The 55003-nt window shown below is 33.8% G+C and overlaps 3 protein-coding genes and 1 long non-coding RNA gene across 6 annotated transcripts; 2 read left to right on the forward strand and 2 right to left on the reverse strand.

The window, feature by feature from the left end:
* Positions 1–671: 671 nt before the first annotated feature.
* Positions 672–5396, forward strand: LOC114076792. Its single transcript, XM_027916305.1, has 4 exons — positions 672–3560; positions 3640–4587; positions 4677–4832; positions 4913–5396. The coding sequence occupies exons 1-4, from the start codon at positions 1704–1706 to the stop codon at positions 5147–5149; spliced, it is 3198 nt and encodes a 1065-aa protein (XP_027772106.1). The 5' UTR covers positions 672–1703; the 3' UTR covers positions 5150–5396.
* A 35-nt stretch (positions 5397–5431) lies between these two features.
* Positions 5432–6055, reverse strand: LOC114076793. Its single transcript, XR_003577833.1, has 2 exons — positions 5919–6055; positions 5432–5830 (listed from the first exon to the last, which is right to left on the reverse strand). It is a non-coding gene; the product is annotated as an uncharacterized LOC114076793 (long non-coding RNA).
* Positions 6056–20698: 14643 nt separating this feature from the next.
* LOC107015644 (cyclin-dependent kinase C-1-like) lies at positions 20699–32935 on the forward strand. Of its 2 annotated transcripts, XM_015215976.2 has the most exons (12): positions 20699–21011; positions 25132–25213; positions 25351–25441; positions 25537–25566; positions 25660–25775; positions 25871–25943; positions 26051–26171; positions 26274–26391; positions 26907–27046; positions 27135–27192; positions 31856–31926; positions 32156–32935. In XM_015215976.2, exons 1-12 carry the CDS (start codon positions 20902–20904, stop codon positions 32682–32684), a joined length of 1539 nt encoding a protein of 512 aa, XP_015071462.1. In that variant the 5' UTR covers positions 20699–20901; the 3' UTR covers positions 32685–32935. The 2 variants fall into 2 exon arrangements, with proteins under 2 accessions (XP_015071462.1, XP_015071461.1); XM_015215975.2 differs by having other exon boundaries at positions 20709–21011; positions 25537–25775.
* Positions 32936–33574: 639 nt separating this feature from the next.
* LOC107018090 (ubiquitin carboxyl-terminal hydrolase 4) lies at positions 33575–47493 on the reverse strand. Of its 2 annotated transcripts, XM_027916445.1 has the most exons (7): positions 47184–47493; positions 43029–43145; positions 41091–41189; positions 39993–40181; positions 39799–39885; positions 34417–34598; positions 33575–34258 (listed from the first exon to the last, which is right to left on the reverse strand). In XM_027916445.1, the coding sequence occupies exons 1-7, from the start codon at positions 47298–47300 to the stop codon at positions 33853–33855; spliced, it is 1197 nt and encodes a 398-aa protein (XP_027772246.1). In that variant the 5' UTR covers positions 47301–47493; the 3' UTR covers positions 33575–33852. The 2 variants fall into 2 exon arrangements, with proteins under 2 accessions (XP_027772246.1, XP_015073948.1); XM_015218462.2 differs by lacking the exon at positions 39799–39885 and having other exon boundaries at positions 47184–47492.
* Positions 47494–55003: the final 7510 nt, after the last annotated feature.

The following is a 55003-nucleotide window of genomic DNA, read 5'->3' on the forward strand; positions in this document are numbered from 1 at the left end:
TATATATATATATATATATATATATATATATATATATTAACACATCTTATTACTAATTAAAATATTATTAAAGAACTATATTCTTGTTCATTTCTTTTAAAATTACTTTAACAAATAAAAATGTAACAATATTTTATTCTTCTTAATCTCACTTTATCAATTAAAATATACATAACTTCATGCATCCTTTCGATAAATTATACATATCATATATATAAGATCATAGTATATCCATCATTAATTTATATTTATATAATGGTAAAAAATAAAATAAAATATTTTTTATTTTATTTTCTGAATTAAAGTAAGATAAACATTTGCTATTTTTAAAAAATTATTAGAAAAAAAATGTGTCAAAAAGAAAATAAAAATATATTTATTTGAAAATTATGTATTTTTGACCTAGTAAACAATAATAAGGGCATTTTTAGGACCAAATTATTGATGATAAGAGCATTTTTGGATCAAACTTCAAACGGAGTATTTTTTGTCCCTTTGGAGCATTTTTATTTCTTTAGCATAGTTTAGATATTTTTAACTCTTTTCCCTTTAAAAATAATTAACGAAGTACTACATTAAGTAGTTTAATTTACATTTTACATTATTTAAAATAGGCAAAAGTATTCATTACCCCCCTGAACTTGAAGCTTTTTATACAATGTACACCTAAACTTTATTTTGTTTTAATTACCCCCCTGAACTTGCTTATTCATCCTACACGTACACCTTTTCCGTCCACTCAATATGATCGTGTCTACACGCGCATGACACGTAGATAAATAATTTACCACCTAGATAAATAATTTGCCACCTAGATAATTATTATGTTACCTAGATAATACCGACCTTCAAATGTAAACTTCTGAAAGAAGCTTCTCGATTTTCTCTGAACCTCTCTTTGATCTTCCCTAAACCTATCTTTGATCTTCCCTAAACCTCTCTTTGATCTTCCCTAAACCTCTGACGAAAGTGTAATCGACAAAGTAACGAGTAGATTTGTGCCATTAGAGAGTTCGTGAAGTGTTTGGTCGATTTTCTCTAAACCTCTCTTTGATTTTCCCTAAATCTCTCTTTGATTTTCTCTAAACCTCTCACGAAAGTGTAATCGACAAAGTAACGAGTAGATTTGGCAAGTGTATTCGACAAAGTAACGGTAGATTTGTGCCAGTTGCAGTTCGTGAAGTGTTTGGTCGTTTTTCTTTGGATCTTGTCTGAAATTGTGTCTACAAGTAAGTGATTATCCACTCGATTTCGCGTAGTCTTGATGTATTGTTGTCTGTTTTCTTTACTTTTTCATACATATTTTGCCTATTTTGCCTATTTCGTTTAACGTTTCGCCATAGTTTCCGATTGAGTTTCAGATTAGGGGTCTAATACTTTTCAACTAGAATTTTCACTTAATGAATGTATTATTATGAAGCTTTTTACCTTATTCATGCATGAAATTTAGGCTTTTTGGTAAAATTAAGGTTCTAAGTATTAGGGTTTCTGGTATTGTTAAATGGTGGGGTATTTTATAATTGGCAGCCTTTATAATTTGTTTAAGTATATTGTGTGGGATGCCTATTGTATGTTGTTGAGTAATACATCTACTATCCTAAGTACCAATTGTTGCTTATGTTTTGGTGTTATTATATATGTTTCGATTTTGTTGCTTGCATTGTACAATATACTGATTATTATTGTGGTTATAGGTTGACAGTATGACTAGTAAGTACCTCAATTTAAGGTTCAAATTTGGGGGTATGTTGGTGAGTGAGGTAGGTCCAGTATATGTTGGGGGTAGGACTGCATATGTAGACAATGTGGATGAAGATCATTTATCAATTCCTGAACTTGCAGATTATGCTAAGTCTTTTGGGATTAGTAAGTTAGGAAAAACATATGCAGCTCCATCTCTAGGGGGTGATTTGGTGGAATTGAAAAATGACATGGACATTTGTAGCATGGCATTATTTATGCATGATGGGGACACAATAGATATTTATGTGTGTGATAACACTATTCTGGATGATGTGGGTCCCAGTGAAGGTCAAATTAGTCAATCTTTAAGTCAAGTGGTTGAGTCTTTTAATTCACATGGGGAATCTCTAACTGCACAACCAAAAAAATCAGATCTAGGTTTAGGTTCCTCTTCTTCCTTTCCAGCTACTGAAAGACTTGAAAATGATGGGATTGCAAGGGTCGAACAAGAATGCCAACAAGAAAGTGATGATGATTATTCTTCAATAGATTGGACTGATACTGAAGAAGAAGTTGAACCAACTATCCAACAAGGAACTGAACCTTCTATTCAACAAGAAGTTGAGCCAACTATCCAACAAGGAACTGAACCTTCTATTCAACAAGAAGTTGAGCCAATTACCCAAGAAAATGCAGAGGAAGACATAGACAGTGATTCTGTCTGTTCTGACCAGTCTATTGACTATGGTAGTGATGTGCATGAGGAGTTGAGAATTGTTAAGGAAGATGTGAGAAAACTTAGAGAAAGTAGGAGGAGAAAGAAGAAGGAAAAACCAAAAGGTTTTTTAGGTGAAGTTGGATTTGATGAAGGGTATGAGGATATTGAAAAAGGGAAAAAGAATTTCAAGGGTAAGCTAACAGAGGATGAGCCATACTATGACAGTTCTGACTGTGATAGTTTTCAAAGTGATGAAGAAGAACCTGTTTCTGATGATGAACTTGAAGGAGGGAGTTTAAGGGGGAGAAAGAAGAGTAATAGGGTGGTATATGATTCTTCTTGTGATATTGTAATATGGCAGTGTGGTTTGATATTTGAAAGTGTAAAGCAATTTAGAGAGGCAGTTACAAAATATGCTATAAAAAAAGGAGTTGAGTTAGATAAGTATGTGAATGAGAGTACTAGAGTGAGAGTGAAGTGTAAAAGTGGTTGTCCATGGCTGTTGTATGCAAGCAAGGAAGGAAGGAGTGAGAACTTTACTATCAAGACATACAATCCAAGGCACAAATGTACCAGGACAACCAATAATATTTTGTGTAATTCAAAGTTCTTATGCAAGTATCTGAAAGATAGGATTATTTCTCAACCTAGTATAAAAGGGTGGGAGATACAAGAATTGGTGAGGAAAGAGTTGAATGTTCATGTAGGCAAGGCAGTTTGTTTAAAAACAAGAAAAATTATTTTAAAGGAAATTATGGGAGATCATGTGGCAGAATTTAACAGAATCCTAGACTACAAGGATATGTTACTCCAAACAAATCCTGGTAGCACTTGTGTTGTGAAGCTTAAAGATTCAGAATCAGGAAATGGGATGAAACAATTTCACTCTTTTTATATTTGTTTTGATGCTATGAAAAAGGGTTTTCAACAAGGATGCAGAAGATGTATAGGGCTAGATGGGTGTTTTCTAAAGGGAATTTGCAGGGGTCAACTTTTGGTAGCTGTTGCTAAAGATGCAAACAACCAAATGTATCCAATAGCATGGGCAGTCATTGATACTGAAAGCAAGTTGACATGGAAATGGTTCATGACCATTCTGAAAGATGATCTTAATCTAGGAAATGGTTCCCAGCTAACTATCATTAGTGATATGCAAAAGGTAATTGAATATCTTTCTTTTGTTTATGTTTCATGTAATTGCTAAAATTTAACTTGCTTTTTTTGCTTTGCAACTACAGGGACTAATAGCTGCTGTAGATGAACTATTTCCAGAATGTGAGCACAGAATGTGTGCTAGACACATATTAGCAAATTGGTCACAAAACTTCAGAGGCTTAGAGAGAAGAAAGAAATTTTGGGCTTGTGCTAGATCAACATTTGAGGCACAATTTAAGTACAATATAAATGCCCTGTCCAAGCTGGGAATAGGTATTGTTGAATCCCTTATCAAATACAACAAGGAGACATGGTGTAAAGCTTTTATTCAAACATTTTCAAAGTGTGATAGCATAGATAACAACATGGCAGAGAGTTTCAATTCTTGGATCTTGGGACCTAGGAACAAGACCATTGTAACTATGTTGGAAGAAATTAGAGTTAAGGTGATGAGTAGAGTGAGTAAGTCAAGAGCATTTGCTGAAACATGGACAGATGGAATATCTCCAATGGCAATGATGGTATTCAATACAAATGTAACAAGATCAATGCAGTGCAACATTGAATGGAATGGTGATGTTGGATTTGAAGTGTTAGAAGGGGTATACAAGCATACTGTGAACTTGGGTCAACAAAAATGTAGTTGCAGATCATGGGAATTAAAAGGTATCCCATGTGCACATGGTATAGCAGCAATGAACCACTTGAACATGGATGCATCACAAGCAATATCTAGTTGGTATAGAAAAGACACATATATGAAGACATATTCTCATTTCATTCAACCAGTCCCAAACATGGAAATGTGGCCTGAAAGTAGAAACCCAATGGTTGAACCACCTGAGGCAAGACAAATGCCTGGTAGGCCACCAAAGAACAGAAGAAGAGAAATTGGTGAAGTGAGAAAAGCTGGAAAGTTGCCAAGAATGGGGACAGTAATGACATGTTCACTTTGCAAAGGACCAAATCATAACAAGAGAAATTGTCCAAAAAATCCTAAACCTAAGTCTACACCAACACCCACTCAAGAGGTACATTCATATTAATTTGCTTTTATAAATTATGTTAGATTACTTATTAAATTTAATGTCTTGTTGTGTTCTTTTTCCAATCATATTAGTCCACCACTGGAAAAAAGAGGGGTAGAGGTCATTATGAAAGAACAAGCACCAGTAAGACTGGTACAAGAAGAGGTGCAGGAAGTGGTTACAAGAAGAGGCCTAAAGTTGTTGGACAAGGTGTATTTGTTGCTGATACTGGATATACGTGTATTAATGTAAGTGTCTTATAAACTGTCAAAATTATATTTGTCTTCTAAATGTGAATCCCAAAATAACTATGTAGTTGATATTGCAGCAAGGATTGTCTAGCAGAAGGAGGGTTAATACTGGTGTGGTGAGTTCTGCACATGTGACAGGTGATATTGGTTTTAAACCTACCAAGGGACTGAAGTGGAAAGGCAAACAGGCCATGACTCAAAGACAACTTCAAGTCGAAAGTGTTGTGCGTCGTATTCAAACCAGATCAAAAGCTGATGGCATTCAAACAAGGTCACAAGCCAAAGGAAAATCACTCTCAAAGAAAACTTCTTAGTTGTGTGGTTGTGGTGTCCAACCAAACTTGAAATAGTGTTTTATGTGGTTTTATGTGTTGATGAATCTATGGTTGTTCAAACAAACTTAAAGTAGTTACTGTTTTATGTTTTGCTAGTTAACTTAAGTTATTGTGGTTGTTGGTTGGTGCTTGTGTGGTTATTCAACTAACCTTAAAGTAGTGATTGTTTTATGTTTTGCTAGTTAACTTAAGTTATTGTGGTTGTTTGTTGAAACAATGAAACACTATGATGCTTCTTTTTTATGATCAAGAAAGCACTAGTTATGTTATGTTTGTTGCCTTCATGTTATTATTTCATGGTATCATAGTACCCATTACATGTAATTGTATTGATCAGCAAAAACAGCAAAAACATACATTAATAGAATACCAAACCAAACTAATCCACAAAATGAGTTCCTAGTTCTGTTGAACAAGGAACACCAAACCAAACTAATAACAATTGCATTAAAAAAATATTCAACAACAAACTAAATAAAAGAACAATATCACATTGCATATCAAACTAATACCCAAAATCAGTTTCAATATCCATTTGCACTTGAGCTGTTCTTCTTGTTTGTTGGTTTTCTTCAACAAACCCAAAATTACAATATTCGCTTGGGTCGGAAATTCAGGATCATACCAATCGAAAAACTTACAAGAATTTCGAAATGAGGACTGCATTCATAAAATCAAAGTTAAAAAAATGAAATTGCATAATACGAAGTTGTCAAATAAAAAGCAAAAAAGGAGTAACAATACATACCCCATAGTGTCTACAACCGAAAAATCTACGTCCGGGATTGTCATTTGTCCATGAAATTTTCAGAATTGGAGGAGCCCCACATAAACAAACAAGTCTCCTGCTATTGTTCATGAATTTAGCAATAACAATTAAAATAAAAAAAGTGAGAAAAATCTGAAATTTGAAAAAGGGAGAAGGGATGAAGAAGAATAAATAGGTAGAGAATAGAGAGAGAAAAAATCTTAAAATAACCCAAATATTAAAGAAAAAATAGATTTTTACTAATATTACCGTTGTAACTTTATGATGTGGCAAAAAATTGCTGTCTCACGCGCCGTCTAGAGTTTGATTTCAGTTTCTATGCCAGGTGGACGGAAAAGGTGTACGTGTAGGATGAATAAGCAAGTTCAGGGGGGTAATTAAAACAAAATAAAGTTTAGGTGTACATTGTATAAAAAGCTTCAAGTTCAGGGGGGTAATGAATACTTTTGCCTTTAAAATAACGGAAAAGGGCCTAAAATACCCTTGAAGTATTAGAAATGGTACAAAATTACCCTTCATCCATCTATTAGCTCCAAGATGCCCTTCTCACCAACCTATTGGCTCCAAAATACCTTTGTAATCCACCTTTGGGTTCATAATTAACCACTTATATAACGGTTTTAAATTTAAACTATTTAAATATTTTTTTAAATACGTGACCCTCAACTATTTTTTATAACTTAACTTATTAATATAACTTATAAAACAATCCATTACCCACTCATTACTAATTAAACCCGCCCCAATTAATAAACCTGACCCGTTACTAATGCAATAATAGTAAATCTACTGCCAATGAGTATTTATAAAATTTTGATGCGAAAATGTCTATAAAAGTACATTAACATACATTCAAGTTCTCAATCAAAACATATTATAATTCAAGTATCTAAATAATAATTACCGGTAAACTTAAAAGTCTGACTACATTCATCTTAATTATTCTTTCATCTCCATTATGTGATGTTACTTATAGATAACTTTTTTAAAAAATAACATAATTATAGTTTTAATATTTCAAATAAATCACATATATTTATAAAACTAAATTTAAAAAGTGCATGAATTAATTTGGGGTATATTACTTCTTTACCTTTGATCATAAATCTTGAACTCAAGCTTGATAGACAATCCTATTGAAAGTACCCCCTAAATAAGAGGCTAAACTTAAATTTCATTGGGGCTTCAATTCGGACTCGAATAATTTTAGATGTTATATTTAAGAATACGTGATTTCGCTGTGTCTTTCTAGTGTTTAGAACGATTTTGATATTAGAATTGGTTTATTAATTGGGTGGGTTTAATTAGAAATAGATGGGTAATGAGTTGGTTTATAAATGATATTAGAGATAATGCACAAGTAACCCCTCAACCTACGCCCTAAATTTCAGAGATATTAGGGATAATGCACAAGTATCCCCTCAACCTACTCCCGAAATTTCAGAGATACACTTATACTATACTAAGGTCCTATTACCCCCTGAACTTATATTTTGTTAATAATTTTCTACCCCTTTTTGGCCTACGTGGCACTATCTTGTGGGACCAACTCTGATTGACTTTCTTTTTTCAAGCTAATGCCACGTAAGCCGAAAAGGGATTGAAAATTACTTATAAAATAAGTTCAGGGGGTAATATGACCTTAGTATAGTATAAGTGTGTCTCTGGAATTTCGGTCATAGATTGAGGGGTACTTGTGCATTTTCCCATGATATTAAAAAAATAAATTATAATAAATAGTTGAACGCCAAGTATTTAAAAAAATATCTAAATAGTTTAAATTTAAAATCATTAAATAAGTGGTCGATATTAAACCTAAAGGTGGATGAGAAGGGTATTTTGGAGTCAATAGGTGGACGAGAAGAGCATTTTGGAGCCAATAAGTGGATGAAGTGTAGTTTTGTACCATTTCCAATCTTTAAAGGATATTTTAGACCCTTTTTCATTAAAATAATTTACATCGTGTATAGTTGTTTGCTCTTGACATTTTTATGGAGAACTCAATTTTGCGTACGTAGTCTTTAACTAATAAAAGATAATTATTTCATGTGAATAGCTACTTATACTAGAAATTGTAACTATAATGGGAGGAGACTAGAACAATTTTTCAATCCTGATAGGATTAAACTAGGGAGTAGTTTTTGACCCATCTTTATTGCTGTTGATGGTAGTTTTTGACCCATCTTTATTGTTGTTGATGGTGGATGAACTGACATAATATATCTAATAGGAAGTGTTATAATTTTTTTTTGCATGCAGGTGATATAGCATTGATCGACGAGACATAAAGGTAAAGTTAGTGATAAAGTAGAGATTTGGAAACATACCCTAAGATGTAAAAAATACAAATTGAGCGAGACTAAAACACTGTACTTGAAGTGCAAATTCAGTAATATAACTCACGAGGCAGATATGTATGGAGGTCAGAATTCATATGGAGAAGAAGTTTCAATAGTTTGGGTCAATAATTCGAAGGAATATAGAGATTAACTATGATGTTTTATGTTGCATTGGGGCCTTATGGATGAGATGGGTCATATTTGTTGTCTTGTGTGATAAGAATATGTCACCAAAATTTAAAGGTAATTAAGTTTTATTAAGTAATTGTTAGACTAAGTATATATTGTATGGAATAATATCTGATCAAGAACTCGCACATCTAGAAAATAAGAGTAATGAAAATGAGGATGTTGAGGGATATGTGTGGACACACTAGAAGAGATAAAATTATGAACACAAAATATTTGGAACAAGGTAGACAAAAAATGAGGAAGACGAGACTAACATGAATTGGACATAAAGAGAAGATGCACAAACATATGCCCCAAATGAAAATGTGTGAGAGATTGACTATGATGGATAAGAGGAGAGGTAGAGGTTGGTCGAAAAAAGTATTGGAGAGATGTGATTAGACTAGACAAGATATACTTGGAGCTTACTGAGGGCATGAGCCTAGATAGGAGGACGAGGAGTTAAACGATTAGGATAGAAATTTAGTAGGTTATCGAGTATTGTCTCGCTTCCTTTATCAATATAAACGGTCTATTCTCAAAAATTATAGTATATTAAAAGTTTGGATACACAAATTATAATATGTAAGTTCTTTAAAAGTCTCCACGTAAATGTATTAAATTCAAACACAATTGCAATTAAATATATTTACCAACTATTGTTGAAGATATATCTAGTACAATTTTATCATTTATTAGAAAAATAAATTTACTTTTTTAATAAAGAAATTAAATAGTATTTGAGTAAAGGATAAAACAATCTCTCGAAATTTTGGTAGACATAATATTAATTCAACTTTTACTTTGAAACTTTTCGATTTGAATATAGTATAAACATAAATTTAAATTTACTATACTATTTTTCATCTTTTGAAAATATTCAAGTTAAATGATGATATATCAAGGTGCATCTTATCTAAAACTTGTTGGCCTAATGAGTAAAGAAGTCAAGAAAACTAGAAATATCTTTAATTTTCACAAAGATTTTGTGCATGCTACTAATTTGTTTATGCAAACAAAAACCCCTTTAAAATAAGTCAAAGTCAAGTAAATTTGAAGAAAATAAGTCCACCTCTAAACTATATTATTATCTTTATATATCAAACCGTGTTATAAATTTGAAGTTAAGAAAATGGTGGACTTGACCTCAAAGTCATGCTGGAGTGCACTATATTTTGAAGTTTTCTTTACTTATTTGCTTTTTTTAGAAAAAAAAAAAAAAGTTGGTGACATTTGTAACTTCTTCATTTTTTTCAAATAAACATAAATTCAAAATTATTTTTAGAGAAATATTTATCTAAGATTATAAACTGATCAAATTAGTTTATAAATATATTTTGACTTATTGTCACGACCCAAAACGGGTCGCGAATGGCACCCACACTTATCTTACTAGGTGAGCGAACCATCTGTGACGGTCCGTCGTGTCTATGACGGTCCGTCCTGCAGGTCCGTCACAAAGTTTAGAGAGTTAAATTCAGAAGAGGGTTTGTGACGGTCCGTCGTACCTACGACGGTCCGTCCTGCAGTTCCGTCGTGAAGTTCAGAGAGTCGATCTCAGTACCCAGATTTTCAGAGTTGAAGTGTTTTGGAACGAAGACCCTCGACGGTCCGTCGTGACCATGACGGTCCGTCGCCTGATCCGTCGACCCAGTCAGTTATTTTCCAAAATAATTTTTACTGCTCGAACCTACTAAACAGGTTGTTACACTTATTAATATGTTTGATAAATATTTAAAGCATTTATAAGTTTAACTTTATCAAAAGTCATAAGTTGATCATTCTCTTTTCAATTTGTAAGCATTTTTAAGTTTTTTGACCAAATTTTTCATAATTTATCCTTAATATTTTTTCTAATTCTCAAAATACGTTGTCCAAAATAAAATCCTAAACTTTCTCTTCACCCTACATCCATAATTTTTCCTTTTCTTTACACAAAAATTAAGGATTTTTTTTTACAATTAAGAAGGGTACTCTAGTCATTTTTTGACATAATGGAAGGGTATTCTAGTCATTTTAACAAAAACATAACTTATTATCATTTATTCATGTGTCAAACACATCAATTAATTATTTTTAGTTTGAAATTTCTTTCCAATACTTGACTTTCTCTCTATAAAATCAATTTTTGAAACTTACCAATTATTTACTATCAGTTAACCCAAACAAGCATTTAGTTGCTAGAGAATAAATTATTGAGATATTAGACAATATTTTGAGATTATTTATTTCATCATTTTATATCTTAATGCTGGGATAAGTTATCACATTTGCATATATACGATAAAATATCTTATTTCAAAATAATTTATCTCAAAATAATTAATTTTAAAATAATTTATTTTTAACTAAACGAGTTCAATCTTTTTAAGGGACGGAAACATTTGGAGAAAATATCAACACTATATTTCTAGTTAATTAATGTTTCAGATATTTTGGAAATGATAGATTTTTCAACGCCATCTCAAGAGACATTTTTTGAGATAAATTATTGGAGCATAATTACCAAAATATAATAAACTTATTCAAGGTTGCATAACTTGTTTATAATTTCCACCAAAAAAAATTAATTTATAATTAATGAAGTAGGTGGATCTAGTCAAATAATTAAATGTGACGACCCTAGATAGTGAAAGTCATTATCTTGAATTAAAATAATAATTTCATCCGTGTTGATTAATCTTGTAGAACCATAGATCATTATCAATCTGTATATACTCTTAATTTAATACATAAAATAAAATAGTCATTTATAATTATAAAATAGACAAGTTTTTTTTTTTTCTTTTAAGTGACGGTGTATATACAATTATTATTACAAAATAGTCAAGTGATGAAGAACGTTACTCCAATTTTAGTATATTAATTTTTGGTTGGAAGAAATATTTTTTTTACATATGATAATAGTTACAAATCATTTGCCTGAACTTACTTATGATCCAATCATAAATTACCACTTTTTTTTTAAGAATAAAATATTAAAAAGTCCTAAAAAACATTCATAAGCTAATATGCTTAAATTTGTAAATTTCATTTTCTTGATTGCATTTTTCATATTATTTGTCAAAAAGTCTGCGCACTTGTGTGCTTTCTCCAAATGTATATAATATTCACCTTATTGACTTATAATAAACTCTTAATTAAATTTTGACATGTTCATTTGTTAGTTTCAATTAAAATTTGACATATTCATTTGTTAGTTTCAAACATATTTTGGCATGTTGAAGTTCATTTTGAACAATTATTTTTAAGGAGGATGTATATTTGTAAAGGTGTGTATAAAAGTTAAAACATTAAACTATCTCAATATAGTACTAAAATATGGAATCAAATATCAAGAGAGTATTACGCATATTTGTAAAGGTGTGTCTAAGTTTATGCATAATTTATAGGGAAAATGAAGAAGTACCCCCTCAATTTATATTCGAAATCTAGAGACACACTTATATTATACTAATGTCTTATTATCCCCCTGAACTTATTTTATAAGTAATTTTCTACCCCTTTTCGGGCCTACGTGAAACTAGCTTGAAAAAAAAGTCAATCAATATTGGGTTCACAAGATAGTGTCATGTAGGCTGAAAAGGGGTAGAAAATTATTAATAAAATAAGTTCAGGGGATAATAGGACCTTAGTATAATATAAGTGTGTCTCTGAGATTTCGGACATAGATTGAGGGGGTACTTGTGCATTATCCCTAATTTATAGGACATACATGATTTATGTATTGTGGTATGAGATTATTAGTAGGGTAATTCATGGTTATGGCTAGAAAATTAAATTAAATTGCAATTCTAATTAAATTGATTAAACTTATATTTGGTGTAATTTGGTTAGGTTTGATTTAAAATTTTGAAAATTGATATTGTTTAGTTTGATTTTGATTTTACTTTTAAAAAATGCATATACAACAAAATCAAACCGATAAATTATATATATAATCTTTATAATTATTTACATATTATTGATAAATAAAATATAAATATTTTCTTAAATTTTAATTAACTTAAGTCTTAATTTTATCATTTTCTCAAGCTCAACTCTTAAATTTTAGTGCAACTATTAAAATCCTAAGACCAAGTCCATCAAAAGTTATTACTTTACTCTTTACCTACCTTACGTCACATTATATATTCATATCTTCTCTTAATTGAGTCATTTTATTTTGTATAATAATAACTCTAGTATTGCTAAATCCACAACAATTTTCTTGAGGGTCTGTGTCTATCGAGATGTGTACTATGCTCTCAAAAACTTTTAATTTATTACTTTCAAATTGAAAAAAGAAAAAAATCAAACCAAACTAAACTGACAACAATCAAATCGACAATCTTTTTTGTGTGATTTGGTTTGATTTCAGAATTTTAAAAACCGATTAAATTAATTTAATTTTAATTTTAAACAATAACCAATCCAAATCAAACTATGAACACTCCTATTGTGAGTGTTCACTGTTCATAGGCTGAAGGGAGACTATTATTATTTATAAGTTATGCTAATATTAGTCTTCTTTAAACGGAGTCAAAATAATTAATTTGTCCTTTTTACAAATTCAATATGAAATTAATCTGAGAGGTCCTTTGGTAGAATGTATAAAAATAATGTATAATAGAGTGTATTAGTAATGTTGATATTAATTATGCTTGTATTAATTATCCATAGGTTATTTCTTATGCATTGTTTGGTTTGGTATATTAAAAATAATATGCATTATATAAAAATATTTATTTGCAAAAATATCCTTCATAATTATGGTGAAATAGATGTAAAAGTATTTTTGAGGGGTAATTTGATCTTTAACCATGATAATACATGTATTAAATCCTTTTGCATTACTAATACATAAAATTCCATGGTATTAGTAATACACTCATCAATACACAATAGAGTGTAGAACTAACATAGTATAGAAAAGTATACCAAAAAGAGACTACTATATATATTGTTTTTGCTAATACACTCTACCAAACAATCCCTTAGTATTTATTCAAATTGAATGAATGGTAACCTAAAATGTTGTTTCAATTTTTTTTATGAGAATCTTAGTGTAATATATTTGAGTTTAGCTACACCGTTATTACATTTTTCTTACTGTTATAGTCTTCAAATTGTAAAGTAACATTACATTGGTTGAGTTTAAACTACAACAAGTTGAATAAAGATATTTATAAATAATTTTTTTTTAAAAATATATTTGAAATGATCAATATCTTAGTTCAAAAAGAATTTTATTGTTGCTTTTGATTAGAAATATTTTTTTTCTAAGAAATATTATACACTTGAATTAACTGTCACACTCCGAGTCTGAGGTACAGTGTGATCGGAACTCAAGAACTATTGTTTATCCCCAATCGAACCTTGTCTTTACTAACTATCAAATGGAAAACTAATTCGAACATACACAAGCATTAAATTTGAAGAATTATTTTAACAGTTTATTAAATTTCAAAGTTATTTAAAAATATTGAGTATGAAACATAAAATTTTAAATAAAACATCTGAAACTGAGTACTGCAAGACTGATCAAAACTGCCTATCTATGAAGTTCTATATATAAAGATAGGTGTTGCACAAGAATCACGACACCTCAAAATGCTACTACTAACAAATCATAAAAATAAAGTCCTCGAAAAGCACCAAAAGCTGACGAGTGGATGATGTAATCTCGATGGAACTCCTGTTGACAACCCTAAGTACTTGAATCTGCATCACAAAATGATGTAGATCGAATGACATAAGTACATTGAATGTACGACTATGTAACTCAACTAAAGTATATTATAAATCATGATGAAAATTATTTAACCTCTTACTTTAAGAATGCAATAATAGTAAATATTGAACTGAAATCGTATATTTATATAAAAGAGAACCTTAGGTCTGCCTATGTGGGGCCATCACATATCACGATTCTTTTTAACTTATTTATTTCCAAAATTAGTCTTTCCTTCTTTCATAAAAAAATGTGACTTTTATAAAAAGTTATGACTTTTATGAAAAGTTGTGACTTTTACAAAAAGTTGTAACTTTTTATGAAAAGTTGTGATTTTTTACGAAGAGTCGCGACTTTTATGAAGAGTTGCAACTTTAATGAAGAGTTGCGACTCTTATGAAGAGTTTCAACTTTAATGAAAAGTTGCTACTTTTATGAAAAATTGTGACTTCTATAAAAGATTGTGACTTGTCCAAAGAATTGTGACCTTTTCGATAAGGCACAATAAACATTTATTCACACTACCCTTTGTTGTCTATAAATAGAGGAATTTCCTCTCATTTTAAAACAACGAAAATTCTGAACTTCTTCTTCTTCCGCACAATTAAATATTCATGTAGTTTGCTCCTGTTGAGTGGCTCACTTACACCATTGTTTTTATATCAACACACTGGTAAATAGAATCATTTTATCCTGAGAGGATCTATTCCTTTAAACCTCGGGTACTAGAATGGAATAATTCCCTTAAGGGAGTGCATTCAGTGGACTCAACTTTTTTCTTTATGTTTCATTCTATTATCACAGATCTTGGTATGTTTTTTACGGTCATTAATTTATGCTTATGTTATTAATTTTTATTTTTGAATACATATTTTAAACTTTGTTGTTTATGTTTATGTTTTTGATCATTATGTTGAAGTAAAGTATGTTAATCAATAGTTTGATGTAATTATTAGACTATTGGTATCATGCAGAATTCTGAAACTTGTAAAAATAAATGACTTTGATATTTATAGAGTTTTCAGTTACTAAAAGATCTCTGAGATGTCCAAGATTTTGAGTGTTCAAAAGTTATGGTGGTCCCACACGATCTTGGAGTTTTATTTATTCAACTTTCTAACTTATCGAGACATTCAATCGATTAGTGTCATCCAAAAAATAAAAAAATGTAGTAGGATGGTAGTATTGTACTCAATTTTAATCAAACGTTAGGGTTCAAATGTTGGGTTGGAGTCAATAAATTACCCCTCAAAGTAGGATGAATCTATATTAATAAAATATTAAAGAAATAATTATCTCCCTATAAACTATAAATTAAAAGTCCCCAAAAAATAAAGTTTTAACCATATTGATCAAAACATAATCAACAAAAAATATTTTTTTGCTATCAAAGTAGTGTCATCGACTGCCTATGATTTTGAATAAGGGACTTGCCAAGACATCATTTAATCCAAATTATTTGAGCGACATATGTTATTTCATTGTACTCCAAGAGATGTGTTTTTTAATTTTAATTAACTTATCAAATACACAAATAATTATATAAAATGTATAATATTTAGATTCTGTATTTAAAGGCATTGAATAGGAGAGAAAAATCTCGCAATTGATAAATAAAATGTTTGTACCACTGTTTGAAAATATAAATATAGACAATGAAACAATTACATATCTTTTCTAAAGATTTTAGTGATAAACAGCTACAGTAAAATGAAGAATTAATAACAAAATTCATGTAACACTTTGAATTAAATCTTTTACGTTTTGAGATTAAAAAAATATTTCATTTTTTTGGATAAAATATTCTTGAGAATTTATCATAGGGTTGTATCTTCTCGAAAACACTTAATATTTTCAAATGTTCAGAAGTAGATTATTGATATGGTTCACCATCGCGCGAAGCGCGGACAATTTACCTAGTATATAAATAAATATATACTATACTTTACTATAGAGTTTCTCTAACTGACAACCATCAGTATGAGCCTCGTGATGTTACAACATCTTACCACCGTTGCTAGAGCCTCTCTACACCTTGTCGGGGTATGAGACGTAGCTTTAACTCATGGATACAACTAATAGGCCTTCTTAGAGGCGGTGAGGAGTCACCCGCATGTCATTATGATTCTATCACATGCTGGCTACGTGGTGGTTTATGGGGTTATGGGTTATCTAAACTCTCACTCGAATTAGTGCTCAATACTACTTTCAAAACATATAATTGTATGATCATATAAAATACTCACTATGTTAAGATGATTACTAAAAAAAGGTTTCTTTAAGAGGTAATTGAACTATACTAGTTGTTTTATTTATTTATTTATTTATTTATTTTCTGAACAATAATACTCTCTTTTTCAATGTAAAACTTATATATTTGGGATCATTTAAGTTCCCTTAAAACTCTTGAAATAACTTGTATTTTAGATTGTAATCATAAAAATTATATTTGAATTCATATTATGATATGATAATTGATGATTCGGGAAGCCATACAGCATAAACATTGATGATATATCTAGATGTCATACTGCTTAAATATTGATGCCATACCAAACTGTGACATACTAATCATGAATCGAAATGATGTAAAGCAATGCTCAAATATATCTTTTATAGACATATCTTTACTTTTATGCATATGACTTTAAACATGAGACAATTTACTTGAAATCATGTCGAATATGTAATACTCCAAAGTAGATTTAATAAATAATTTTGACACATGTATATAGAATCGAAATCATATAATAAAACATGTAGTTCACAATAATTCATTGATATGCATGATTGATCTAGCATATGCATAAAATCATAGCTTGAAGAAGATTGGATAGAACCCTAAATTTACACATAATTCATCATATAATCAAATACTTTAGGCATGAGAGTGAAAGAATACTCTCATTGAAGCCTTACATATCCGGAGGAGCAAAATTCTTGAAGAATTCTGAAGTAGAACCCTAAATTTAAACATAATTCATCATATAATCAAAATACGTTAGACATGAGAGTGTAAGGAATACTCTCTTTGACACCTTACATACGTGGAAGAACAAAGTTTTGAAGATGTTTCAAGAAGAGCTTGATTGGAAGCCTTGAAACCCTACATTTTGTCTTCTTTACAATTTTCTTTTTGAGTTGGGGGAGTTGAGAGCGTAGAATTAAAAAAAATTGAGTACTTGGTGAAATATATTTCTCCAATTGAAGTTGAAACGTCATGGATTGGGCTTAGAAAAAGTGGAAAAAGACAAAAAAAATTCCCAATTAATAAGCTGTCAAAAACCTTTCACAGAGCCATCAAAGGTTTGTGGTTTGATTTATAGACCGTAGATCAAATTCGTGAAATTCATATTGATATTTTAATGCTAAGAAGTTTATTTTGTAGGCTTAAACTTCGATCCATAGAAGTTTCTACGATCCGTAGACGAGTTCCTGAGAATTGAACCTAAAAGTTGACTTTTTTTTTCCATAAGTAACTAGTATGGGTTGTACCTCTTTCTTGATTGACTTTGAAAATTCTAATGCAACAATCTCTGGGAAAACAGTCACAATTTTTTACTTCAAACTCGAAATGAGGCAAATTTGGTAACGTTGGAAAGAGGACTCACACACCTTTGATTTGATAGGTCATGGATCACCTCATTCGTTATGTTGACCTAAGTAGAATCTTTTATATCAAGACTTAATAGGTAAGAAAGTTTTCAACTCATCTTTGTGCTAGGGGTTTCTAGTGACCTTAATTCAGATACAAATCAGTTCCCACACAAAATAATTGACTTTGACACCTAAGAACAATTTAAGAATCACCCGATACGACCTTATACACCAATAAAAAATGGTTCAAATTTTAGGTTATAAAACTTTGGTGTGTCACGTTAACATTTATTGTTGAAATCATTATATACAAATTCAGAGGGAGATGTTGAATTGTTGGTAATTACAAGTTGTTATTTTTTAATTTCATCCTTTTAGTTTTTTTTGTTATAATTTATTTATTATTTTTATATTGAATTTTTTTATTATTCTAATATTTTCTAAAAGTATTTTTTTTATTTATATTTCATTTCCTTCTCATTATCAACCTTTACTTTGTGAGATTCCATGCAATTTTTTTTTCGTATTATCTATTTTTCAATATATTTTTTTTCATTAGTATAGTTTTGTTAGTATTTTAATTCTTAAATTAAAGTAGAATTCATTGTTGTATAATTATTCTTTAATTATACTGATAGAATTAGAAAAAAAATTAAATTGCAGTATTATACAATTAAGATTGCGATAAAAACGCTATTGTCAAAGATGTGATTTCTGCTTAATACATTATTTCAACAAACATATTTTTAAATTTAATGCATTATTGCTTTGGAGGGAGATAATATCATATTATTATCCTAGAGACCCCTACCTGGTCGTTGCCTTTAGGGACAAAGTATTCCATAACTACTTTCTGTACGAGGGAAGACGCGTAGATTGATATATGAGTTGATTTCTTGTGAAAAAGAAAAGAAAAAGAGATTCCAAATAAGGAAAAGAGATTTCAAATAAGAAAATTGAAAAACGACAAAATAAATAGAAATGCTGATGAACAAAATGGTATTGAAAAAGGATGGGCGGCGGAAAAGCAAAAATTATGTTATATGAATATGGCTTTATTAGCGTCAACTGAGGCTTCTCTTTGATCATTTATGTCTTTCGGTGCTTGCTCTTTCTTTATTGAATAAAGATTTTCATCGAACAAACACATATATAATCATACATGCTTATATTTAAATCTTATCATACATGACACAATATTTTATGATAATTGTAGTTTGATTTTCTCTCTTTAATAATTCTATAATTAATTTAATAGTAAATTAATAAGGTGGTTAAGCAAATAAGACAATATTTTAATACTTTTTTTCTTATATATATTTTCCGAATGCAAATGCTATATTGATATTATTTAATACTTCAATATTCATGTCATTTACAAATAAAATTGTATTAGTGAATTTAGGCGCGTACTCTAACACTTCATTTGGATGGTCATTATCCATTATATTATCTGAAGTTAGTTTACATTATATTAAGGCGAAATGGTCTTGTGGATTCTTGTATTTGTATCGGTTTGTATTATGGATCCTTCTACTTACCTCTTTGTCATATGAACCCTTAAACTCAAGTCAAATAAGATTTTTAAACCCCTCTCATCATGTGTGTAGTACATTCTCCCTTAGATTGATGACATGTCAAACCCATGTCATCTATATCAATGCCATGTCATTATTACTTTTATTAACTATTTTTTAAAAAATTTATTAATCAAAATTATTTAGTAAAAAGTAAAACAATAAAGTTTATATTTATTCCTTAAAATAAAATTTTGAAATTCCTACATCTTCTCCCCTGATCCCAACCTTAAACAATCAAAAGACATTTCACTTGATGATTGAATCTTCAAATTTGGATTATTTCCTTTATTTTTTGTTGATAATTGTTGGATTGTTTGGTCGTTATGACTTTCCCCAAAATTATTTTTCTTGCTGCATTTCTTCTTTTCCTTTCATCTGGGTTAATCTCTGCCGCACCCATTAGATCTAGTCGAAAATCTCTTCATTGTCGTAAGTACGTAGATCCTCTAATGCTCACCCGCCTCATTTTCCCCTCCACTTACTAGCACCGTTTCTCTCACTCTACATCGAATCCGTTATTTCCGACGAGCACCACCACCATCGACCTCACCATCCGCTTGCGAATCAATGAACTCAAGGAGGTTTCAATGCCAAGATTTCTTAAAGATGATGACAAGAGTATGGAAAGAAAAAGAAAGGGTCAGGAATGGAGATAGCTGCAAATGAAGGTGGAGTGGGTGAAGAAGATGGAAACTTTTTAATTAATTTTTCAATTTTATTTGATTTTATTCTTTTATTTATACTTTTAAAACAGAAATATAATACTCACTCACCTTAAGGTGTGTGAAGTCACGCAGTTTCGCCAACTCAGCCATCTTAAAGCCACATAAGCTTGGTCAATGGTAGAGGGGTTTGATAAATTGGGTTTTATTGAATTGAAGGGTTCAGATGACAAAAAAATGAGTAGAAGGGTCTATAATACAAATCGATACAAGTACAATAGTCCACAAGACCATTTCGCCTTATATTAATAATTGTGATCACATTATTATCTTATTTTTTTTTATTCTCATTTTGTATTTACTTGTTATTATCACGTACTCAATATTGCTGGTATGTTTATCATTCAAATTATTAATGTGTGATATTATGTAACGACAAAAATTCTTTAAATTATCGATGTGTGACATTTCATAACGATGAATAACATACATCTCCTTTACATTATTACAATTCTGTCGACATTTCATAACGATGAATAACATACATCTCCTTTACATTATTACAATTCTCTCTCCACAAATATTAAAATTTGAATAGTCTTATCCCTTTAATTATTATATTGATCAAAATAATAAAGCATGATATAATAGATAATAATATAATACATTATGAAATAACGTATAGAATTAGAAAAAAAAGACCTTGGTAAGTTGTATTAGGCACAAACAAGGCCATTTGTTTAGTGGAAAAACCCATAACTCCATACAAAGTAATCCGAAGCCGCCTCCATTACAATCACAGTGTTCATCTCTTGAGGTTTTTGAATTCTCTCTATCAACTCTATACAACCCTACATCAATCGTTCTTCTTCACACAGAGGAAGATAGATAGGTACAAACATGGCGGTGGCTGCTTTTGGTCAGTTGAATCTTGATGAATCGCCACTGTGGGGTTCCCGAAGTATCGAATGCTTTGAAAAGCTTGAACAAATCGGTGAAGGAACTTATGGGTCAGTTTTTTTTTCCTCCCCAGACAGTCAAATACCTTTTATCCTCTATTTTGCCTCTTATTTGGATAGTTAAGATGGGTTCCCTTGGTCTAATAATAGCAAAATAGCAGCTTTTGGTACATTTGTGTTGTTGATTTTACTTTTTGTATTTTGCTGTTGTACTCTTTCTGGGTAATTGAGAGCTTGGATGTAGGACCCGGGTGGGGTTGGGGGATATTTTATTTTTAGTTTATAGCTGTAATGCCATTACTACATGATCTGATGTTATTGAGTTTCGGAGAAGTCTATGTGAGGCCTTTTTTTTTCTTTTGGAACTGATACTCTGAGGCCATTGAGAAAAAGCCATTGGGGATAGACCTTTGTAATTTTGACTTAAAAGTATTACTATTTAGGATTGCGTTTTGTTCTTTTGAGATGTTGTCTATCATTCTGACCATTATGACAATCAATTTAGTTTATTCAGTTCTTACATTGGCATGATTTTGGGTTTTGAAGAAGGATCTTTTTTGTTGGAGTTTCTCTCACTCGCACAATTGAGTCAAATTTAACTGCTTTGAGATGCTTTGCTTGCACAATTGAGTCAAATTTAACTGATTTGAGATGCTTTACTTGTGTCGGGGTCTGTCGAAAACAGCCTCTATTCCTATGAGGTAGGGGTAAGGTGTCTATACTTTATCCTCCAGACCTCACTTGTGGGACTACCCTTGGTCTGTTGTTGTTGCACAATCGAGTCAAATAGAAGAAGATGAATATTGGTAATTTGCATGTAATAAAAATAAATGAAGAGAAGACTGCCATTGTATCAATAGTTTATGTTGGCTCTATAGGCAAATCTGGTAGGCGGTAGGGGTAAGGTTTGCATACACCCTACCCATCCTCGTTGTAGGCAAGCGCGTGCTCATATTCCAATTAGTGTAATATTGACAAGGATTATATTTCCAATGTGACTAGTTTTATTGGATTGATGAAGGAGATGCTTGGAGCACGGATAGGTGGTGCATGTAGAGTTATTTTCTAACTATAGTCTATTAATATATGATTAAATCAATTCTGAGATTCCAGCCAAAAGCTCTTTGTAAATTTTGATAATGCATTTGGAAGCCTCAACATTGGAAGGCTGGAAAAGTTTCCATCTCTAGTGAAAAATTAGCTGCTGTTTACGTGAAGATCTTTGATCTGCATTCTGGTGATAGTTGATCACCTCCTTGTAATTCTAGTACAAGTTGGTTATTCCTGGGGTTCGGAATCAAGAATGATCTATTTCTTGTGGGAAGCAATAGACTTTCGATACATTGCTAAATAGTTAGAGTCAGTGTTATCAAAGGCGCACTATAAGCGCGCTTAAGCCCTGAAGCGAGGCTCAAAACGTGTTGAGCGCTTTGCCTCGCTTTATGTGCGCTTCAGTGTCGTCATCAAGGTTCTAAGACAAACATTTCCTTGCCAATGAGCTTCTTATTAAGAAGTGAAACTAAATAATTGATACTTCACTTTATCATAAAAAAAATACAATTTCTTTGGTCATATATTTGTCATTCATGTTTATAATTTAGTCTTTGACTAAACATATACATTTGTATTGTTTTCTCCCTTTGCGCCTTTTTTCATTAAAGCCCACACTTTATTTGCGCTTTGCGCTTAAAGCTCCCATGAACATTAGAGCTTTTTTTGCGCTTTTCGCCTTTGATAACACTGGTAGAATTGTATGTGTGGCCATTGATATATTCCGGAAGGATCTGATGTATAAGTATACTTTGGAATGTAGAGTAGGCATGAAACTTTCAGTGCACATTCTTGTTGAGCCGGATTCAGCCCTTTAGAAATGTTTTGCCCTTATACTTGGTTGTTTCCCATTTTTTTGATTCTTTTTATTGTTTATGATATTTCACATAAGATCTTCGAGGATATTGTCAGTTATTACTCGCTCTGGCCCGTTTTATGTTTAGGTGTTTTGTGACATGTAGGTCAAATGTTGCAAAGTACCGAAATCCTATTCTAAATATGTGGTGGTGATAGTTCCACTTTAATTGAGGCTAAGAGCAGTGTTTAGGGGAATGCAGAGCAGTAAAAAGCGACAAGGTCCTGTTTCATGCTTTAAGCGAAGCGCTCGCTTCATTGAAGCGAAACACAGTTTAAAAGAAAAAAGACCTAAATAAAAACAGACAAATATAAGCAAAAAAATCATATTAAAAACTAAAAAAGATCCCCCTTTAGTTGTTTTGTCACAAAACAGACATACAATTGTTGTCTTATTGGTCTCACTAACTTTTTTCCCCATATTTTCGTGCCAGCTGAAGCACTGAACCCTCGCTTCGCTTCATAGAAATGATCTACTCTCTCTACACCAGTAATGATAAGTAGAAATAAGTATTCCAATTACATAACTCACTAATCTTTTTTGTTTGTCCCAAAAGAATGACAGCTTTCCTTTTTGGAAGCTATATCCCATGTTACCCTTCATGAAGACAACTTGTTGGGTGGGGGGTGAGGAGACCGTACTCACATCTTTAATTATCTACACATCCCTCTGTAATGGTGCCATTTGGTTAAGCAATGTTCTACTTTTGCTTTGGTTTTTGACATTTTCCTGTCTGAATTTGGTTTTAGGAAATTAATGTTGACGTTGTAACAATGAACAAATAAATAATTGTCTTTGTCTGAAGAACTTGCAGTATTTTTGTTTTGAAGAGAAAACATATCATTTCAATCCCTAGAAAATTCTTCGAGGCTTTAATATGGATAATAATAGGTTAAGAGTCTAAGAACGAACAACATTAGATTTATACGAATTTAGTTTGTTGAGGCGAGGCGAAGCAGACAATTATCACCTTTTTTTCTCTGGGGCGAGGAGCAATCCGAAAAGGGCAGATGAGGCGGCGAGTCAAAGCATAACTTTTAATCGCAACTTGAGAACTAGGAGTTTTTGGTCAAAGTCAGACTACCCCTGCACAACTTCTCTCTTGTTCTTTCTCTGTTTCCGCTCAGACGAGGTGAGTTGAAGCTAGAGTTCATGTACTTTTTCTATTTTCCTCTTCTTCTTCTACTTCTTTCTTCTTTCTCCTTTCTCCTCTGTTTTCCAGCAGCTTTTTTCTTTCTTTGTTTTTCCACTGTTTCTGCTGTTTTTTACTCAGCTTTTTTCTTCACAGTTTTAGTTGCATTATAGTTAATAACCTAATTAGTTTTGTTTGATATTTTATTGAGTTTTTAGTTATTTATATATACAGATTTATTATTTTAATTTGTTTGTATTTATTGGCGCTTCACTTCTCGCCTCATTTTACCCTCCCCAGCTGGGTTTGTTGTTGTTGTTCTCTCCTCGCCTCAGTGAAGGAGGCCTCGTCGCTTTTTGTCGCCTCTCACGTCCCAAAATACTTGTTGGAGGTTTCCTTGTTTTTTTTAATGAAGCTCCCAGTTGAAGGTTTTCCTTGGAAAAATCCAAGAATCAATCCTTGCATACCAACCATAGTTGTTGAATTCTGGTGAACTTTACAAGTGTAAAGTTGATTTTTCCTGGCCCAGCTCCTGCAAGGCAGTTGTGGGATCTGTTCATCAACATTTTTGGGCAGCATTGGACAGTGCGACAGTCGATCAGACAATTCTTGGATAGTTGGGGGAAGGTTCATAGATCTCTTATTATGTATAGGAGTATCCGAGTGTGTCTGTTGGGTACGATCGATAGAGAAGAACTTAAGGTGTTCTGAGGGCAGAACTCACTCAACTCAGATAATAATATACAGATGTTTAGGCTTGCTAGCACTGATGAAAATTGCATGATAAATTTATTGAATTACTGCAGGAGTACTTTTTGTATTGGTGAGCAATTTTTTTTAGTTTTTGTATTGGGGGCCTCTCAATTTGTAATGTCCAGCACTAGCTTTGGTGCTTGGCTGCTTTTTTGTTGATAAAAATATAACTGACGGATTAAGAACGGGCCAAAGTCATGGAATAAGGATGCAATTGACACTATCACTTGGGATTCAGATTGCAACTATTGTAATTGGTGACTATAGATGACATTGATTCAATTTAGAGATGACTCAACCAACTTTGCATTTGTTGATATTTCAATAGTATTGCTATTGTTTGTATGCTTAGCATGATTGGCTCTGTTGCTCTTTTCCAGGCAAGTGTACATGGCCAGAGATAAACAAACTGGGGAGATTGTTGCTTTGAAAAAGATACGTATGGACAATGAAAAGGAGGGGGTACTGTTCTTTTCCCCAATCATCATGCTGTTTTAGATTTGTATCTATACCATTTAATTTAAATATTGGAGCTTATTTTGACTATTGCATTCCTGGGCTAAAATTGATTACCTTATACTCTATACTTATTTCTGCAGTTCCCTATAACAGCCATCCGTGAGATTAAAATTCTAAAGAAATTGCAGCATGAAAATGTCATTAAGCTGTTAGAGATAGTAACCTCTCAAGGTACTTTGTTTCTTAATTCTTAGATGCTATAATTTTTGGAACTTTGGGTAAGTTTGAACTTTTATTGTCAGTTCTGACATGAATTTCTCATCTAGGTCCTGAAGAGGATGAACCAGAGAAGCTAGGTATTCCAGCTAAGAAAATTTTCTTATTGGTAGTGAAGTTCCTTTCCCAATGTTTGCAGAAATTAACATTCATGAATTTCGATTTTCTTACAGGAATAGATAGTAACAAGTACAAGGGAAACATCTACATGGTTTTTGAATACATGGATCATGACTTGACTGGCCTTGCTGATCGACCAGGGTTAAGATTCACAATTCCGCAGATTAAAGTATCGTAAGCCTAACTAGAAGAAAAGATTATGTCTTTTCTTATTGTGATGACTATCTATTCGCTGCTCATTTATTGACGATACTCCTTTTCCAGTGCTACATGAAGCAACTGCTTACTGGTCTTCATTACTGCCATATTAATCAAGTTCTTCACAGAGATATCAAAGGTTACTTTGTACTTAATTTTTTGTACGTAACATGTTGATATTTGCAAGTGTTCCTGGAAGCTCATGACACATTTGTGTTTTTTTTTTTTTCATTTTTATGTTAGCAGGCTCTAATCTTCTGATAGATAATGAAGGAAATCTGAAGCTTGCTGATTTTGGTTTAGCCCGCTCATTTTCTGGTGATCATAATGCTAATCTGACAAATCGTGTTATTACACTGTGGTACAGGTAAATCTAAAGCATGTTTAAGCATTCTTCTTATTACTTTGCTTGTTTCACTCTGAGGGTTTTCTGCTCTTTCTAGACTAAATATACGATAATCTTGGACAGACCTCCGGAATTGTTGCTTGGAGCCACAAAGTATGGACCAGCTGTTGACATGTGGTCCGTTGGTTGTATATTTGCTGAACTTTTATTTGGAAAGCCAATCTTACCTGGGAAAAATGAGGTAATATCCTTTTAAGCCTTTTTCTTGATCTCTAGGTGCTGTAGGTGTCAGTAGCTTCGCTTTACAAGTATACCTGCTGCTACTGCCCTAAGGAATCTCTGCTAATGTGCTATTGCCTCTATTTCTTGAGAGTATCTTATACTTATGTTAGATAGTTTGCTATACCATTTCTCTGTCTGATATGCTGATAACAATGAAGCTTTTGGATTAGAAAACAACTTATTCAAACCTGATCTAACAATTGACTGAATAAAATCTGAATAGGAAAGATTTTCTTAGTTTCTTTATTTGATCTTGTTAGCTAGGTTCGTGACTAATAATCTCCATTATATGATGACAAGCAAAATTTTACAAGAGCTTAGTCAAACATGCTCTTAGTGTGTTCCTTTTGATGTGAGCTGTCTCTACTATTGTTTTTTCTGTGTTTTTGCTTCTGCTTCATCTTTATGCTCTATTTTTAGTACAATTTTATAATTTCTGTTGGCTTTATCTCTCTTAATCTTTTCTGATTACAGCCTGAACAATTGAACAAAATATTTGAGCTTTGTGGAACACCTGATGAGATTAACTGGCCTGGTGTATCAAAGATTCCTTGGTACAGCAAGTTCAAGCCAGCAAGGCCAATGAAAAGACGAGTTAGAGAGGTCTTTAGGCAGTTAAGGGTTCTCCATTTGAAATATGATTAGTTTGAACTACTTGTTTTGTTTAATGGTTAACATACTTGATTTTTATTCACTGTGCAGTTTTGATCGCCATGCTTTGGATTTATTAGACAAAATGCTGAATCTTGACCCATCTCAGGTATTCCTCTTAATGTGGTTTTAGTAACTAAATCTCGAAGTGCAAAGTTTTCCTTTGTTCCACAATCAGAAGTCTTTTTGCGTACAAAAAACAGACAAGGATCAAACTCTCTTTTGCCTCAAGAATATAGATTTTACTGGCATCTGAATGTATTTATGAAGGCAATATGTACTCTCCTTAGGAGTTCCTTTCTGTCCAAAGGCACTCACTTGGTACATTAGTGTGTGACTATTCTTAGTATGTAGATTGTTTATTACTTCTGCAATTTGTATTTTCAATTGATTTGCTTTTGTCTTGTGTTATCAGAATTTGTAAAGGGACATTGGTGGTATGTTTGTTAGTTCCCGTAATGATTAGAGTAGAACATAATAGTAAAACAGTCGCCTTACTTTAACCAATGTTCTTATTCCCACTCATATGATGTGATGCATTTTGATCGGACCAAATGCATGAACATCCCAATTTATGTGGTACCCTGTCCTTTTTAGCTTGTCCCCAAAAGAATGTCACCTTTCTATAATTAGAGACAACTTAACTTTCAAATTTCTCTCTTAACCCTTAATGAAATGATTTGTAGCCACATGAATGTCTAAGGTTTGTTTTAGACCACAAATTTCATAAGTTCTCCTTTTTGTCTTAAAGTTTGTGTCAAGTTAAAGGGTGCCACATAGATCGGGACGGGTAGGGAGTCTGCATTTGCTATTATTTTGTTCCTACTTTGATATACGCTAAGACCTCTAAGAGTAAAAAAATTGGAAAATGAAATGGGCAGGTTGATCATCTATAAGATTGAAAAGAATGAATGGTGAGTTGGTGTTTTAAGCTGTGCAGTTTATAGGGTTGGCATACCCTTTCCATAATCAGGGCATGCGGGTTGATGAAGTGCATGATTTACTAAGGTTGGGGGATACTTTGGGCTGTCAATTAAGAGCTTCCCTCAAATTACCTGGGCATGCCTCTTTAGGTACCAGCTATACAAGGCAAAAACAGTGTTGGAAAAGATAGAGAAGAGGTTTGAAAACTGAAAAGAGATTTACAACCTGAAAAGGCTGTACATTTCTCTCGGGCTAGGATCATACTCATTAGCAGTGTACTCACTCTCTTTCGACTTATCCAGTCTGTATGAAGAAAACATTGGATAAGGTTAGGAGGAACTTGGTGTAATGTAAACAAAAAAAGAAGACTTTTCAGTAGGTGAAGTCGGAGGTGGTGATGCTTGATAAAGGACAGTGAGGACTTGGAATGTGAAACATGAAAGAAATAATAGTTGTATAATAGTGAAATGTCTATGGAGATTTTATCATTTTATGCAAAAAGTATAATTGTTGCTAAATATGGAGAACAAAGTCTTTGATATATTGGTATTGTTCAGACACCCCGTGGCTTGTATGGAAGCATATGTGCAGCTTAAGACCAGGCACCAGCTTTTAGAACCAGTATAGAGATTAAGGTTAGTCATGGCAGGAATAGAAGGTTCTGTGTGGAGAGAACATACACCACTTTTGATTTTATACGATGACCATTATAATTTCACAATCAATGTAGGAAGTTGTCCGATTGTTGGAATTGTGGTAGCTGGTGCACAAACTATAGAAGACTCTACTTTGATTGGGAAGTACCATGAATGATGCTTATTGCTAAAAGACTAGGAGCATGTGGCTCTAAATGCAGAAGAAGCTGATTGTACCATATGGAAGAGGCAACAAATGAAATACTCTTTTTAGGTTCATGTTATAAGGTCGCCTGCTTGACACGGTTGGTTTCAGATGATGTGTGCCTCACCCCATGCAATCTATATAGGGAAGGGGATGTTGACATGCAGCAAAGTTATGTGTAGAAGGGAGAACTGCATTATATTTTATTGCATTGCACTGTTGCTAGACAGATTTAGAATCTGTTTTTGATTTGTTCATTATGCCTTTTGTAATGCAATACACGGTGAAGGATTTGTTGACTGGCTAGGCCTGTCGTCATCAGAAAAACATTGAATAATTTGAGGAAAATAGTGCCAGTTTGCATACGTGGAGTCTTGTGGGTATGAAAGGAATTATAGATGTTTCGAAACAAAGAATTGGGATGAGTCTGACTCTGATATCGTGTAAGGAAATGAATCATGGGCCTAACTCTCCAAAAGCCAACTCAAGAGGTGTGGATCCGACACCCCTTGGCCGATGTGGGAGACTTAACAGTGTCAAATGTCTTCATTTTTAAACTCTTGTTACAACCCTTTAGCAGGGTCAATGACGTGGTCTCTGATCTGGATTCAGTATTCTCATTCGAAGTGCCTTGCATATCTTAGTTAATGGACCCGAATCTTCCGAAAAAGGGACATTTCTTATGCAGTATGTGCCACTTTTACAGGAAGAAGTAGAAAGTATTAACCATCTTTTCATTCATTGTAGAGTGACAACTAAGGCATGGCACATACCAAAACATAGTAGGCATAGAATGGGGAATACTGTAAACCTATGTTGCTCAAACTCTTCTAAAATGTCAATGGGTGCATGTCGGATACTGCAAAAGTAGTGCATTTAAGAGAACCTGGCACATGTTCGACAACAATATTGGAGAGTCCAAGCAACATAGCCGAGAACTACCACATGTTGTTAGAGGCAGAAAGAGGAGAAAGAGGTCACTATGGTGTAATATCACCTCAGCATCCATATGATAGATTGTTTGGAAGGAAACGAACAATTGATGTTTCGAGGACAACTAATTTGGTCCAACAACTCAAGTTTAACTGTATTTTGTTTCTTGATGAGGAATTTGTAAATGAAGCAAAATTAGCCTCTTAGAATCCCTGCAAGTCTCAAAAAGGAAAGGATTCTTCTGTTGGGTTTTGCTCGCCTGCCAATATTGCAACACTTCCTTAGTGCTACTGTTATAATACAATTATGTTTTCGAAATAAGCTTATAGAAAGAGATCATAGATGGTTTACTATTTCTCCAGTGGCACAAATTCAAGTGTGATATAGCTTAGCTAGTGGAAGTATCGATCACATGCATTGGGAGTAGAGGTGTCAAATGGGTGGGTTAAGTTGAAATTGGAGATATTAAAATGGATTGAAATAGAAATTGGGTTAGGTTCTGATCCCACCAAGTTTATTTTGGGCTGAAATGGGCTAAAAATCGGGTTGGGTCATGATCTGCCCAATTCGACCTCGTTAATCTCAATACTTTTTACATATTGTTATTTATTTTTTATAGCCACAATTTGAGTTTCCAACTCAAAAAAAATAAAAAGTTACTAATGGATAGATAAATCCTAGAATATATAAAATAGATAGTAATTCATACTTCTTATATAGAAACATACATCAATGCAAATAAAGAGTCTTAAAACGGGTTGAAAATTGGAGATTAAATTGGGCTCAATTGAGGATTCACTTAAAATTGGTTAATGCTTGTATCAGTTGAGATGAACCCAATCCAAATTATCTTGAGCCCAACCCATTAAATTCTTGGTGGGTTGCACATAGTTAGGTTCATTTTGACACCCCTAATTGAGAGCTTTTGAAGTGGAATAAAGTTACGTGGTGCGTTAAGTGCTAGGAAGATAGTTGTAGTGAAAGAGTAGCTCTTTACTATGAGTGTGAGACTAGTGACGTTATGTTTTTGTGATTATTGGGATTCTAACACGTAATCCACTAGATCAAATATTGTAAAAAAGCAGATGTTAACAGGTGGTGCATGTGGCACACATAAAGTTAAAAAGAAAGGTTGCTCGACATGGTTTGGCCATGTTCTACACAAACTTGTCTCCTTAGATGCACCAATATGACGATTAAGATATGAGTAGAAAAAAGGATATGATAACGTTGAGGGAAGGTATCTAGAAAACCTACATCTTCGTCATGACCAATGCATACTTAGAATAGAACAAAACGGGAATAGGGGCACCAACTATTTTGGATATAGGTTGAGCGATAGCGAAGCCAAGCCACCATCTATAGGCGAAGGGACGAAAGCCTATGCTACAGTAAGAAAAATGTTTAGGTTGAAGACCCAGTGTGGTATGCACCAACAAGGCCACCAAAATTTAGATAATGCTTTTTCCTGAGCAAACTAATTGGAGATCTATCAGTTTTATTTATCTATATTACTCAAAAGGACTACAAATTTTTGACAATTTTACCATCTCGTGTAACCCCAACGTGGATATCTCCAGTCTTACAAAGGCATCTGAACTCTACTTTAAGGGGTTGTATAAAAGTAATGCACATTAGACTGTTAGTAATGGTTGCATTGATTTGGTGTATTAAAAATAATATGTATTGTATAAAAATATTTACTAAAATATCCTTCACAATTATGATAGAAAAGATGTAAAAGTGCTTTTGAGGGGTAGTGGAGTCTTAACCATGCTAATGCATGTATTAAATCCCTTTGCAATTACTAATACTTAGAAATCCATGGTATTAGTAATACACTCCTCAATACACAATAGAATGTTTAGTTATACATAGCATGAAAAAGTATGTCTGATAAGGGACTACTAATTCACAAAGCTAATGCATGCATTATTTTTGCTAATACACTCTACCAAACGACCCCTAAGTTTTATAATAAGCTATTTTGACTGCATAAAGCTCGGTTGTAACTAGTAAAGCATGTTTCTGCTTCTTTACTAATTCTGGTTTTAATTGACACCTCTTTTTTGCAGAGAATATGTGCAAAAGATGCTCTAGATGGTGAATATTTCTGGACTGACCCCTTACCTTGTGATCCTAGAAGGTGTGAACCTTATTTACATCAACGTTTCTCAGTGCTGTTTGTGCTTCCCTGCAATGGATCTGAACTTCTTGTGGCTAATGTGCTTAAAGCTAACCAACCACCTGTTTCAGCTAACTTGAGATTTTTATAGATTTATAAGCATCAATGAAAGCATATCCTGAGATATAATATGATATGTATGCATATATATCTCTTAACCTAATAACCTGTTTCGCACTGTATTGAACAGCCTACCTAAATACGAATCATCACATGAGTTCCAGACTAAGAAAAAGAGGCAACAGCAGAGACAGAATGAAGAAATGGCCAAAAGGCACAAGCTGCAGCACCCACAGCAACATTCGCGCCTCCCTCCTATCCAACAGCCTGGTCATTCCCAGCACTGGGGTGGATCTACTCATCAAATGAGCAACTCCCAGCCTGCAATATCTGCTGGAGCTGGTCATCATCAGTTTGGAAAGCCTCGTGGTACTGGAGGATCAAATCGATATCCTCCAGGTGGAAACCCTGGTGGGGGTTATTATCAAGATCGTGGGGCACAGGGCGGAGGTTACAGTAGTGGGGCATATCCACCTCAGGGACGAGCCCCACCTTTTCCCGGCAGTGGGTTGGCTCCCAGTGGTCCCCGGGGACCAAGTGGTGGATATGGCGGTCCACCTAATTACTCCCAAAGTGGTCAATATGGAGGTTCTGGTGCAGGGAGAGGTTCTAACCAGATGAGTGGAAACCGTAACCAGCAATATGGTTGGCAGCAATAGAGTCTGACCTGTGTATGCATTATAGAAAATCTGGCTAGACGGCATCAAAGAAAACCAATATCAATTGTAAGAAATTGTGGGTTTATTCAACATATTTTGCATATCTTAGAGAAGCTGTAATGTACATCTGAAGGCGTGCTTTTTGTGAAGGAAATGGTGCGGTAGATATTTCTTGGCTTAGGTATACAAATTTGTGACTAATTCTGCTCCCTGATTCATTTAAATAGCAATTTATTGTTTTAGACTAGAAATTTTGAAATTTTGTTATGCATGTAGTCATGATGTTTGGCAGAGTCTCAACGTTCTTGTTGAGAGTTGCTTTGTCTTTAACTTGGTCTTTGAATCCTTAGTCTCAGCGCGCTGAGGGTCCAACATCCCAACCTAAGTTAGAGGGGAGCCCCAAATTCGAAGCGTGCGCTACTTATGCACCACACACACGATGAAATTCACTCCTCAATTGATAGGTCAAAGACAAAAACACAGTACTAGTGACATCTCTATCCTTCGAGAAACGATTAAACTCATTTGAAGGAAGTATTAGGAATGGTTTCATATTTCAACCAGTGCTTGGTAGAGGGTCATCGAGAACTTGCATGCAAAGTAAATGCATCCGCCCTTGTTGTTTGTGTCGAGACTTGAGCACTGGTTTTAGGACCAAAAAATCCTATGAAATTCATTTCTGGAGTGATGTAAAGTTTGTAAAAGTTCATGTCAAAGTCTCTTTTGATAAGAATAGTCCGATGCACACTAAGCTAGACATGGTTGTTTCCAGTTTTATCTTTTGATACAAAGTTGAAACCGGCAAACTGTAAGCTTTTTTGACTTCAACATACTGTGCATTAGAAAGAAAAGGTCAGTACTCTAAATTAGATTATGGATCAAAAAGTAGATTAGCACTCCATAAACTGAAGAATAAAGCCTCCTAAACTCAAGCATCACATACACTACATATCCTTTTCCCTTTTTATTGTTGGAAATATAGATGGTAGAGCTTTTACCATCCACTGTACAAGGCAACAACCTAGATATGTATTCTTCACATTCCATGTCAACTCACTAGAAAATTTCCGAATAAACTACAAGGAATGTAGTAAATAATAAAATTGACCACTGTAGGTAGAAATTGAGTTCAAAATTGGAAACAAAATAAACTAAACTCATTAAGCTACTAACTAGTGCTTCCATTGGGGACTCTCTCGTAAAATAAGATGTACCCGTGGTCTGTATTGCTGGAATACTCTTGAGCTGACCCAAAAAATGTTTGAACAGCTGACTCATCAATCATCTCAACATTTTCATCATCAAAGAACAACCAGTGGTTGTGACTCTTCACAAGGCTGACGTAGTGTCCGTGGTTTGGTCCACTCCCAACATGGACTACCACAGCGAATAAGGAATACTCGGCGTCTGCATCCTCAACTGTATTACTCAGCTTCAGCTCAAGTGGGAAGACAACGCGGTACGAGAGCTTCTTATACCGACCAAGCTGTTCAATGTACTTAAAACGCTTCAAATGGATGACTAGGATGTGAGGGGGCTTTTTAATCTTCATCCTCTTCTGAGCTTCCTGCAAGCTAAGTTCTCAAAAAATGGTGAATTAGTTTATTTGCTACAAAGAAAACAGCAAAAACACAAATCACGTTAGTTTGCTGCAGCTACGTCAAAGAGGCATATGCCTTAAAGGAGTGCTCTTTGTAATTATCCAACAAGAAAGCAAAAAAACAAATTATACCTGCAACACTTGTCACAGAAGAATTTATCCTCTGCATTCAAAGTCTCTGTGGAACTAAAGTTCTTCAGGCAGCTAGTTATTGAACTGTTCTGTTCAATGTCAAGGCTCAAATCAAGAAATGTCTCATCTCTTGCAGTTACAGTCTCACAACGCAAGCACTTCGTTTCATTTGTGAGTATACCCTGGAAGTAAATACTGTTAAGATCAATAAAAAAGTCTAGAAAGTACTCGTTTCAATTGAAACGTGTATAGAGTACTGGTTTCAATTATAGAGTGTAGAGAGTACTGGTTTAACATAGACATCTCAAGACCAGATAAAATACTCTTTTTCTTTGTCATACTGTCAAAGAAATGATCTTAAAAAACTTTAGTTCTACTTCTGAACTCTTCTTTCTTTTTCCTTCCTTTCTTTAAATTTTGACAAGAGATGTCAGACACCAGAAGCAGTATAAGGATGCAATATCAGGCACTTATTCTGACTTACCAAGTCCGTGGAGAATCTACAAGAAAAGCGACCGATCCCTGAAAAATCAATCAACTATGCCTTGATCACCGAATAGTTGGATCGACCATAAGAATCCTTCAGTTCCATTGTATTAGGCTTATTTCATTCCAATACTAAATAATTGTCATTTAAATAAATTAGAAAATTCTTTAAAACTAGAAGTTCTGTAAATCTCCTTTTTCTTGAACAAAAAAAAAAAAGCAGCTCTCGAGAGACCTAACATAAATGTAATAGCAATCAAACACCATCAACAACCACTATGCCCAAGTCTGAAACAAGTTGGGATCTCCATTTAAACTCATCTCTGGCCAATATTATATACAATAAAAATAAAAGCAAGAAGTATCAGCACTTCTCATTTCCTAGTGGTATACAAATCTCTGATATGACTAGAAGATACCTAGAAAATTTAAGCTAACTAACGTGATTCAAACATATGTCCAATTGATTGGTATAGTCTATATAGAGCTTTCTCTTCGATTGTGTTCTATCTACTGCTAAGTCTACATTGATTCCAACTGATTGTAGGGCCTCAGAGACAACTTCATTCTTCAATACTACTATTTTCAAAAAAAAGAAAAGAAAAGAGAGAGACTACTTCATTCTATGAAATTTTAGATCTACCTTGTTCCTTTTCAACACATACTTCTCACCATAATTCTACTCCTATAAACCATTGCATCTAATGGTCGACATAGGATATGAACAAACCATTTCAATAGACCTCTTATTTTATCCTCAATGTGTGCTACTTGCACCTTTTGGTGCTACGTGATCTTTTTAAATATTGTCTAATTTTATGACTGTACATCCATATTATTATTAACATCTCTGACACCCATCTTGTAAACGTGTTGGACTTTAGCAGCTCAATATTTACTTCTTCCATATAACATCGTTCATCTTATAATTGTTCTGAAGAACTTAACTTTGACTATGGTAGGCAGATTCTACATAACATCCCGATAACACTTCTTCATTTCATCCATTCAATTATTGCTGAATGTGTAACATCTGCATCTATCATTCCATTCTCCAGTCTCACTCCAATCTCGGGGTGAGCGTAGGTATCTGAATTGATTGCATTTTGGTACCTCAATGTGTTATGTCCCGGTTATTGATCTGGTTATGGGGCACTGTACTGTGAAACTGAATGTTTTCTTCCTACGACCTATGGCGCTGGTTCGTTACAGAGAACCTGCAATCTTTTGAGTTTGAAGTACTCAAAGACTTAGTAATTTTCTGCTTTCATTTCCTCAGACACACAATAGTTTAAATACAGCAGTTGAGAAATAACTAACCCTAGAAACTAGGACCTGACTTCCTAACTTAACTGAAACGAAAAACTGCAGTATTACATGAAAATAATTGTACTATTACAGAAAACTAACTACTATTAAAAAGAAATTACTGCGGTAACTATTGGATAACTAAGGAGTGATAACATTACTCTCCTCCATCAAATCGCGCTTGTCCTCAAGCGCTAAGTGCGGAAATTAGTAATTCCCAACTTTCCAGCAAACTCGTCCTCATCATCTATAAAGTCAATCCAGAATAATTTCTTGCATTGATGACCTCGGGTGAATGGTTCATCACAATTAAAACAAAGTCCCTTAAGTCGTCTTTCCTCCATTTCAGATCTAGTTAGTTTCTTCACAAATCTGGCATGTCGTTGAGGTGAAAAATCTGTTGTCTTGGATTTGCAAGCATCTAACACTTGCGAACAAACAGATTGTTCCTTGCGTTCATAAAGTCGGGATAAATTCATTGTCGTAGCCAAATCTGGAGGATTATGCAACTCAACCTCAATTGCTATATAATCAGCAAGACCACTGATAAAAGTTCAATTTTTTGCAATTGAGTGAATGTACCAACCCGCGAAACTAACTGCTCAAACTTTTCTTGGTAATTTGCCACAGAACCGATCTGGCATAGCTAGCCAATTCTCCCAATTTCTGACTTTTGATTGGTGGCCCGAAACGAAGGTTACAATAACGTTTGAACTCATCCCAAGACAGTTCAGGCATATCTGTCTCTAATTGAAGAAACCAAAGTTGTGCATTCCCTCCAAATGAAAAGAAGCAAGTCCAACCTTTTCTTCATTTGGAGTCTGTTGGTGTCGAAAGAAGTGGTCACATCTATTCAGCCATCCCAAAGGGTCCCCTTGTCCAGTAAACCATGGAAAAAAATCCAAGTTTGTATACCTAGGAATGATGGAAATTCCTATTTCCACCTGCATCTGATTTTGACCCTCCTGCCACTCCAGTTTTACCCTTCCAACCCTGATTCTGACTGGTATGTTCAGTTGATTCAGAATCAACCTTCGAATTCGCTAGATCCGTTGTGATTGCATCTAAGCGAGCATATATTGCTTCCTGCCTCGCTATATTGGGTGCACGTTCTTCTTGAAATAAGTTTACCAATTGTGCCAATTGATGTTGAATTTGATCTCCCACAACACCTGGCTCTGATACCAAGTTGTTATGGTCTCGGTTATTGATCTGGTTATTGGGCGCTGTACTGTGAAACCGAACGTTATCTTCCTACGACCTAGGACGCTGGTTCGTTAGAGAGAACCTGCAATCTATTGAGTTTGAAGTACTCAAAGACTTAGTAATTTTCTGCTTTCATTTCCTCAGACACTCAATAGCAGTGTTGTGAAAAGCTCAGAAAAGCGCGCTTAAAGCGCGCTTCAAAGCGAGGCGACCCTTGTGCGCTTTTTTATCTTGAGGCGAGGCGATCTGAAAAAAGCTCTCGCTTCAGATGAAGAAGCGAGAAGTGACCCTAAGGCAAAAGCGCAATAAAGCGCGCTTTTTATAAAAAAAAGCGACAATTAGTTTTTCTTTTAAAAAAAATATTATTTTTTTTTAAAAAATAATCTGAAATATAACCTTCTCTCTCCTCACGACTCTTCTTTCACGACTCTTTCCCTTCTTTCTCTCCTCGCGGCTCTTGTTTCACAATACTTCTTTCTCTCCTGACGATCTCGACTGAGGCTGCCTCTCTCTTCAACCTCGACCGCGACTACAAGTAACTTTTTGTTCATCTCTTTTTTAGCTAATGTTAATTAGTTCATCTCTATGAGTTTCTTTTCTCCTAAAATATACAATCTTCGCCTGTGCTTCATCTCTTCATCTCTCCGAGTTTCGACTACTCTAGTTTTTTCTTCTTCTTCTCTTCTTTTCTTCATCTCTGCTGCTTGCTCTGTTTCTAATTTACTGACTGCTGCCTCCTCTGTTTTTTTTTCAATTCTTTTGCTTTTTTTTTTCTTATTTTGTGATCAGTCTAGCAGCCTTGTTGAAGAATAGGAGTTTGAATCTTTGTGATTTAATTATGTTTTTGATTTTTTGCTTTATATGTTATGACTTATGAGTATTTTTGCCTATGTAATTTCTTTCAATCTAAGACTATATTACCTCTATTTAGTTATTTAATATTTTTTTTATTTTTATGCTAAATGTCGCTTTTTTTTAAAAAGCGCGTGCTTCGCTTCACGCTTCTCGCTTCTGTGAAGCAAGCCCTCGTCGCTTTTTTTCGCTTCTCGCTTCCCAAAACACTGCTCAATAGTTTAAATACAGCACTTAAGAAATAACTACCGCTAGAAACTAGGGCCTGACTTTTTAACTTAACTGAAATGAAAAACTGCACTATTACATGAAAATAACTGTACTATTACAGAAAACTAACTACTACTAAAAAAAAATTACTGCGGTAACTATTGGATAACTAAGGAGTGATAACACAATGTCACCTAATCTCACCTCAACTTCACTTTTCTTATGCTATCATATTTTGCAATACATATATTCAATCTGCTTCTACTTATCGTAAGTCTTACTCTCTAGAGTACTTCTCCATGGTCCAAGCTTATGGTTAACACCTAATTGGTTTCTTCGGTTAGTACAATAGTGTCAGCAAATTGCCCATACCACAAGGACCTCACCTTATATTGTGTAGACCTAATTAGTTGATATGGCCTGTAGGAATTTTTCGCTTCCGTTGTTTCTAACTTATCTTAAGTCCTCATTAGTTTTTTATCTGTAAGGGGAAAAAATGCAGACTTAATTAAGGTTAGAAACAATGGAAGCAAATATTTTATATCTTTTATCATGACTCCTATGATTTTAAATCTACTTCCTTGCTTTCATATCTTCAATCATCCGCATCTACGGACTGGTGCATAAAAAATCTTAGCAGACCTAATGCCATATTATCCTCCACCTGTGCTACTCGCTCTCTATGTCAGAAGTGATAGTTTTGAATCTTGCTCAATCTTACATACATATGAATTTCTAGGACATTCATTTTGTGGATACATCAGGTCTTAGAGGTCAAATATTAACACCTAGAAGATGTTGCTGGTCTTCACGATTTTCCATTGAACGTGCTTATTATTGTTGTTATGTATCTTCCTATCACAGAGCATTGCCGTAGCATTTCCCATTTCAACCATCATATACATAGTTAGCCTGTAAGGTATCTTCACATCCGATTGCATTCTAGCAGCACTCCTCCAATTTAGCAATCCTATTTTTTGTTAGTGTGTTATATTTTATTGTATTTATATATCAATTTTCAGCGAGAATATCTGAATTTTCTGGAGTTGAGAACACAATCTCGTCTTTGCTTTCATTCTTCTTATCGAGGCTAAGCTTACCATGCATATGTTATTACTTGATAATAGACCCATCACTTTAGAGTTCACATCTAGATTTTGATAGACTCCTCCATTAATTTTGAAAACTAACATAATATTATTTGCAAGTAGCATGCACCATTTCAAGTATGAGTCCAAAGCAGATCACTTGTGCACACTGGCAGTTCATTATTATCACCCAAAATATACTTTACTTCCTGATTGTAGCCAGAAACTTAACAATGCACATGGCAAGACTGAATGTAAGACCCAATCCCAAAGTGTTGAGCACCAGATAATCCAATTTAAACAGTTCTGACAGATAAACCTAAAAAAGAAAAAGGAGAAAGAGGAATACAGTTGCTGACATTTCAGGTGATGTATAACCAGCAATGATGGCATAAGCTGATAACTGCCAAGACTAGCAAGCTTTACCTGGAAATTTTTGTGCACCCATGTAACCAGGGGCTCCTTTTTATCACCATTATCATCAACCCTGGTTGGTCCATTTGCATTTTTTTCTGTTGGGGAAGAAGTTTCTTGATCACTTTTAGCTGGACCAGCTTCTTTCTCCAGTATGTCAACCAGTTCGTTCAGTAAATAGTTTAAAAATTCGTGTGCGTCCTAACAAAGAAGGATATCAATAAACATGAGTGGCGGGAGAGTACATCGGAGTAATATAAGCACCATATACATAAAGGGAAATGAAGAATAGCTGATGAATAAAAGTCCAAATCATCATGATGACAGTTAATTTAGCTATCAATTATTTGGAAATGTGAGTCACTCCCTCTCTCTCTCTCTCTCTCTTCCTCCCTCTGGATCAGTAGAATGCAAGTCTTCAATTTCTGGGACAAATTTCTTGGAACAAGTTTTAGATAAAGCTGGATCTGATGACCACATGCATGCCCTCCATATAGAGAAACAATGTAAAACAAGTAGAATATCTAACACTTTTAAATGAGCTTAACATCATAGTCACTAAAACATTAAAACGAATGTTTGCAGACTAGCAGGATAATAACTAATGTTTAGTCTGGAGCAACAACACAAAGGCAGAGAAGGATATCTTCAAAGATGAAAAAGAGAAGTCCCTTAGGCAGGACAATCAACTCCAAGCAAGGATTTTTTCATTTGATCCGATCATTTGCCTGGCCTAGGAACAAGATTTCCAGTTCAACACAATTACATTTTTCAATGACACTTACCCAAGAAAAATACTGTCAAATGCAGCATGAAATTAAAAAAAAAAAAATGCAGCATGAATAAAAGAAAAAGGATAAAAAAGAAAAAAGAGGCAAATATAGGAAGCAACTCATTTGGTTTTTAGGATTTCTAGCAACCTCACATTATATCAGTCTAGAAACACCAAAAGGGAGTAAAGCACACAATTCAGTAAATGCAATTAAAAGGAGGGAGAGGGGTTTTTAACACCAGTACAGACAAACTTAGGGGCTATCTTCCCCATATTTATAGGATAAAGGAATATTAGTTTCTAACTAGCATTTCTTGAAAAAAGTGACCATAGGAAACCTGATGCATATAACTGCGGAAAATCTCATTCTGCTTCTTCAATCTCTGTACGAAGCGCTTGGGAGCAATGACACCAGTTTTCTTCTTTTGTGAGCTTATCTACAAAATCACAAGTATAAGCCCATTAGTTCGATGATGAAGTAGAATACTGATCATGGGCTCATAAAATGCAAAAGAATACAAGTTCTGACAATGCGCTTTCGAATATCTATAAACAAAGGAGGGGGATACTATTGATTCAAACTAATAATGCACAACCTTTTAAAGAGAAACAACAGATGGTAGGAAATAAATCATCTTATATGATTAGCTAATTACAGCCTTCTCCAAGTCATAAAAGATGGTCTCAAAATTTATATGTGAGACAAAGAAAGCCGATGTACTACTTGAACTTCTTATTCTCTAACAATGTACTCCCTCAGTCCTAATTTATGCAGCACTTTCCTCTTCCAGAGAGTCAATTTGAATAACCCTTGAAGGAAAATGAATAAGATCAATTCAATATTTTAAAATTAAAATTTATATATTTAAAAATTACATGGAAAGTACTATAAGTTGCAATTCTCATGTCAGTATGATGAAAAAATACATATTAAATGTCGGTCAAACTTTACGCAGTTTGAATCTCGAAAACGAAGAGTTCCACATAAATTGGGATAGAGGAAGTATCATTATTCATTACTGAAGTTGATCGAAAGTTCAGTTTGAAGATCCCAAAAGATTGGCAGAACAAACATTTATGTCCCCAAATTGTCAATTGCCAACATTTATCCGGATTGGACTAAACATGTCGCTTATTTGGAGCCTAAGCATTAGTAGAAAAAATCGTGAATGCATTCACACTTTCTACGGAAACAAAAATAACTAAGAGAATAAACTAATATTTAATAATTGAACAATCTATTCAATGACAAGAACATGACATAGATTCAAGACAAACTCTCAGACAATGCATACTAAAGACAAGAAACTAAGAAATAAATTAATAATGGAGAGCAAAATGCCTGCTGGACAGGCCATTAACAAGCACAAGAATTACTTTATGCACATTCTCTAGGAACGCATCTTCTATTTTATTTTCAGCCTTACAGAACAAGAAACAACAACAAATTCCAAGTCTTCCCTACAAACAAAACAAAACTGCCTTCAGCCAATTGATGATTCTTTTCGGGTAAAACTGAAAACACAGAACCAATGACAAAACCCAAAAGGGTTAGATCATGGAAGTGTTTTCTAAAACTGAGCTCACAGGTCAAAAACACAAGCAGATAGTCATAACTATAAAACCAAAATCTGCATATCATCTGAATTTTTCAAATAAAGAGTGACTGGAAACAAAATTTCAGAAAGATCACATACACATTCATACCCTGTAAACAACTACCCTAGCCCCACCCAGGAGCTGGCTATTGAGGCTTCTCCACTCTGAAGAACATTCCCTTTTCATTGTGCAAGTGAGAAGTATAAAAAACAAAGGAAGGAACCTAAGAAGAACATCTCAACAAGATTCTGGTTATCTGATCCACATAATGAGCCACAGAGAGAAAAAACAACATTTTAGTTCTGTTGAACCTGAACATGCTGATTATGCATTTAAAATGAAATTCTATCGAAAACAAATAGAAATGTGATCTCCTGACAAACCTTAAAAAGAGAAGAAAAAAAAAAGAGAAGAAATTCTTCACTGACAGTGAATGTTTTGTACATGTAAATTCTAATGAACAGTTGATAACAAATTCTCTAAATAGAGAGGATGGACATAAATCCAAAGATCTCTCCTGACAGCTCCGAGATAGCTGTTACTTGCAGATATGGACATCATAACTGTGGGTTCTTATTAGCAGCTTAACACATGATTGTGTTTACTAGTACATCATAATTAAATGATCAAGGGAAAACAATTAGGAAAAGATAATGTCAACAATAGTCACGTAATACCTGCATAAACAGGTCAGCAAGGCATGTCAAGAGATTTTCATCTGCGTCAGCAAGATTCTTGTTATTTGAATAATAATCCAGTAGCTGTTCTCGAAATGGAACACAGAAATATAGAGCCTGTTGAAAGAAAAAAGAACAAGATAATGCTATCAACTTCAGGATCATACATAATATAACACGTATACGACAATGTTATCAACATGGGGTTCGTATATAATATAACATGCATACATGCAGGGTGAGATCAAACAGTCTCTTTTTGGTTAATTCAGAAGCAGACAGTACATCATAGGGCTAACAGCAATTAGTTTATACATTTCACACAAAACTGATGGATGCAATGCATTTAAACCTGCTATATGCCATTTTCAACATTCTGAAAACTCAACCAAAACCGATCTTTTGAATATTTCCTGATTTTGCTTCAACCTGTATGCAAATTGCAAATAGGGTGCTGGTGGTTGAACTTTATCATATCTAAATTACTGAATTTTCTAAACACCTCATCTGAAAACTTAACCATCAAAAAGGCACACTTTTACTTAGTTATGCCTTTATGTTTCTAAAAGAGGTGGCCATAAAGTTCATAAGGTATTAGAGTAGGTAGAGGCCCAAAGAAAATGCCTTACATCCTGCCCTTCATTAAACAAATTCACCTGCTTGGCACACTAAAAAGAATTTCGTCTGCACGCAAGGAGGCATGTTGAAGGCATAAATCACTAAATAAAAATGTGCCCTCTAGCAATTTTAGCTTTAAAATGAGCTGATGACAACTCAGTAATAGAGCAAAAACTACTTTCACCTTATCTTGTTTGACATTTGACAGATGCAGGATAGAAAAAAGGTAGACTTGATAAAGGATTAATAATGTGCAAAGATAAGTAATGTAATATTAAGTGAGAAGAAACGAGTTTAATTCATATGAGAGAGGGTCATATCTTATGAAATTTATCAGAATTCACATTGCTTAGTCCACCCTTATGACTTACCTTCACCGTATTCAACTTCAAAAACATCTCAAACTTCCTCTATGTAATTTTTTTGATAAGTCTTCCAGTACATAATTTTCATCAACTTAAATTTTGATTTAAGTTTCTCTCTCCATGACACTCATCACTTTGAGACTCTCCTACTATTTATGAAGACCACAAATGTACCCAACAAGCAAAAGATTTAATATTATTTCTCAAGGTCTCTACTCTCCTATGTAGTCATAGAACACAAATGTTCATCTTAGAGATCTCTCTCACTTTCAATCACTCGTCCCGTTCCACTCAATCAATTGCTTCATATCACTCCTTTTCACCTATAATTATTCTCCTTGTTTCTTCCTTCATAGTTCATTGAGACCGTCAATATCTTCATTTTAAGTTATTCCCCCCTTCAATTTTGGTTATCAAACAATCATTGTGTTCTCATCCCTATATCCCCTTCACTTCCATTCATTTTCAGTCCCAGTGAGTGAAAATTTATTTCTATCCCGTGGCCTGTAAAAGAAATATCCAGAAACTCACAAAGATAACACATTTATTAATGACACAAAACAGGGCTGTCTTCATTTGTTTTTTCATAATTTCACCAATCAACTCAAAGTTATCTTCCTTCTTTGGAGTGTCCAGTGGTGCAATTATTCTACTTGTGTATTACTGCTCTGGCATTGTTCATCATCTTAAATTTATCTCACCCGCTATGTACTGTACCAAGAATTGGAAGGAGCCTTCAAATAATCTTGAGGATCCCAATCATTCACTGTAGGTGAATATTGATCTTTTGAAGACAATACAGCTGTCTTATGCTTTTTCTCTCCTTTGTTCTTTTCCCTTGGATTTTGTTTCTTCTCGTCTTCGTTGCAATAAATAGCTGTTAACCTTTTTCTCGTCTTCTTAATAGTTTTTTTGTCTCCTATCTTCAGATTTGACTCTGCAGGTTGAAACTCTTTGGTTACAGACGGCTCTCAATTTGCTAACTTGTTTTCCTAGTTCCGCAAATAGTGATGGAGCTTACGGAACTGTCCAAGGTGAACGATCATTTCCATTGTCATGATGAGTCATCTTCTAAATCCAAGAATGTAGTATTACGGTTAACTATGTTGAATGAACCATGGGAGACAAACAGTTCAAATCCCAATAGAGTCAAAAGACGTAGGGTGATCCTTCCCGGTCTGTTTAAGCCTGGATAGACAAAGCAATCTGGTATTGTCCTAGTGAGTGGTATTAGTCTAGGTGTAGACAAGCTGGCCTAGACACAATCTTTATTAAAAAGAATGGTGTGCAACCTTTGAACTTTTGCCAAAAACATTCCTCAACTATCCTCAAACTTAACTACATCCATGTACTACCAGGTGAACATTTGTAACAAGTTATATTTAACTGTCAAACTCAGTTAAAAACTAAGATAATGGAGGATGGATTTCTTCTCTACAAGTGTTGGGGCATGAATGTGCTTTTTTATGCTGGGATTTGATTTTATGGGAAGAAAGGGGGGTCAGACTGATGTAAAATTAGTGGATAGGTGTAGATGAGCATTTTGACACGGAATAAATATGGAGTACTTAAAGTCATGACTATACGCTAGCTGCCGATGGAGTACAAATGAGCTGTGACAACATCAGAGATCACACTAGCTGATTGGCCAACTCTATACTGATCTGTTCTTGAGCTTATGAAATTGAGCTTGAGTGAACCTCCTTACTTTTCCTGTCCTAACTTTCCGTTTAGCAGAATAATACAATTCATATATTCTCTATAGTCTACATAATGATCATGTTGTGTTGCACAAAAAAAATTGCAACCAAATCGTACTCAATCTCTTTGATTGGCGGTTGAATCATATCAAACCATTGTTGTGCAAATAAACAAAAGCACTTTGTGCTGGATGTTAAAGACGATTTCTTTTTTGGGTTTTGGGGGGGGGGGAGGCTAAGGAGATGCGATACTTTTTTTGGTTAAAGTCGTTAGTCACTTCTCTGTCATACATTCCACCAATGTTGCTTGCTCCGTAGGACTTGATATCAACAGCTTCAACATTAGTCAAAACAAACTCCATCTCTGTCTTGACCGAGGCTCGTACCATGCTAGGAAGGAACTTGTCATTGATTATTCCTATTCCTAAATCTTTTTGCTTCCTTAGATGATAAGAGCTTATTTCATCTGCTTCTGTTTAACTATAGACATTTTTGCGTAGTACTTCCCTTTTAAACCAAAAAAGATGTATGCTTGGTACACACCTCTTTAGCTACATGAACTTGGATACAAAATTTTGTAATTTCCCTTTTAAGAGAAGCATTTATGTTATGCGCTTTTCCCATCATTGTACTTTAAGAGAAACCTAGCTATGACGCACCGAAGGGTGTGGCCTAAAGGTCAATGAAATGGTTGAGAAACTTTAGGTCTCAGGTTCAAAACTCAATGGAGACAAAAAGCACTAGGTGATTCTTTCCATCTTTCTTAGACTTGGTGTCCATCTTTCCTAAACTTGGTGGATAGACTTACCTGATACCTTTGCTCGTGGGAGGTGGCAAGCATCCCATGGAATAAGTCGAGGTGCGCAAAAGCTTGCCCGAACACCACGGTCATTAAAAAAAGAGAGCAACCTGGCTATGACTTTGCCCGAACACCACGTTCATTAAAAAAAGAGAGCAACCTAGCTATGACTTTAAACAAACAAAGTTATGAGTTCATTCTCATATATGTTGGTTATAACATATGAGAAAATTGGTTTAACTTTCTAAAGATTGAAAATGGACTTAGTTAAAACTTTTGAAGATGGCAACTTGCTTGCTTCCAACAGAATTCACTTGGTCTTTCAAAAACATCATACTCCTTTTTCTTCAGTAGCTTTTTGGCATCACCAGCCAAAGCAAAATGCAATCCAGTACAGAACTATCTACTTAACAATTGCCACTATAACACCTAGCAGAAACCATAATATCTCTCAATCCCAAACTAGTTAGGCATGCCTATATGAAACCTTATTTGTTCTATCAATCAATCAATCAATCAATCAATCAGTACCTAAAGCACAACCACAAACAATCCCCTAAAAAGGGTCATTTCCCCCCATAATTCCAAATAACACAAATTGGTAAAGTTCCAATAATCTAAGCAAACAACGTGAAAATGATGCAAATCAAAATGAACAGTAAACAAAAAAAACCTGAAGAACGCTGTTACAATAGCAAGTATTGCCGAAATTCTCAAGGCCAAAGTAACGTTCTCCTTCAGGAAACTGGTCACCCAGAGCTTTCTCGAGTTTGGAACCTGCTGCACCCATCTCAGTTCATTTCTAAATCTCCTTCCACAACGTCAAATTTGATAAAATGGGAATTAGGGTTTCTTCAACTTCTCTCAGCAACGATTTACAAACACTGATGAAAAAACTGAATCACAAGAGGTGGAAAATGAGGGCTTTTTTTTTTCTTTTCTGATGGAGAAGAATGATGAAGAAACAAATTATTGTAATAAAAATAAATTATTTATTTACTTTTGTTATATTTAAATGAAATGAAAAGGATGAAAAAAAATAAAATTATGGTCCACTACTTGATGGTTGATGCCAAGCTGTAAATGTGGTTTTCAATTAATTCCATTTATGGACAAGAAGATGTGATGCATGAAGTATACTTTAATTTCGAACATCTATTATCACTTTTTTTTATATAATAATTGTGGTGTCTGGATAACTTTTCGGGTAGAAGAAATTACACATCTTATTTGGATGGTTGTTACATATTATATTATACTGTATTATTTTAGTGTATATATTATTTTAGTGTATATATTATTTGGTTCTTCTTTTTCTTTTCTTTTTTGAAAAAAATCTAGTTGATTGTTCTTGTATTGTTCATTTACTTTTATACTTTAATTAATTATAATAAAGAAAACATTTATGATCTGATTTTCTCAATTATTTATAGATTCTAATTTTTGCATTATACTGCTAACCATCTTTTTAAGAAAAATGAGGCCTCAATGTAAAAGGCCTAAAGCCTATGGTTGACTGGCTTGGGCCTTCAGCCTGCACATAGCCTAATAAAATAGAAATTTTTTCGCATATGGCCATTCAAAAATAGTTTAATTATGCTTTATAGCTATAGATTGCTAACTACGATTCGTAGGTACATGTTACATGGAGGATAGTGACAAGAGAGATTGGCATAGGGAGGAGAGAGGCAAGCGAGAGAGGGCGGAGAGAGGATAATTGTATATGTATATCAGTTATATAATTGTACATATGAAACTACTATGTATATGCATCAATGATTGTATTTTTATATCTACATACAATTTAAATTCGCATACAATTGAATCGAGTTATAACATTTGTACTTGTATCCAATCTCTTTTGTTTTATACAAACACAAATTATACATTACATTTGTATAATTCGTGTTTGTATAAAGCGCGAGAGAGATATATAAAAAAAATACAAAGGAACTAGACAGGGGTCTTCATTCTTCTTCGTCTTTTTTGTTATTTTTTAAAAATGATTCAACGTACCATCACTAAAACAGCAGCACAAGCTGTGAAACAATGTTCTGTCTCCATTATTGAAGGTTGAACTTTCATTAACATTCAGAGAAGAAGGAGAGAAAAGACATTATTGAGAATATGAAAACTAAACTGTAATCAATACAATGTATGTGTATCTATACACACTGATACCTAACAAACTCAACTAACTATTTGCTAAAATTACAAACATGTAACTCCTAACTAACTAATTAACTTTGTGAATGACTAGTAACAGTGACTAACTAATTTTGTGAATGAACATTGCACACTAAACTTAATTACGGACTAATCTAATTTTCATCAACCCCCCCCCCTCAAGTTAGTATGTTTGACTCCAGTTAAAGCTTTAGTATAAACATCAATCAATTATGAATCTGTGGGGATGTATTGAAGTGTGATCAATCCCTGTTGCAGTTTGGTTTTGACAAAGTGACAATCTACCTCTATATGCTTAGTTCTCTCATGAAAAACTGGATTCTTGGCAATGTGCACTGCTGCTTGACTATCACAAAAGACATGTATAGGTGAGGAACACTTCACACAGAGCTCATGAAGTAATCTTTCCAGCCATAATATTTCACCCACTACTTGTCTCACAACCATGTACTTTGCTTCTTATGCTGAGGATAGTGAGACTGTAACTTGTGTCTTATATTTCCAACTGATAGGACTATCACTCATGAGCAATAAATAACCACTTACAAACTTTCTTGAATCAGGACAAGAGGCCCAATCTGAGTCACAATAAGCACTGATGGTGAGATCAGATTTGTTAGAGATAAAAACTCTCAATGTAGGGTCCTGTTACAGATATTTGACCACATGATAGGCTGCCCTCAAATGAGGTTCTCTAGGAGATTGCATAAACTGACTAAGGTGCTGGACATTGTGAGTTATGTCCATCCTTGTGTTAGTAAGAAAATTAAGCTTGCTTACTAGCTTTATGTAGTGAGTAGGATCTGACAATAATGTGCCTTCTATGAGCTTCAGTTTCTCAGTGGAATCCAATGGTGAAGTGGTGGATTTATAATGCATAGAGTCAATTCCTTCAAGAGATCAAGAGTGAAGTTTCTTTATGAGATGAGTACATTATCTTGTTTGTACAATATTTCCAGGGCAAGGAAGTAAGGCAACCTGCCTAAGTCTTTTATCCTGAATTTCTCATGTAGGAAAGCTTTCAAAGAACCAATCTCTTTCATATCAGTACCAATTAAGATAATAATATCAACATATACAACCACCAACACTAGAGACTTTTCATTTCTCTTACAAGATAGTGAATAATCACTTTCTGAATAAGTGTATCCAATTGAGCAAAGGTTGTTGTCCTGCTTATCATATCACTGTCTGCTGGCTAACTTTAAACCATATAATGACTTCTTCAGTCTGCAAACTATGTTATTTTACTGTCCACTGTCAGGACTGGTGGTAATGTCATGTATACCTCCTTATTTAAATCACCATGGAGGAATGCATTATTGACATCCAATTAGTACAAGTTCCAACCTTTTTTGACTGTTAAAGAAATCAGAGTCTTGATTGTGGTCATCTTTACCACAGGTGAGAATGTTTCATTGTAATCTATTCCAGTTTGTTGATATACCCTTTCACCACTAGTCTAGCCTTGAATCTTTCTATACTACCATCTGTCATGTCTTTAATCTTGTACACTCATTTGCACCCAACAACATTCTTTCCTTTAGGCAAGCTAACTAGTTCCCAAATATCATTTGCATACAAGGCATCAAATTCCTGTGTCATTGTCATTTGCCAAGCAGGATTTAAAATTGCCCCTTTCATAAGAGGAAGGTTCAATATCATATGAAACATTATTGATCAACTGCTGGCTATTAGGACATAGTGTAGTGAAACATACATGATCAGGGTGAGATATGAATGATGTCAGGGAATGTTGTGGATCAAAAACATCAGTTATAGGTGGTAAAGAATGCAATTTGGGTAGTGAATAAGTGTAATCTTTTAAGTAGCTTGGGGTTTCAAGGGTCCTAGTTGTTCTTCTAGGTACAAAAGGAGCATCACCAAGGGCAGAAACAGTAGGTTCAACATGAGGTGTAAAGGCTGTAGGTTCAATGGCAGATGCATTATCAGTTATGAGAGTATGATCACTAGTGACTTCAACCAATGTGTGAGAATTCAACATTTCATCATCAACAAAGTTATTTGTTTTACTAGACATGGAAGGTGACAATTTAGACGATGTACAAGGAACTGCAAGACAAAATTGAAACTAGAAACAACTGGAGCAATAACAAAAGGAAAATTAGTTTCATGAAAAAGGACATCCCTGGACACATGATTCTCTTGGTAGCCAGATCTAAGACCTTGTAACCTTTTGTATTGAAGGGTATCCAATGAAAATGTGGGTATTGTCCTTGGTTCAAATTTGTCCTTATGGGTTTTCAAGGTAGTCGGAAAGCAAAGACATCCAAAACTTCTAAGGTGGGAGTAGGTTGGCTTCTTCTAATATAATAACTTATATGGGGATTTGTTTTGTAGGAGTTTTGTGGGTAGTCTATTGATCAAATAGGTGGCAGTAAGGATACATTCTCCCCAATATCTCATGGGCAATTTTGACTGAAACAAAAGTTTCTTGATGTCTCAAGAAGGTACTTATGCTTCCTTTCTAACACACCATTTTGTTGTGGTGTGTAAAGACATGAGTTTTGGTATACTATGCCTTTCTCCTGAAAGAAATAGGTCGCCTTAGTGCTTGTCAATTCCAAGCCATTATCAGATCTGATGGTTTTTAAGTTGGTATGAAACTAATTTTCTATAAGGGTTATAAAAGATTTTATAGTTTGAAATGCATTGCTTTTGCACCTAGGAAGTTGTGTACAGGTTGATCTACTGTAAAATAATCGACCATGGTTAAGAAATAGTGATAGCCATCATGTGTTGGTACATGATATGTGAAGTAGTTCAAACATTGAGCTGGTTGGAGTTGTATTCTCAAGAAATGACATTCTAATTTGTCTAGCCATAGGACATATTGTACAAATGAAAGGTTGTTTCTTGGAAAACTTTAGGGAAATGGTAGATATATTCCTTATTTTTACAAAGGGTGCATGTCCTAATCTAGCATGACATACAAATTCAGTGTCATAATTGTGAGCATGGTTAATATCTTAGAAAGAATCGACAACAGGACATACATGATCAATAGAACAAGCCTCTTTATTTATTTTATGAGAGAATCTTACATTTGGTGGTGAAGCTTGGCATTCACTTCCAACTGAAACTTTCTTGCAGTAGTTAAAAAAAGAAACAGATTGACATCTATGAGAAGAAACAACATTACCATTTGTAGGTGGACAATTGTGACACTTTGGACAGAAAAAAATATGGACCATTCCTTGCCTTACCAAGTGCCAGAGGGCTCTTCAGAAAAAGGGCCTTGTAGTAAGCAAGAAAAAATGTTAAAACTAACTATTCCTTTGAGTTGAACAACTAAGCAATGAACAAATACTAGATTGAATTTGAAGCTAGGTATAAACAAAACTTTGTACAGAGTTAGTGTTGAATTCAAACAAACATCACCAATTTCAGTCAATTTAACTTTGTATCCATTTGGTAAGGTAATTAAGAACGGATAAGGCAGTGTTATAACGTTTGTGAGAGTATCTCTTGTGTAAGTCATGTGGTAAGAGGCTTCGGAATCTATGATCCAAGAACCAGCAGTCAATCTTTCACATTTACATGACAAATCACTTATCTCAGTAATAAAAGAATAGCAAGCAAGTATACCTACTAGGTTTGCAGCTCCACTTGACATGTTCCCTAAACAATCAACTCTATTTCCAACTTGTAGAGTCCCACACAAATTGAGTAGTTGTTCATACTGGCCTTTGGACATGTTCAATAGCATTTGTCTTTCCTGCTCAGGAGTGTCTTCACACTAACTTCTATCATCCTCAGAAGTATGCACATTTGTTGCATATCCTGAGCCTCGTCCTCTTGGGTTTCTTGTGTTGGCTGAGTAGCCATGTAGCTTGTAGCACCTATCTTTGGTATTCCCAGTTCGTTTGCAGAATTCACAAAACAAGCTTGAGGTGGATTCCAAGGCCATGTGACTGAAACCTTTGGAACATCCATTGTATTTTGATGACACAGAGGCATTTAGAGAGATGGATTCCAAGGCCATGTGATTGAGAGGCTTCATTTCCCTTTGTCTTTCCTCTCGTGATACAATGGCAAATACTTGTGCCATAGTTGGTAGATCAGACATCATGAAGATGTTTTCACGCACAACATTATACACCTCATTTAAGCCTGTATAAGTCTTCTATCTTGCTCGATCTTATGCATCTTGGTTTTTCCACTATAAATACACACACAAGTGCATTGAGAATTGACATCAAGAGTGTTCATCTCTTCCATGCAACTTCTTCATCTTAGTATAGTAACCAGTGACATCCAAATTACCTTGCACAAGGTCATTTATCTCCTTTTGTAGTTGATAGAATTTGCAACCATAAGTTTGGTCATATCTATCCTCCAACTCCTCCCAAAGAACCTTGGCATTGTTGACATATTGCAAGCTATCTCGCAGATCTGGTGAAAGAGAATTTAAAATCCAAGAGGTCACCATGTCATCATATATTTCCCACTACATGAAGGTTGGATATGCAGAATTTGGCTTCACAATTTTTCCATTGATGAATCCCGTTTTACTCTTAACAGATAAAGCCCTAAAAACTACTCGTCTCCATGACATGTAACTAGTTCCATAAAAAACAACAGAAAGTAAAGTAGAACCTGCATTCTCTAATGGATGCAAATAGAAGGGCTATTGAAATCCAATCGAGTTGAAGTATTGGTAGCAGTCATGTCAACTGGAACATCTCCAATAGAAGAAGATGAAGAAGAATGCAATTACAGAGGAATTATGAAGATGAACTCACAATGAGAAAGTTCGAATCAAAACAGAGGAACGATAGTGAGATCGTTCAGAGAAAACCAAAAAGAAGAAGAAGACGAGAAAAATGTTGGCAAATCATACTGAATGCAGTGCTCATGACGAGAGAGGAGCAGGAATCTCACTATTCCGATACCATCACAAAAACAACAACACAAGCTGTGAAACAATGTTCTGCCACCATTAATGAAGGTTGAGCTTTCATCAACAATCAGAGAAGAAGGAGAGAAAAGATACTATTAAGAATATGAAAAGTAAACTGTAATCAATACAATGTATGTGTATATATACACACTGATATGTAACAAACTCAACTAACTATTTGCTGAAATTACAAACATGTGACTTTTAACTAACTAACTAACTTTGTGAATGAATCATAGCAGTGACTAACTAATTCTGTGAATGAACAGTGCATACTAAACTTAACTAACGGACTAATCTAATTCTTATCATACCAAAATGTGAATAATTTTTAGTCGAATTATATGTCAAATGACTCAAGATATCAAAAAGTTTTCATATCTAAATTTAGAGTTAATTGAGATTAAACTCGCTATTGTATACTTCATGTATAATCAACGTATACATTATGTATAGTCTAAGTTCAGCCTTTTGAATTTATCATAATATATTATCGGCATAATACATAAATATGCCCTTTAACTTGACTTCAAATCACACTTATGCCCTTCAACTTTGAGTGTGCACAAGTAGACACTTAAACTTTTATAAAATTGAAGAAATAAACACACATGTCCTACATGTCATTTTTGTTCTACGTGGTGTCCTACGTGTATTTTACCATGTAGGACTCATATGTTTATTTATTCAAAAGTTGGATAGTTGAAGTGTCTGTTTGTGCATTATGAAAGTTGGAGGTCAAAGTTAAAATTTGAAGCCAAGTTTAGGATCCAATATATGTATTATGCCTATGTTATCGGTGTATAAATCATGTATAGATAAGTTGAAGTGTATAATAAGTGTATACTTTTTATGCCTTTTGACAAACTATATTGTATAACCAATGCATATTTACTGGAATTTTGAATTTTTTTTATATAAATAAAGAATAAAGATATTACTATATTTATTATAAAATAATTATTTTATTGTATATATTTGAGACTAGTCCTAAAAAATATATTGGTTGATCTAATATGATGGTAAAATATATTTATATAGGAGCTTAGTCTAATGGGTAGACATAAATACCTTATTTTCTAACTAAAAAAATATTAGGAAATCAATTTTGGATGGATCGTTTTACAAGTCGCTTGGAAATATGAAGTTTCATATTCAATTTGAAATTCAATTTTTAATAAAACAATTTTAAATCAATCCACAATCTAGAAGTTTAAATAAGAAATCCAATAAGTTCAAACTAAATCTCATTTTTTAGTTTTTTTTTTCCGTATAAACTAATTAAGATCTCATAATTAAGTCTTAAAATAACAAAATTATAACCTATTAATACAAAAATCATAATTTTCAGAAAATCCAACTTTTTGTTGAGTGATAATATA

Source organism: Solanum pennellii, chromosome 4 (assembly GCF_001406875.1).
Source record: "Solanum pennellii chromosome 4, SPENNV200".
Lineage (NCBI taxonomy): Eukaryota > Viridiplantae > Streptophyta > Magnoliopsida > Solanales > Solanaceae > Solanum > Solanum pennellii.

Bases quoted from the DNA above. Each gene is read 5' to 3' on its own strand.
- LOC107018090 (XM_027916445.1), bottom strand. From the start codon at position 47,300: ATGGGTGCAGCAGGTTCCAAACTCGAGAAAGCTCTGGGTGACCAGTTT. The intron at 34,599-39,798 runs GTTAAGTTTCTG...ATTTACTTCCAG, and splicing joins TCAGTCTTGCCATGTGCATT to GGTATACTCACAAATGAAAC. The intron at 34,259-34,416 runs GTATAATTTGTT...TTGAGAACTTAG, and splicing joins TTCTGTGACAAGTGTTGCAG to CTTGCAGGAAGCTCAGAAGA.
- LOC114076792 (XM_027916305.1), top strand. From the start codon at position 1,704: ATGACTAGTAAGTACCTCAATTTAAGGTTCAAATTTGGGGGTATGTTG. The intron at 4,588-4,676 runs GTACATTCATAT...CAATCATATTAG, and splicing joins CACCAACACCCACTCAAGAG to TCCACCACTGGAAAAAAGAG. The intron at 4,833-4,912 runs GTAAGTGTCTTA...TTGATATTGCAG, and splicing joins CTGGATATACGTGTATTAAT to CAAGGATTGTCTAGCAGAAG.
- LOC107015644 (XM_015215975.2), top strand. From the start codon at position 20,902: ATGGCGGTGGCTGCTTTTGGTCAGTTGAATCTTGATGAATCGCCACTG. The intron at 21,012-25,131 runs GTCAGTTTTTTT...GCTCTTTTCCAG, and splicing joins ATCGGTGAAGGAACTTATGG to GCAAGTGTACATGGCCAGAG. The intron at 25,214-25,350 runs GTACTGTTCTTT...TTATTTCTGCAG, and splicing joins TGGACAATGAAAAGGAGGGG to TTCCCTATAACAGCCATCCG.